This window comes from Periplaneta americana, chromosome 14 (genome assembly GCF_040183065.1).
Source record: "Periplaneta americana isolate PAMFEO1 chromosome 14, P.americana_PAMFEO1_priV1, whole genome shotgun sequence".
NCBI lineage: Eukaryota > Metazoa > Arthropoda > Insecta > Blattodea > Blattidae > Periplaneta > Periplaneta americana.
In genome coordinates, this window is record NC_091130.1 from 139101496 (window position 1) to 139173584 (window position 72089).

Sequence of the window (72089 nt, forward strand, 5' to 3'; positions counted from 1 at the left end):
TTTAGTTTGCCTCCAATGGTGCATCGAGGACAACGCTAGAGTTGCGGCAGAATAAACTATAGGTTCGACGTGTCACTCCTAGATAAGGACGCATTGATGAATGACGCAGAGTTACGTGCTGAATATTGAAGAGAAAAAACAGCCTAGGACAGACCTATCTCTGATTATGTACAGCAGACTATCTGAATTTGTTTCACCTTATACGAGAATATTCGGTGGGACCCCAATAACGTGTGTTAGTACAACGTCGACCATTCACTGTATACACACTGACGAAAAAACTGCGGGATTCAAACCCAGAACCATTTCTTCCAACAATTGTAAAAATCTCACCTTAGCCATTACATACAATATGGCCGGCACTGTTTTGCTTACAATAAAATTATAAAAGAAAATATTCCTTAGCCTGTGTTCTGAACAGTTAAAAATGATTTACGACAAAATGTCTCTGACATATCCGGTACTTCGAAATATCACGGCATGAGCGGTGATCGATACATATTCGTTCCAAAGGCTCTAACGTTCACTTCAATTGTCAGATAAAACCTATCATAACATTGTTCTCATCTCAAAAGCTAAATGTACAAAAAAAAACAAATATGAAGGGTCTTTTGATGGGAACAACATATCGACCAATATAATCGAGTGTAACCTGGCTCAAACGAAAGTCATTAGTCGTCTGCATATTCCCGGTAGTGAACAAACGAAAAACTGAGTTTCAAGCTAGTTAAATGAGCGTGGGTTCTATATTCTTTCTTGGTATAAGAAATTACTGTAACATATTCTAACGTATGAACAGTAAAATTAAAAACCATACTGAAAGATGCCATTGCATGGTATGTCAATAAATTTAAAATTCCTCAATTGTAGTATATCGTCGTTGTTCCTACAATAACTCCTTTGTGACATTTATCGATTTTCAGATTTTTGCTCTATTATTTAAATAGTGATACAGCAAATAATAAAATCTATATGTAATTATATTTCTTTCTTTCGAAAATTTAAGAATTCACAATCTCCTATGTACCACTGCCATAGAATGAATAAACGTGTTTTTCTTCCTACTCACCAATTTTATATTTTGCACATAGGAGTTATTGCAGGAACAACGACGATATGTAGATATGCTCAAATTGATTTCATAAAAAATTGAAGCATAAGTTTGCAATATTATCTACCTATTTATTTATTTATTTATTTATTTATTTATTTATTTACTTATTTACTTACTTACTTAGTTATTTATTTATTTATTTATTTACTTATTTACCTATTTACCTACTTACCTACTTATTTATTTATTTATTTATTTATTTATTCATTTATTCATTTATTTATTCATTTATTCATTTATTGATTTATTCATTCATTCATTTATTTATTTATTTATTTACTTATTTATTTATTTACTTATTTATTTATTTACTTATTTACTTATTTACTTATTTAATTACTTACTTATTTATTTATTTATTTATTTATTTATTTATTTATTTATTTATTTATTTATTTATTTATTTATTTATTTATTCTGGTGTAGTTAAGGCCATCAGGCCTTCTCTTCCACAACACCAGGAATACAAATACAATAATGGAAATAAACAGAAGAAAATACACTATATAAGAAATAAAGCTACACAAGAAGTACAGAGAGAGAGAGAAAAAAAGCACTATAAACAAAGTAAAGCCGAACAAAAATATACACAGGTTGCAGTCACACAAACTTTAAATGAGTGATTAATGGCACTACTCAAAAATTTTGTGAGATTTAGGGATGGACGGGAATGAAAACAGATGATAAAGTTGTATAAAAAGAGATTCGGTCCGTAAGCTGACGTGTGTGAAAATAATTTGGTTACATTTGATTTTATACCAGTTGAACTTTTTAACTAATTCAGCTCAGAGAGCACCGTTGGTAGAATTGCTTTCCTTCCTTATATGATACTAATCTTCATATTTCTTTCAGTCTAAATGCAAACAATAGTAGGCAATTTTGAGGCAGATTTTCTCTACTTTTCCTCGTTTCTTACTATCATTGCAAATTAACGCTAATTTGAAAGAAAAAAGCCATCGGCGTAGTTCAGTCGGCTAAGGCGCTTGTCTGTCGATCCGGAGTTGCGTTCGGGCGTGGGTTCGATTCCCGCTTGGGTTTTCCTCAACCGTAAGGAAAATGTCAGGTAATTTATGGCGAATCCTCGCTCTCATCTCGCTATCATCAATCCCATCGACGCTAAATAGCCTAGTAGTTAATACAGCGTCGTTAAACAATCAGGTAAAAAAAATTTGAAAGAAAAATAAGTTCTCATTCCTACATTTATCGTAGCTTCTTAGAAAACTTATTCAATTGTTTCAATAATCGCATTATAAACAAAGTCCTGTCGTATTACATTGAAATTACATTGTAGGCCTACAGCAAACCAAATTGAAAGTGAAACTAGCGCTGAGCTGCTTCTGTTGATTTCGGGAGTGAAAATCCGCCATTACACTACTTTATTACTGGCATCAGAGAACAAAAAATCACCAGCCTTTGCCCAGCGTATATGATTATTCAAGGCATAACAAAGGCTAAACGAACCTAACGTAACCTGTCACAGATTCGTATATCCAAGGCATAGCGTGAATGTACACTAGCGTGAAACTTTCCTAATGTCACCAAAGTTATGTTGGTATGACTGAAGCGGGAGTTCTAAACAGTTAGTGTACAAGCGAAGTACGAGGCAGAAACCAAGAGGAGTCTACTCCTCTTGGCAGAAACTCACTGCTAGCTTTAGCCAATCTCTGTCTTCTACGGACTATTGTCTAAATCAAATTTACAAGAAATAAAAAAAAACACAATTTAACGTTACAGTATGTACAGAGTATGCTCTTCATCGGGGAAAAAAAACTATGTCTGATTGATTGGGTTCTTCCGAGGTTTTCCCCAGCCGTAGGACTGATGCCGGATGGTCTATGGCGAGTCCTCGGCCTCACTTCACTTCGCCCCCGTTTGGTCTGATTACCTGGTTGGGTTCTTTCCGAGGTTTTCCCCAACAATAAGGCAAAGGCCAGGTAATCTTTCGACGAATCCTCGGTCTCACTACATCTCGCCAAAAAAATTGTAGAAAATTGTAAAAAAAAAAAATTGTACAATTGTAAAAAAATTGTAAAATTTTAATTGTAATCTTATAAAACGTTGACTTGTTCCACATCTTAAAGCTTCATTGCTAATGTAAGATCTATGGAATATAATAAATGAAATGGAAAATTAAAAAAAAAAAGACAAACTACTAATTTTTAAAGTTCATATATTGGTATAGGCTAATGATTTAATTTGTAGAAATGCTTAATATCAAGTTCTTAATCATAACGTCAATTCATCGGCCTAAGTGAAGTGCAGACTTGTTCATTTATCATCCCTCTTATTATTCATCTCGTACGTTTTTTACAGTAATTTACTAGTTACAAAGTTATTTGCAATTGCCTTAACCGTACTGTGAAAGTTGTGATTATGTAAAAAAAATATATTGATTTTCTGGCATATGACTTAACAAAGACGTTAAAATTCGGATTCTGAATAGTACGTATATAAATATCCGTGTGCATGCATCATGTTACATATAAGATGGTGCAAGGTTAAATGAATGTCATGTGCAGTCGCATAAATGATTTACATGCCCTCCACCAGTAATCTACTATACAAGCCTATGCAAATTATATTATAACTTTCCCACTTACCCTTCATAAGTAGCTAGTCGAAAAATTAAAAGAAAGTTTAATACGTGTAAATTATTGCTTTCAGATGACATGTTACACCAAATTAATTCCCAATGCCTTGTTTCTTTCATAAACGTATCTGATCATGAACGGAAACACCTTCCATTCCAGGTTTGATTGGCCAAGACGAACCGAATACATAAAGCAGAAAGAAATGAAGTTACGTTCTAGCAATTTTCCATTTTAGATTTCTTGCATATGCCTATAATTACGTACATAATAATATAAAGGCGTAAACAGACATTTCGACGTGTAAAATCATCTCTAAAACACGCACAAAATTACAAATTCCCACAACAAATCTCAACCACGAACTTAATTCACTAGAGCACTTAATAGTAAATTAATACACGATTACGTCCATAATAGATTCGTATTAGCCGGAAACAGAAAATTTCCCCTACATGGGGAAATGTTCAAAACAATATTATCACATGAGGGAAGTTTGTGTTGGCTAACTTGCATCACCTGTAAAATGGCGGGCTCCCTGAGGTGTGTAATGTTCAAATGTAAACAAAAACAATATTGAATTTAGCTGTTAAAATCAGACAAAGTTGTCATTGTTAAGTGGATTGTTTCTATAAGTGCTTCAATTATGGAAGAGTTTGGCGATGCAATTTCAAGTGATGAAGAAACCGTAACAGCACAGAAAGTTCTTAAAACTTTGAAAGATATTTGGTTAAATGAGAGGAATTGTCCTGAATTACTGCAACATCAGACGGACGTGGTTGATTGTATGCTTGACCAAATTCATCAGATGGAAGATAACCTTTGTAAGCTAAAGAAAAATGATTTCCGTGTTGTGATTCATCGTCAAGAATTGGATCGAATACGGTACATAATTGCTGATTACTTAAGGGTCCGGATAAATAAAATAGAACAATATGCAATTCATATTCTAGAACAAGAAGGTAAGAGAAGCCCAGAAGATGCTGTTCTCTCGCCGGCGGAACTTAAATTTGCCAGGGAATTCGTGGCGAACATGGAATCTCATTTCACGATAGTTGCCCTGAGACACATGCCATCGAATTTCCAACATTTTGACAAGGACAAACTAACCATTGCTCCAAACATTTCAAGCCATGTTTTTCTTCGTGCCAAGCGAAATATTACTGGAGTAGTAATAGAAGGTGACAGTGAAAACAGGGATGAAGAAGTCGATTTGGACGAAAATTCACAGCATATCATGCAATATAAACCTATAGCAGAATATGTAAAATCAGGTGCAGTACAATTAATCTAACAGTGTTTTAATGTGTGTATGTAATTTTTATGTAGGCCCTGTTGCGTTGCTTCTCGCTATAAAATAGCAATGAAGTCGATTTGGACGTGAATTCACAGCAAATCATGCAATATAAACCTATAGTGGAATAGCCTATGTTAAGTCAAGTGGTGTACAATTAATCTAACAATGTTGTTAGTGTATGTTATTTTTATGTACAGCGTTCCTCCTGTGTGTGTGTGTCTATATTGTGCTGTCTGATTATATTCCAGTTTATGAACATGAATCTGTAATTGGTGCGTAGGACATTATAAAAGTGTCACGTGAAAGAAATAGCTTATAATGACATACAATAACACGGTAAGATTTACAAAAACAATGCCGTAAGTTGTCATTAAGTGTTTTCGTGAAGTTTTATTTGAAAACTGAAGCTGAACGTAGAATGTCGTATATAAATAGGCCTACTATAAAAATCTACACAGTAGGTCACATATGCAGCAATTTATTCCAAGCAATTGATAGGCCTACAGAACAATCGTGGGCTTGTACAATGACATTGGAGTTTTAGATCGACTCGTTAATCAGTGCTGTTTAATTCATATTGTTTAACGAGAGTTTGCAGCAACTTTGTTAGGGCTTGCACATAATAATATCGGAGGATGCCTAGGCCATGTAAGCATAGTTCCTCTATTGGTAGCATATAAATTAGGTCTAAATGCAATTGTTTCATGGAGCTCAATAGATATACAGAACAATTTTTCAAAGAAGAATTAATTTAGGCCTAAAATTAAAAAGTTGAATAAATGTTCTGTAGGCCTACTTCTCCATCTCGTCGATTTCTTTCTCATTATAACTTACCAGACATCAAAATATTGTATATCAATGAGGTTATTATTTGAAATGTTTATTATCGTATGAATAAATTACATTGTAATTCTCCAGAGAAGCTACACCAAATAAGACAAGTTTCTTTTGCTTCACTGGCGTCTGTGAGATGTGGATAGTGATAAACACGTGTGTTTAGTTTGCTGCCACAAATACTTTCGGCATTAAAATCGTTTGATACTTACCTGTAGCTATAGTATTCTTATGCACTATTGTAGCCGCCCCACCCCCCATTTGCTATGAATTAGCAAAATAACGTGCGAAAGATCCAGGACGAATTAGTGTAGAAATGGTCAGTTTCCCCAGTATTGTGTTCTGGACATCTCGTGTTATATTTGTAACAAGTGGGCGGAAGGGAGGGTTACAATAGTGCATTAGAATATAAGGTAAGTATCAAACGATTTTTATGTTGAAAGTTTGGTATTAGTGGCTGCGAACTAAAACCAGTTACATCTCATAGAAGCCAGTGAAGCAAAAGAAACTTGTATCTTCTTTGGTGTAGCTTTTCTGGAGAATTTACCAATTAATTTGTTCCTCGAGTTTACTTTAAGACTTCAACATCTGTTCTTTATGAATTCTACACCTGCTTTGTGGCATGCTGGAAACATAACAAGATTCATAGCTTCAGATGAAAATAGGTAGTGTGTGATAAAAATATTTTTTTAAATACAACATAATTCAAAACGAACGATTACAAAATAAATATTATTTATTTATACATATAAGTTACAGCTGTTGTCAAGCAACATTGTACACGAGTGAAATCACTTAAATGTTTTGCCTCATAAATGCTCTGTAAAAATCCTAATTCCTCTAATGTACAATGTAGCATCGATGTATCAATTCTGGCAGCAGCCTCTGAAATTATAAGTCAAAGCAGTGTGCACATCCTCAAAAGAAGTAATGAAGATGCGGTAGGTTCATGTCTGGTGAACATGACAGCCTAAAAAGAGTTGGAGCATCTTGTCCTATCCAATTTTCAGGTAGCTCGTCATCGAGAAAGTTTCTTAAAAGAGAACATATGAAAGCAGTGTCAGTCAGTGTAGTACAACATATTTGGTTGAAGAGCTAGATGACACTTTCAAAATTATTTTGTGGGCTGGAATGATATAATAATATTAAGTTATAGGCCCCTAATACAGGGCATATCAAAAGTCCGGTAACACTTTCAATATTTTATTACACAAAAACTACAAATGATAGCACTTTCAAACACACGTCATTTTAAAGTCAAACTCTCAAAGTTCTGTTTACATCTTACATAGATTCAATGTGTGAACCACGAGTGACTCAGAAAATTAACAAGCACAACTGTCGTGTTTGGGGTACACAGAAACCTCACAGAATCATTGAACATGAGCGTGATTCACCAGAGGTGAATGTTTTCTGCACGTTGTCACAACGAAAACTGTACGGACCTTTCTTCTTCATTGAGGCTACTGTGACTGGACATGTTGGAGCAATGGTTGGTGCCTCAACTTAGACAAGATCTCGATGACGATTTCATCTTTCAGCAAGATGGGGGCTCCGCCACATTTCCACAATGCAGTTCGTGCTTACCTGAATACGGAGATGTCTGATCGTTGGATAGGACGTGCTGGAGTAAGGGACAGATGTGTCATGACATGGCCACCAAGGTCACCCGATATGACTGCATGTGACTTTTTTCTATGGGGGTAACTAAAGGACGGTGTGCTTGTACCGCCTTTGCCACGTGATTTAGAGGAACTAAAAACCAGAATTCGAGAAGCTGCCGCCACGGTCATAGAGGATATGTTGAAAAGGGTATGGGAAGAGTTTGATTATCGTTTGGACATCTGCCGAGTCACTTGTGGTTCACACATTGAATCTCTGTAAGGTGTAAACAGAACTTTGAGAGTTTGACTTTAAACTGACGTGTGTTTGAAAGTGCTATCATTTGTAGTTTCTGTGTAATAAAATATTGAAAGTGTTATCGGACTTTTGATATGCCCTGTAATTATTACAAAATAGAAATATGATACATGAAACTATTTTTACTTATGTTTTATGAACTCAAAGCATACAAAAGTAACAATCAGCTACAATTAGGGTTGCCAACCCTCCCGTATTTCCCGGGATCTCCATTATTTAGCCTTAACTTTTAACAGTCTCCCGACTCCCGTATTTTTCTTCTCTTCGGCATTTTTCTCTCTTATTTTTACATAATGCAAAAATCAATTTCAAACATTTAATTTTTTCATGATCGAAGGTGATTTATTATGGATTCTGTTGTTCTAGAGATGCACTGAAATGTGCAATCTCTGTAAAAAGTAATACTTGCCAGAAATAGTTTAAAATCAAACAATGTTAGAGTTAGAAATTCAGAAAAAAAAAAAAAATTATGAGTTGTGTTGTAAGCATTACAGGGAGCAAAGCTCATGCAGAGAGATTTTCTCTTATGAACAGTAAGTGAAATATGTTCGAAACAAGAGCATGAAACATCTAATGAAATCAGAACTGCAAATCACAGTCGACATCAACTACTCATGCAGAGAATGTTTACAATTTGTTTGAAACTATTATGCGAGGCAAAATATCTCAAAATACTTGTAATTTAAGCCTAACTGAATTGAATTTGTCAGTTTTCTATGTGAAATATTACAGATCGCTGAGTCTCCCGTATTTTTTTCAAAAACAGTTGGCAACCCTAGCTACATTTAATGAGAAAAATGAGTTGTGTGTTGCTTTGCTATAGATTCAATACCCATTTTGATTTGTGTAATAGTAGGCTGTAGTGACAATAATTTCAGTATATTTTGTGATAATTTGTTTCTGTGCTTAATTTTTAACAATTTAATGATCAATCAATCTTCTTAATGTATCCAGCTGTTTGCTGACAATATAAAGTCCACTGTAGTCTATTCAGTTGTTGTTTTTCACGAGAAATGAGGGGTATTTTGATCGGTGTTCATTATAGATGCCTGTTGCTAGTAGCCAGAGTTGGAGTGTAGTCAATATATACTGCAGGGCTGTGTCTTCTGCAACTGGTACTGATGATTTTAATTTAGGCTACTTCTTTTGTGGTTTATGGATGGACAGTATAGAATAATGTGTTCCAGATCTTCATCATGATTATTACACCACAAACAAGTAGGATTATCAGAAATGTGAAATCGGTGTAGGTACAATTGAGTGACAATGTGACCTGTTCTGGCTCTTGTTAAAAATGTTTGAACATGTCTGGGCAAGTTAGAACCATATAATGAGACAAAGAGGCAAATATAATACCAAAAGGATTGAAGTATGGTGTCAGTCCAATGCAGAAGCAAAATTCGTTCTCTGTAATATAAAAAATGAGGCTAAAAAGAATAAATTCTATGTCTCATTGGGTAGTACATTTAAAGACTTAGAATTAAACAATTTAATGATAGAAAATGCAATTCACATACGTATGTGGTACCAAACAAAGATTGTAATTATTTTCAGAGCAAAATTTCGCAAGGTTGGATACTGTTCCTTGTTAGTTAGTCTCCAAATCTCAATGGGCTGAAAATTTGTCATTGATGTAAGAAAATTGTTACTTTGTGTGTCACATTGGTCCTAGCTCCACTGCAGATCTGGATCCTAATCAGTAAGATGTGCTTTCATAGGATTTTTTTTTTTTTAACAATGGCGGGTACTTGACTGTTCATCAGTCACCCATATGAAGCCAGTTATGTAGACCAATTTACCGACAGTGTCATTGCCCAGGGTGCGTCATTGAAGGTTGGTCTATGCTACACCTGCAATAAGATGAGATGATTTGTTGGAATGTCAGAGAGGAACAGGAGCTCCCGTGTTACCTAGACCATGGCTTGCCCAACAGAAGTTATAAAGGGGTGGTATACCTGGGATCGAATCTGGGTCCACAGGATTATATTCAGCAATGGAAAATAATGTGTGAATAAATATTAACCACAAAGCATTTTACTTACGTAGTGTTTAAAAATTTGCATATGTTGAATGGCAGAATCCTCTTATATTGTACCAGTCAGTTTTTGAACGTGTTTAATATTGTAAATAATTACTGTAAATATCCTCTTCAACTAAATGAAATGGCTTGCTGCACAATGTTGCTATGTAAATAAAGGTAAATACTACCTAATATGATAATTTTAAGGGACCATGGTTACAACTTAATAGAGGATACAAACTGGCATTAATAAACTGTACAAGAATGTATGTATTTTATACAATGTATATATTTTTACAATAAACTTTGTTATAAATTGAATCAATTCATAGTATGTCCTAATTCTCTAATGTCAAGATGTGTTTACTGTCTTACCTATAACCAAGGCTTACAAATACCACAAAAACTTCTGTTAATCACTAGACTGCAGAATTTAATACGATTGAAGGGTTTTTGGAAGAACAAAAAACATAAATTTTCAGGAGAAACAAAAACCTATCTTGCATGGGTGTTGTTGACACTTCAAGTATCAAATTCATCATGTCATATCTTAAGGTATTGTACAAACTTGGATAAACTGAAGTACATTTAAATATAGAATATAATCTAAATTTAACAGAAGAAATACTGAAATCAGAAGTAAACACTGAAATGCTGAAACAATTGTCTTTAGAGACAATTAATATTAGGTACCCTCCACAAAACTGGCTTCATTTATACACCGACGGATCCTTGATCTCCAGAGAACAAGGTGCCGGTGCAGGTGTTACGTGCTGTCTCTTCTCACTTTATAGATCTCTTGGATATGGAACAACAAGTTTTGATGGTGAAATCATTGCAATAAATGAATGTCTCAGGAATCTTCTATGCCACATCAGTAAATTTAGGAATGCAGTTATATTATCAGACTCCAAAGCAGCTATTCTATCAATCGTCTCTAAACACACACCTTCATCTCAAACAGCAGAAATAACTAAAATGCTCTCTCAATTAATATCACTCAATAAAAGAATTGTATTCCAATGGATACCATCCCATTGTGGAATCCTGGGAAACGAGAATGTGGATGCGTTAGCAAAGAAGGGCAGCACTGCTACTTACAGACCTGTTACTAAATCTACGTATTACTCTGTGAAGAGATTTATTAAATCTACATACTTAGACTTCAACAAACAAAATTTGACAACTCAATCCCAAGGAAAAAAATGGAACTCTCTGCATCAAAATCCACAGTTAATTCCCGATTTACCACGAAAATCGTCTGTAGCTGCATTTAGATTGGCAACAGGCCATGATTGTTTGGCCAAACACCTGCATAGAATTGGAATATATCAGTCCCTTAACTGTCCATTGTGCAACTCAAACCAAGAAATGGATTCGGAACACCTCAAAATCTGTGCTTCAGTGGCTAGTCATGAGAATATCTTTGAAAAATATTGGAGTGCAAGAGGTCAAATGACTTTATTGTCAAACGCCTGGCATTAGAAAACAACAACATTTATAACTTAAATTGTCTTATAGAAATACATGTGTAAATGCAGGTAACCGTGGACAATGGTTGTTTTAAGAAAAAATACTCTGTTGTGGCTGAAGTGTGCTTCTCCTTTAATATCCCTTTTCTTTATTATATACTGTTTCTTCTCCTTTCGTTGTGTATGTTTCTTCCATGGGGTTACTTCTGCACCTAAAGATGACTCCATAACTAATACAATTCACATGCTAATGTATTTTTCTCTAAGGTGGCTTTTGCTGCATACATAAGAAGCAGTACTGCCAATCTAATACAGTTAAAATTGTATGGATACTTACTTACTTACTTATTGGCATTTAAGGAATCCGGAGGTTCATTGCGCCCTCACATAAGCCCGCCATTGATCCCTATCCTGAGCAAGATTAATCCAGTCTCTACCATCATATCCCACCTCCCTCAAATCCATTTTAATATTATCTTCCGATCTATGTCTCGGCCTCCCCAAAGATCTTTTTCCCGCCGGCCTCCCAACTAACACTCTATATGCATTTCTGGATTCGTCCATATGTGCTACATGCCCTGCCCATCTCAAACATCTGGATTTAATGTTCCTAATTATGTCAGGTGAAGAATACAATGCGTGCATTGTATGGATAAATGTTTCAATATGATATGAATGGGATATTTTTAAATACTACCATCGTCCTGGACAATGACTTCACAAAAAAAAAAGTCTTTGGACTATGGTTGTTTTATGAAAACCACTGAAAATTTTCGCTCCTGTAATACAGGACTATGGTGTTTTTTCACTATCAACTAATTCACCACATGCTTAGTAGGCCTATCTCAAATTTGCATTTTTTGCACTATGGGTTTTTTTTTTTTTTTTTTAACCCTTCAATTACATATATTAGTTATTTGACATACTTAAATGCATGCAGGATATTAGCACCTTTTCCTTTGAGATATTTCAAACAAAAAAAGTTTAATGCAATTTTGCTCCTTTTTGAGATAAAAATTGTTTTATATCAAACATTTCATAATGTGTTTTGGGAATGCCATTGATTTAATTTCCAATATGCTCAGACAATTTAAGAGAGTAGTGTATTATGATAATAAATTATTGAAAGAATCTTAGTTTTGTCATTTAAATATGCAGAAATTTGATCTGAACAAATTTAACATTTTAAAAATTCCTTTGCAGAAAGGAAAGTTTCATTTGTTCGGATCAAATTTATTGTATCGGACTTACTGATATTGCCTTGAGAATCTTCATTCTTGACATGGATCAGTCATATTTGTTTCTATGTTAGAATTTGTTGAATTGTCTGTTGTACTACTGTTGCTGAGGTTATTAAATTGTATTAGTACAATTTCATATGTCACAATAGTACCAACCAACTGAAAATAAAATACATTGAAAAGTACAGTGAATCATATACAATACTAGACCACAATCATAACATTGAAATTGTAAGTTATCAAGATACCAATGAATCAAAAAGACTATAATGGAGTAGTACAATCAAATGCATAGCACAAGAAAAAGGATGTAGCCCGAACTTGATAGACATCATAAAAGAAAAAGGTGAAATAATCACTAGATAACAAATACTGGTACATCACACTAACACAAAGATAAAAACATACATAAGATTTCATCTTCTTTCAGGAAATTAACATAAAGCATTGCATGTAGGGCACAGAACACCTACAAAAACATCTGAACATAAACAAATACAACCTGACAGATGTTCACAAATTAACATGTAACAGTTGTAACAATTTCTACATTAGACAAACTGAGAGATCTTTTCAAATGCGATGCAACAAACACATTACAGCTTTAATCAAAACATATGAAACATCCATCTACGTAGAATAAATCACCAACTACAACAATACAGAAGTATAAATTGTACATATTGAACAAAAAAGCCAAACATTAAGCATACCGGTACTAGAACAATATGAAATATATAAACGCACAAAAAAACAAACACAACACAACTTTAACACTCAACTCAATTTGAAAATGCACATACTTTTCGACTCAATATACCAATAGCCAACACACCCCCACCACTACCTATACATCTTTCCTTTCTTCCCACACATTGACACCCAGCAAGAAGAAAAGAACATGCAAAACTTCACTGGAATGTTTGATAATACCGGAAAACCAAGCCGAAACTGATCACAAAGGTAAAGTATTAAGTTTCTATTAGTTAACAAAAGTTGTTAATTTATCCTCCTGACTCCTGAGACATTTTTTTCTTTTATTTTTAAAAATTCTGCAGGTTACAGTTAGAGCACAAATGCAGGTATATTATACTATAGTCCCGTCGCTCCAATTTCCGGCAGCCAATCGTGATGCAGGTCGGCTACATTTAAACGTGTGCGTCTTGTGATTCGCTGAGGAAGACGTTATTCATTTCTTAAGGTCGATAAATACTTAATATAATCGCCTGTCATTTTGGCTCTTTCGTTGGCGTTTGCAGAAACCACATGAAGACGTTATTTGCCGCTCAATTATTTGCTGAATTACAGTGCGTTTGATTTATTATCATAGGAGCTACGAAGTGATAATGTTTAACAGTGTGGCAAATAGATTCCTCGTATGGTAGCTCGGCAACGAAAGAACAAAAATGGTGAATGATACTACCTACCTAGACTTTATAGAGCCTTCACTTCCTAAGACGTAAGCAAAGAGGAGGAGTCACGCCGGGAATAACAGTGTCGCGACTATATATTTTGGTTCTCTGCACATATATCTTATAATCATGTATGAAGTATAGTATAGTATACTATAATCTCAGGACTGAGGAGGTTAACAAGTCTTAACATTAATATTAACCAAGAGAACAGGTTCCATTCTTAAAAAAGTCTATAAAATTGTAATGAAAAATTTGGATATCATTATGTCAACATTGTGAGGTAGCTTTTTAGTCTGAGTTATTAAATAAAGATTAATTAAAAATTCTGTTTTGTAGTGGAAGTGAAAACTTAATTTACTAAATTCAAGAAGAATACTAAAGTTAGAATTAGTACAGAACCGAGCAACTGGATTCATAAACAATGCAATGAAAATCACACCCGTAACAGCAATGCAGATACTAGGGCTGGATAAAAAGTAATGGCAACAGTTCGATATTTCTGACATGAATTTTATTCACAGGGTTACAACATTTACGTACCTTCTATATAGTCGTCCCCCCTTATTTATTACCTTTTGCCAAATGTTTGGAAGGTGTCATACACCATCAGCACGTCCATCTTTGTTGATGTTCCATATTGACCGCCCTATAGCACAGATAAGTTCATATCTGGTCTGTACCGGGTCCCTTGCAGTGGTTCTTTGGTGAAAAGATCGTAATCGCATATCGGGTGAGTACGGTAGATGTTCCAGAATCTCCCATTCCTATCAGCATCCAACAGGGAAGCAAGGAATTGAACTGTGTTGTTCTCCACGCAGGGTCGTCCTGTATGGAGGTTGTCCTGAACAGCATCCCTGCCTTCCCGGAATACTTTAACCCATTGTGCCACTGTGCGATATGGCAACGCTGCATTGGCACATGCCTCACACAGTCCCTGAAAACATTCTTGTGCACTACGACCTCGTGTCACTTCAATTTTGATCCAGGAACGTTGCTCTAGTTTTGTAAACGTGGTCTTAGGGCACTCGCACTATCCCTATGAAAGTCAACATTCTACACACTGCAGTAGATTGACAGAGTACTGTCGCCGCTGGCTGCACTAACTCATCTAACAGTCCTTGTTCATGTCCACACAGCTGGTAGCTCTCGAATGCACCATCGTCATGTGACAGCAGTGTTGCCATAACTTTTTATCCAACCTATGTACTAAAAATAGGCCCATAGAGTGATATTAAAAATTGGTCTTGTTGCAGTATGAAAAATTGGTAATAGTGTCTCATGAAGATGATCAAGGTAACAAATATCACAAAGCAACATCAAGACTTGGGAAGGCTTTATCCAAATAATTTACAGTTAATATTACTACTTGAATATACATGTACCTATGGACTTCAAAGAGGTCCTGTTAAGAAAAATGATGCCACACCAGATGAACTGAAAACCTTGAAACTATTCACACTGTATATTCAGAGATTGACTGCCTACATATTTGCATAGATGGTTCACTATATGATAGGGAAAACATCAAAGCATTAATATATCAATACTGTACTGTTATCTAAAAAGTTAACTGTTGAATATGCCCCAACGAGTATAACTCACATGTAGGGGCTATAAAAAAAAAAAAAAAAAAACACACACGCACACACACACACACACACAGATATATATACATGCAGTAGCGTGCAAATTAATCTGAACATGACATATTTTTACATTTTCTGTCATTGAATAATTTCGAGGGAAAAATTGTTCCGAGGCCGGGTATCGAACCCGGGACCTTTGGTTTAACGTACCAAAGTTAAACCAAAGGTCCCGGGTTCGATACCCGGCCTCGGAACAATTTTTTCCTCGAAATTATTCAATCAACTTTACAGGGAGTTATCCCTGAAAGATTGATTTACATTTTCTGTCATTGTTTGTCTCACAGCTGCTCATACCGCTTTAATTGACATCTGTAGTACGTGTAATTCCATTGTTGAAGGTCTGTCATTATTTTTTTTTAATAATTTGTGACATTTTGCCTGTCGTTTTGTACTTATAAGCATTTCAGTTGTGTTGAAGACTTAATACTGCAATCCTGTGTACATTCTGTCGTCTTCACAAATGGATACAACTCCATGAAAACGGTCTAAAATTATAACATTAGCAGAGCATTCTTCTATGACACAGAGGCAAATTGCTGCAGAATGTCACATTGGTTTGGCTACTGTTAATTCGATCATAAAACGATACAGGGAGACTGGATCCATCACACACCAGAAAAAAGGAAACTGTGGCCGGAAAAGGAAGACTTCACCTGCAGATGATCGTTTAATTGTCAGGAAAAGTAAATTAAATCCTAGACTAACTACTGTCGACTTAACCCGCGAGTTAATGGCTACCACTGGGGCAAATATTCACGTCACAACAGTGCGGCGTAGGCTTTTGGAAGCTGGACGAAGGGCTTGTAAGAATATTAAGAAGCAACTGCTAACCCCTGTTATGTGCAAAAAACGCTTAATGTGGACAAAATTACATCAACACTGGACAGTGAGTGACTGGAAGAATGTACTTTTTTCCGATGAGTCTCATTTCGAGGTCCACGGCCACCATGTTTCTCACGTACGGAAAGGATTCGAAAAAGTAACAGCAGCTCATCTCCAACAAGCACCCAAATACCCCACTAAAGTAATGTTTTGGGGTTGTTTTACACATGGAGGGCCTGGAGCTTTAATACCTATCAAGAGAATGATGAATTCTGACAAATATATTCACTTATTGAAAACCAGAACCATCATTTCCAGATGGCAGAGGTGTGTTCCAACAAGATCTGGCACCATGCCATACGTCTCGAAAAACTACAGAATTCTTCAACAAGAAGAATATTCAGGTACTCCCTTGGCCAGGCAACTCACCCGACATCAACCCCATTGAGAACTTGTGGTCAATTTGCAAAAGAAGAATGCAAAAAATGGATTGTTCTACAAAGGAGAAGATGATTTCTGCCCTCATTGGTGTATGGTTTCGCGATGAAGAAATGAAGAATATTTGTGGGAAATTAGTGGAATCCATGCCAAATCGTCTTAGAGCTGTTATTAAGAACAAGTGAGGCCACAAAGATTATTGAGGCATGCTTTTTTATCCCGTTTGAGTGTTTTTGCATAAGTTTCGGATTAATTTGCACGCTACTGTATATATATATATATATATATATATATATATATATGTTATACAATATAATTTAAAAAGTCATGAAACTACAGTCTGTGGAAAACATACAATAACTCAAGAATTAAAGAAAAAAGCAAATAAGAACAAACAGTAAACTACCGGTAACAAAGTTTTGGGCGGAAAGAAAAAAAAGTTTGAAACCATGAAATAAATAAATCAGAGAATTAAAATAAATAATCTTCCATGTTAAATCTTTCGTACACTACTTTTAACACTTGAATATAAATAATTGATTAAATGGCGATCTTACTCGTGTTAATTATGTAAGCATGTGTGGCTTACAGCTGTTTCGGTGCTACTTAACACCATCCTCAGAGCCTACTAGATCTCAGCACTATCTCAACTTCGCTGCCTGTTGTGTGAGTGCGTTTGTGTGATGAAGAGTTGTGTCAAATAGTGTGTGTGTTCTGAAATTGATCTGTTTGTTGAGAATTTGATTGAGGTGTGTTTTAGTGTGTCTGTATATTTCATATTGTTCTAGTGTGTTGAGTTTTTGGTTTTCGGGTTGTATGTGTAGGATTTCCATTGTGTGTTCTGAAATTGATCTATGTGTTGAGAATTTGATTAGGAAGTTCTGAATACATATGCTGAACACATAACTAATGCCAACCACATATACAATAACATAAATACAGACATAGAAATCCTACACATACAACCCAAAAACCAAAAACTCAACACACTAGAACAATATGAAATATACAAACACATTAAAACACACCCTAATCAAATTCTCAACACACAGATCAATTTCAGAACACACACACTATTTGACACAACTCTTCATCATACAAACGCACCCACACAACAGGCAGCAAAGTTGAGATAGCGCCAAAATCTAGTATGCTCTGAAGTAGCACCGAAACATCTGTCAGGCACACATGCTTACATAATTAACACGAGTAAGATCGCCATTTAATCAATTATTTAAATAATCTTCCTTCAAACGTCTTTTTAAACAATTCTTAAAACAGCGGGAATTTGGTAAAACTCTTTATTCTAAAGGAAGTTGGTTAAAAATCGTTACTGGTATTAAAAAATGTTTAATCCCTTTCATTCCATAAGTTACTGAGCCATGCTAAGAAAAAAATATATTTTCTTCTGTATAATATATAATTGTAACTACTTAACATTATATTTTAGTCGCTATGTATTAAATAAATAATACCGATAGTAATATAAAATATAACGTATTTACTTCATACAATTGTTCATTGAATTGATCAATTAGACTGTGTGAATGTCTTAAAAAATGACAGCTATCTTAGGATTTTCTCTCTAATGATTTTTGTTCAATAAATCGTATTATACCATGTTTATATCCTTTACATCCTACATATGACTATCAGTCTATTTATGCTATGTTTCAGTAACACCTGTAACGGTTTTTAAATAGAGCAAACTAATTAATTATTACAAGTTACAAATTCGTTACTAAATTTTCACTCTTTAATTTTTTACTTCAACATAATCTATGAGTTGTAATTAAATCTCAATAAAAAAAAATGCAGTACAAATACTCACTGTTAGCAACATGGTTCTTGTTACAGAGAAGAAATTCATTCCAGTGATAACTATATTGTCTGTTGTAACCTGTTGCAGTAATCTTGACACCTATATCATATACAGAAAAAAAAGGCATTTCAAATCACCTGTTACCGTAAAATTTTTGTTTGTGGATTTCATAAAATTCGAAAGAACTCTCACCTCTTTACTATAACTTTCTGAAGGCACTGCAAATAGAGCTTCTCTTGGATGCTGACTTTCTTCAAAAATTCTAGATGCAGTTAGTGATACCATTAATGTTCGAAACAGCACAAATCCAAATGACCAGTAAAAATATGTTCTTTCATAAATATTACCTAATGGCCTGTAATTTAAACAATAAAATTACTTTGTAGCGTATAAATATATATAGGTCTATACATTTTTTTCATAATTATCATCCAATGTATTTACATATTTTGTAGAAAAGTACATAGCTTAGCACCCATACAACAATCAGTAACAGTATAAAACCATACCAGTCTAAAAACGTTTTACTTTTGCTTACTAAGCAATTTAGACCTGTATCATATTTATCAACTATTTACCATTTATGAAATATTACATATCAGTTCTTAAGGTTGAAAAAATAAAAGTCCGTCCACAGCTTAATTTAGGAGTCAGATACACAGATTAAATGTACTTTAGAGAGCGAAGGGAGAGACAGAAATACCATATATACGCGAATATTCCGCGCCATCGAATAATTCGCGCACCCTAATTTTAAGAGAGAGAGAAAAAAAGAAAGAAAATTGGCTGTAATTTGTGTTTTATTTACAAGAAATTAGTTCTACATAATGATGTACTCCAAAACATAATTATGTACATTCAAGTTCAGAGTCATAATTTTGTAGACCATCCAATGTCTCACCTCTCATGCCATCTATGTGAGAGATGTAGAACATTTTTATTCTACCTGTGGTTTGTAAAGAGAAGTGTTCTGTGAGCCATTTGTTGACGATTCAAAAGAATGGTAGGAATTGCAGACTAGGAAGAATCGTGAATGAATTGTTAGAATCGATTCATAATGCATGATTGAATCATTGGAATCGACTTCTGAAAAAGAATCATGTTGCCTAACTCTATGCCACACAGACCGAGGCGCAAGCCCGGACAATGCTATAGTATAATGGGATCCAGTGTTTGAGGCAAAGGAGTACCAACCTTATTTCAAATAATGCGCGCATCCCAGTTTTCTTCGCTAAATTCCGGAAAAAATATGCGCGGAGTATTCGCATATATACAGTAATAGTGTAGACAAATTATTTCAAATTCTATTAAAAGCAATTACTGGTACAGGGACTAAATTTTCCTGTAAATAAAAAAAGTTGTAGTACCGGTATTACATTATAATTTAGTGAACTTCTTATACACTTATGACATTGGAAATAAAAGTCTTTTTGTCATCCTACGAAATTACTTGACTGTCCATACTTCACGACTGATTTATCTCGCATTAGTACAAGCTATATTACAATACGGCATTATAGGATGGGGTAGTGCTTATAGTACCTTCCTCATGCTAATAACTCTGCTACAGAAAAGAATAATAAAAATATGTCTTAATAAGCCTTTTGATTATCCTTCAGAGCTGCTGTATTCAGAATTTAAAGTATTTGACTTTCATCAAATTTATAACAATGTATTACTGAATTTCGTACATAAAAACCGAAACATATTTAATTAATATTCACATAAATATAAAATCAAAAGATCAGACAACTTATGCTTGACAGTTCCTAAATGTACTACAACTGTAGCATATAATCACAGTAGCAAATTCAGTCCAAGGCTTTATAACATGATAATAGATAAATTCCCAAACATACAATTTGCTAATGCTACTTATTTAAAAAAATCTATTAAAAAAATTGCCATTAACAGAGAAAATTTTAAGTTTAATTATTGTGATATGTTTTTTCTTCTTCTTTTTTTTATTACTTTTTACTCTGTTATTCAATAAACTGTCTTAACATTAACTTATGTGGAATGCCCCCTGAGCACGAGTATGTAACTTACTCTTTCTGGGGGTGCTAGAGAGTTCTTATATATAAAAAGATCAATATGTATCTTTGTTCTGGCAATATTTAGATCTTACTCACGTTATGCTACTAAGTAGCTGACGACATATGAAGTACAAATTGCTGGTGAAGGAAACTAGCACAATTTTAGAGACACAGAAATCAACCTTTTTGGTCAAGGTTGACAGACTATTGTACTCTTCTCTTCTTCGATGCCAGTAACTTTCAGGTAATACCTGATAAAAAGAAATACTTATTAAACTAGTAAGCAATACAGAGTGGAAGTAGTATAACTGTGCACATTTTAACAGTTCAGTACCATATTAGTCCCACATGAAAACTTTCCCCTAAATGTTAATACTGTTTTACTTGATAAGTACTATCCATACGATTCTGATTTTTACTCTGTAATTAGAGAAACTGATAAGAAATTATTTATCCCTTTGCAGTTTTCAATAAAATGGATGGTTTTCTTGCAAATTAAATAAAACATTAATACGGTCAACTCTGGATATAGTGAACACGGTTATAGTGAACATTCGGCTATAATGAACCTAAATCGTTGGTCCCAACCTACATACATAAAAAAATACATTAATATTTCCGTTTATAGTGAACCCTCGCTTCAGTTATAATGAACTTTGTATCCTGAGAAATTGTTATTTGAAGTCAGACCTTCTTGCATAATATTGAAAGAATCTGTTGAGAACAACATTCTAAGTTTCTTACTCTTTTAGTCAAAGGACAAAGGTAGGATAAGTGACTCCTAGACAATGAGCTGTACTGTAAATCCAGGTGATGCATGACGACCTTGCCTCGCTCCACCGTCGAAGGGTTGACATTCTGTTCTCAGGCACACTACTCTACTGTTATTTCTAATCCTCCATCGTCAAAGGATTGCCTTTTGTTCTCAGAAACATTTCCATTATGACTGATAGCATCGAAACAACGGAAAATGAAATTGCCTTCTTTTATTGAAAGGGGACGGACATTATGTCCAGAGCATAAATGAAGGTAAGATTTCGATGGCTTTCAAACTTCATCAACCCCCTCCCAGTTTCCATTAAGTGACCCGGGAAATTCCAAGGCTGAGTACGAAGTCACACCATAACAGCGTTTGTCATTTCCGTCTGATCAGTCTGTTTCTAGTGTTCCAACAGTGAATGTACTGTATAAAAATGTCGAAACGGAAAATGTTTTCTTTGGAAGATAAGGCGAATATTATAAGTGAATTGAACATGGTCTTTCGCAAGCAGACGTGGGTCGACAGCATAGTTTAAGTAAATCAACTGTGAGTAACAGTATACGGTGTAATCCATTCCACAAAAATGAAATATTTTATTTTCTTGTTAAATATGCAAGTCCGCAGAGGTTCACTATATCCATTAGGAAGTCTAGCAATCCTGCTGCAATGACTAAAGAACGGAATACAGTTATTTAGATCTAGTTCGTGTGTGTATCCGTAGAAAGCCGGAGATACACTGTTGCCAAACTATGCAGATTTTCAACTTGATTTTCTAATTAACCATGTACTTAATACAAAACACATAATAGGTTTTTATTTATTTTAATGTATTCTGCTGTCCCCTTTAATGTGTAAAGTTATATCACTTTCATCTTGTTTAAGCATCAAATTTACAATATTGCCATTCTCTTTTGTTGAATTAAAAACAGATTTGTAACTGTGAAATTTAGTACCAGTTTTTATTGTACTTTCATTTTCGAAAGAGAAAATTCATTAATAAACTTTTCTTGTATATGTTACCGTTAAAACCCGAAATCCGTCAAAACCAGTTTCAACTAGTAAAAACTAGTTTTAAAAATGTAGATAAATAGAAAGCGAGTTTTCGTAAGATCTAGAATCAATGACAGATTAGGTTTGGTTTGTTTAGGTTTTTACCAAACAAAAACTCGCTTTCTATCTACCTACATTTTTTGCTTGTACTAATTTTTACTAGTTGTGACTGGTTTTGACGAATTTCGGGTTTTAACTGTAACATATAGTAGGTCCTATATGTAATTATTATAACCTATTATTTCCTATTATTAGGAATTACAAATATATATGAGTTTCGCTATCACTACTATTGTAAGTGTAGTTTTGTTTAAAATTTATAAGAATTAGTAATTTCATCATAGAGACAAGACAAGTAGGCCTAATGCTGAAATATTTTCAATACCGTAATTATATTTATTCGATATAAACTAGATACAGAATTTTACCTTTCCTCTCGTTGAATCAAGATGTTGATTTAGTAGACGAAATCTTTCAGCAAGAGCCACACTGATTAACATAATGAACAAATCTGTAAAATTCCATGTGAACGTGGCAATAATATTAAGAATGCTATTAACAGCTGCCAGTGGGATGTTGTAATGCACAACTGCAAACATCTGTTTGTGAACATTTGTAAAATAACGCCGAAATAAGCCACGAATGCTACTGGAACATAGTGCTGCCCATCTTAAAATATTGTGGTGACTGAGACAATGTTCCACTGTAAAATTAATAAAAAATTGTATTAAAATAACATCTTAAAAAATATTGTATTGACTGAGATAATGTTCCACTGTAAAATTAATAAAATAAATTGTACTGAAATAACATACAGTATTAAATACATCGTGTCCCACTTAGAGGGACCGAGAAATAAATGCTCGCCACTTAAAACCAGGTAAAGATATCGTTGAGATTTACATCTGGCAAGAAAGAAAAACTGTCTAAGTTTACGCAACAAAATCTGAAAACAGCTGCATGCGTAACTTTAGTTTGTTTGTTGCTAAAACAAGCTTGGCGCCATTTTGTAGGAGAACACGCCATGGTCAACATGTGGACACCACAACAGAAAGTTCAGTGTGTGCTATGGCTAGTGGAAAAGAAATCTGTTACGCGAGTACAACACCATGTTTGTCGTACATGGATAGGTGGATCGGAAGATGTGGACCCATTGCCTGGCCAATCAGGTCACCCAATCTGATCTCCTTGGACTTTTTTTCTGAGACTTTGTGAAGGATGTTGTGTACCAAAGAGGCAGAGCTAACACTTTGGAGGAACTGAGACAACGCATCACAAATGTAGCTGCGCTAGTGACTCCACAAATGCCATAGAACAATTGGCGGGAGTTGAATACTGTTTAGATCCCTGCAGGGCAACTCAAGGCTCACACATCGAGTTGCATTCAGCATTCTCCGAAACTCGGAGAGTTTTTACATCAAGTTATGTTAATAAACCATTATTTACACTTGAAATTATCACTTATTTCTCGATCCCTCTAAGCGGGACACTGTGTATAATTTGTAAACTATTTCAGATCAAATTAAATAAACTCATTTTATAATCTCATATATAATATTGTGAACGATATAAAACAAGAGTTAGAACTATACATCTTGATTACGCAACTTTTAACACTGTATCACTTCGGAATATGTATGATAAGTCTTTCTTGTGTTAAATTTTAACATACCTTGTTAACATGTTTCGACCTATTTTGGGTCATCTTCGGAAATGGTCGTTGTTGGTGTTGGCGCCTCTTGTTACAACCCCAACACAATAGACAACATAATACGTAAGACAAAACAAAACCACAAAAAACAGAAGAATATAACACAAACACAAGAATACAAAAAATAACGTATCACACTAACATACGAAAACAAAAACACACATAAAATTGCAACCTCATTCAAGAAACTAAAATACAACATCGCATACAGAACAAATAACACTCTACGAAAACATCTCAACACACAAACAAACAAATACAACCACACAGGCGTATACAAACTCAAATGTAACACCTGCAACAACTTCTATATAGGACAGACAGGCAGATCATTTCAAACACGTTACAAAGAACACATCACAGCCATAACAAAATTACAAAACATTTCCACATATGCAGAACACATCACAAATGCCAACCACACCTACAGAGACATCAACACAGACATGGAAATACTGCACATCCAACCAAAAAGCCAGAAACTCAACACACTAGAAAAATGTGAAATATACAGACACACGAAAACACACCCCAACAATATTCTCAACACACAACTCAATTTCAAAACACATACACTCTTTGACTCTACACTACGAACGCACCCACACAGGAAACAAGAGGCGCCAAGACCAACAACGACCAGTTCTGAAGATGACCCATAAATAGGTCGAAACATGTAAACAAGGTATGTTAAAATTTAACACAAGAAAGTCTTACCATATTTATTCCGAAGTGATACAGTATTAAAAGTTGTGTAATCAAGATGTATATCTAATTTTATACTTTTTACTGTAGAATGACAATTACAAGTATGAGGCTGATATTTTTACACTTGTTTGGAAAGACTTATCATACATATTCCGAAGAGTTAGAAATTCCACAGTTGGCAGGAAACCTCATTTAGTAGAGAACCCAGTTAACAAACAATCAATGGAACATATTATGTACAGAAGTGCTATATATTTGTGCAAATGAATGCTGTGAAGCAGCACGGGTTCTCTAGTATTGTACTGAATGATTGTTCGTTTGCCTTAATAAATGATACGAATACTTATATTACAAATAACATACCTAAAGCTCCTATAAGAACAAGTGTGGTTGCAATTTGAATCTTGTGCTTCAACTTGCAAGGATATCCATAGTGTTTCTGAGACTGTTCTAAAGCCTCCCATTGCGTAGCTAGTTCCGGCCATTGTCTAGCAAGCTGTAGAAACTGATAGTACATCATAGCTGAAGTTCCATAGAAGACCACTTTATCTGACGAACAGGAAACATAATTTATATTTGAACAGAAACATATTCAAATACGGTATGAATAATTTGTAATGTATTCCAAAACCTTCATCAATTATAATATAATATGCTTTTGCTGAAAAATGTTGTAATTACATTCAACAAAAAGGGTATCTACAGGGGGAGAGCCATTATTCCTTCCCATTGAAGGCTTTAAGGAACCAACCTGGACAAATACCCAATGTCCCATCCCTACCTTCCCGTGGTGCAGCTGTTAGTAAGCATAATTTTACGAGCTGGACTAAAGGGAGGGGCTACTCATCAATTAGCACTGGTCAGCTTGATGAGTTAATGACTGAATTTGGTATAATTTTCCTCTATTAAATACCTAATTCCCTCTTTACCCTTTCCTATCCAGTCCTCTGACTGAACTCTTACTTTCTTCGACCCTGAGGCCTAGGGGTTCATTTCACTTTCCTTCCTACCCTTCCTACTTTTCTGTTCCTAGTGCTGACCTACTATGGCACTAAAATCGTCCTCCAGTGGCTTAAAGAGGGAAAGCTGGTGATCAACAAGATCTCCCAGCTAGATTCAATGGACCCATCGACCAACAGCAGGTGTGGTCCTCAAGACATTCTGGGGGTTGTGTGTGAATGAAATAGCCACCAAAACGTTAAAATATGGTGTTCACTTTAATCGGCTACAACTTGCCATTTTCCGAAAATCGTCTGTAGCTGCATTCAGATTGGCAACAGGCCATGATTGTTTGGCCAAACACCTGCATAGAATTGGAATATATTAGTCTCCTAACTGCCCATTGTGCAACTCAATCCAATAAATGGATTCGGAACACCTCAAAATCTGTGCTTCAGTGGCTGACCATGATAATATATTTGAAAAATATTGGAGTGCAAGAGGTCAAATGACTTTATTGTCAAATGCCTGGCATTAAAAAAACAACAACAACAATAACATTCAACAGAAAGCCTAGCACAAGTCAGCAGTATTAGGAATATTTTAAATTCCATTTAATTCTTTTAGACTTAACATAATATGAAGATCAAATCCAAGACATGCAGGAAATCTTCGTAAACTGTCATTTATTGCAGTAATGTAACAACAAAGCTTCTATTTAATTTCTTGATTATTCGAGTATAATGTGAGTACGAACACCTGATATAATTAGGAACATTAAATCCAGATGTTTCAGATGAACAGGGCAAGTAGCACGTATGGGCGAATCCAGAAATGCATATAGAGTGTTAGTTGGGAGGCCGGAGGGAAAAGGACCTTTGGGAAGGATAATATTAAAATGGTACCAGAGTCTATAAAGAGGCAGATGGAAGAAATTCAGAACTAATGAAGAGAAAGATAAGAAATAAATAAAGAACACAGGAGAAAAATTTTACAAGTCCAAAATTATCGATTTTCTGTTTTAGATGTCATGTAATAGCTCAGATAGTGTAGATTTGTGTAGTTTAACTGTGGAGAATAACAACCTTATTTTTGGTTGTTGTTTAGTCAACTGACCAAAGACAGGTCTGAACCTTACAAGTGTTACCAAGAAGGCACCACTTATGAGGTACCGTAACTAGGCCAAGTGATAATGTGGTAGGGTGGCCAGTTACTTTCCCTTTTCATTGCACACATCGCCGACTAGCTACATATTACACCAGTCAGACTTCAGATGCATACAAACAATTGTTCTTCCTCTGACACATATCATCAAGTGACAATAGACGTACTTATCAGCTAGAGCTTCAATCAGAGGATACAATCTCATTAGCCCAAAGAAATTTTAAGAATGATAATCCAAAGACAATAGACTATAATGGATCTTGTAACTTTTAACTTGCTCTCCTGTAAAAACAGTGAAACGTGATTTATCAGGTTTTTCCTCTGGACACTTCAAATACATAGAAAGAAGAGTAGAAGTGTACAGTTTTAGAAAAGATACTGTACTTTATAAGTCCCAGAAAGGAAGTAGTGTGCATGATCAGAGGATGAGCGACCTGGTTCATAAGAGAAGAACTATAGTCCCGTCACTCTAATTTCCAGCAGTCAATCACGTTGCAGGTCGACTACATTTAAACGTATGCGTCTTGTGATTCGCTGATGAAGATGTTATTCATTTCTTAAGGCTGGATAAATACTTAAGGGGAGAGGATGGTATTTTTTGGTGAAAAATGAGTAAATGTAAAAAAAAAAATCTTTAAAATACCCTGTGATATGTGTGGAATGCATAGCATATGATTTTGTGGGTATTTGTGCCCTTATCGGATGTTGAGTCGCCATTTTTAAACTTCCTGCGTTATGGATTTTTAAATCACTCGCCCACTTTTATTGTTGTTTCCGGTAAATTAAATTTTCAAAAAAAAAAATTGTTTCTTTAAAATACCCTTTGATATGTGTGGAATGCATTGCATAACATTTTGTGGGTATTTGTGACCTTATCGGATGTTGAGACGTCATTTTTAAACTTCCTACGCTATGGATTTTTAAATCACACGCCCGCTTTTATCGGTTTCCAGTAACTTCATTTTTTTGCTACATTGCCAGACAAAAATGGATATAATTTCTGAACTATTAAAGATACACGCATCAAATATAGAACACACATTCTTTAGACTATTAGGAAACTTTTCTCTGTAACAGAATTTTGTTAATGGATTTCATTTTAAAAATACGTCCGTTTGTTTGCAAGAAAGGAAATAAGAAAATTGTTATTAATTTTAATTGTTTATTTTACAAACGTAGGGACTAATATCAAAATTGTGTTACAGACAGTTTGTAGAACATGCTTTTGCAAATACATTGCAAAAAACTGTTTGAATCTATCTTTAAAAATGGTTTGGAGATATCGGTTTTAGTACAATCCTGCATTGGGTATATTTTTTTCAAATTTGGGCCCCCAAATAATTTTATTTTTCAAAATATTTTTATTTGGTTGAGTTTCCACAGCTATGAGCTCTCTACATACAAAAAATTAATATTTTACACCAAATAGGAAAAAAAGTTTTAAAAAATACCATCCTCTCCCCTTAATAAAATCGCCCGCCATTTTGGCTCTTTCGTTGGCGTTCGCAGAAAGCACATGAGGACATTATTTGCCGCTCAATTATTTGCTGAATTACAGTGCGTTTGATTTATTATCATAGGAGCTACGAAATGATAATGTTTAACGGTGTGGCAAATAGATTCCTCGTCTGGTAGCTCGCAACGAAAGAACAAAAATGGCGAACGATATTACCTACCTAGACATTATAGAGCCTTGCCTTCCTAAGACATAAGCAAAGAGGAGAAGTCACGCCGGGAATAACAGCGTCGCGACTATAGTTGAGGCAATAAAATTCGTTTTGATTCATTGTATGTCTGATCCTGCGCACTGTCTCCTTTCTGAGATTTATAAAGTATCTGTGAGACAAAACGTTTTTCTAAGACTGTACGTGTAGGTAGAGGGAGAAAGTGGAAGAGAGAGAGAGAGAGAGAGAGACAGACAGAGAGGGAAAGAAAAACTAACATTCATGCAAAATAATGATACGTACTTCATTCTTTATTAATTTAATTAAGAGACTGTAAATTTCAAAAATGTTATTAAAGCATGAATATTATTTAATCCAGAAATACAAATAGAGTGTTAGTTGGGAGACCAGAGGGAAAAAGATCTTTAGGGAGACCGAGACATAGATGAGAGGATAATATTAAAATGAAGTTGAGGGAGGTGAGATATGATGATAGAGACTGGATTAATCTTGCACAGGATAGGGACATATGGCGGGCTTATGTGAGGACGGCAACGAACTTGTGGGTTCCTTAAAAGCCATTTGTAAGTAAGTAAGTAAATTATTTAATATTCATAGTAATGCAGACAAGAGCTACAAATTAGTATTAATAACGGTATTACTGAAAATATCATGCTGCAATCAATGATGGATTAAGAATCGTGCTTTAGCAAATATTTTCACAGTTTAGAAATTATGTCTTACCAGTTCGTTCAAACGTAAGATCCATTGTCTCAAGCAGGATGACTGAAAAAATTATATTCACACTCGATCCTATTAATCCAAATAAGCTGTAGCCTACGCGAAGACTTTTCCATTTGAATCTACGAAGAAACGAAGCATGTTTCATACAAATCAATTTTGAAATGACCTCTTCTTATTCAGTTAACTTACTGTAAAACATGTAGACTTGCATACGAGTATAATGAAAACATAATTTCAATATATCATTTGAGCATGACTAAAACAGGAAAAAGTTAGAAAAGATAAATTTAATATTGTTTATTAACTCTGCATTACTAAGATGTAGAAATATAAGTGTCTACTTTGGATATGTTCGTTCAATATTATCATACGGCATTATTACTTGGGGATCTTTACCAAAATTGACACAGGTACTCAAATTGTAGAAAAGAATACCGTACTTAAAATTATTAAGCAAGTTCCTATTCGGACTGAAAGTATAAAAATGTTCAGAGAACCAATCATTTCACTGTGCACAGCATATACATTTTACAAATAGTACAGTATGCTTTATTCATCAAAACATAGATTCCTTTAAAACAAACTCAACCTATCATGAGTATAGTACAGTACCAGAACATCCAAAAGCATACACTTGAATTACCAGAAGTCTTAACAGCATATCACATAAAGACAGAAATTTATACAATGAACTTGTACAAAATATCGAAGAACTTAACGTGGGAAAATTAAAAAATGAGATAAAGAATATTTTATTAACACATAAGTTATGCCACTTTGCACAAATGAATATCTAAATTTAATACCAAGTACATGAACACAACAAATACATCACACTGACATTATGAAAACAAAAGACACACCGGTACCAGATTTCATCATCTTTCAAGAAATTAAAATACCAGTACATCACAAATAGAACACAAAAACACACTGCAAAAACATTTTAACACACAAACAAAATACAACCAACAGATGTAGCCTATACAAACTAACTAACATAGTTGTAATGACTTCTACATGGGACAAACATGAAGATTTTTTTGAACATGGTACAAGGAACATATCACATCCGTAACTAAATCACATACAATTCAACTTATGTAGAACACATCACAAACTCCAATCACAACTACAGCAAAACAGACACTGACATGCAAATCCTACACAATCAACTCAAAGCCAGAAACTCGACATTTCAGAACAATATGAAATTCAAAGACACACAAAAACACACCCACAACACATCCTCAACACTCAACTGAATTTCAGAACACACACCCTTTTCGATATAATACTAGCAATCAGAAAAACACTCCACCAAGACAATAAGAGGAAGCCAGAAGATAGCGTGGAATTCAGAAGATAATGCACACCACATCGAAATCAGCCAATTGAAGTAAAATATATTGTTTAATATTAACACAGTAAAGCAGTTATTTATTTAATAACTTAACAAATCTTTACTGATTCATTTTCTCTCTGGTTCTGACAGGTGCAGCTTGGTAATACAGAGTTAATTATTAAACTTAATAATTTCTCTCACCTTAGCGATTTGGCACTTGGACCTGTAACTCCTTGTACTGGAAGAAGACCAAAACACTGCGCAGTCACAATAACAGGACTCATAGCTCTGTGGAAAGAATTGCTGTCGTCAGAGCACTCACAATAAGATATAAATTCTTCCTCATCATTTGAGCCTATGCTGTCACACTTCATGATCGCAGAAAGTTTTGTCATCTTTGATGATGCTCTTGAAGAATGTGATGTACATACTCTACTGGCTTCCTCCAACGAAGAAGAATTTTTATCTTCCTGAAATTCTGTCATACTTCCTGGAATATAAATATGGAGTGCTGTATAGGCCTAGTCATTTTGAAACAAAATAAGTTATGGCTTATAAAACTTACATCTAAATTAAACTAAGTTTACCGTAACAGATATATTTATGCTCATCAAATCCTACTGTAGTATTTATGTTATCCTCAAATAGCACAATCAGCAATTGATTAGGTTGACTACGCTAAACATAACCTCAATCCAATTGCAGTCAATATTAGAAAAATTTTGTTACACTCTAAGAAACATACAGCGTATTCTGTCTGAATCTCAGTGTTGAGCAATCAGATGGCTTTATGGTGTTCCGAATTTCAGCAATGAAGTCACTGATGCTCCAGCAGAGCTCCCATGAGCGTGCAGAGGTGGTGACAGTGTCCATCAGTCTCTATCAATGGACCTGATTGCTTCTTGTAAAGGGCGGGAATTGGCAGACAAATGACATCTTGCATTGTTGTGTTATGGTAGTGTGTTCTGCTCTGTTGTTTGTAATGAGCATAACATAAAAAAATATATGTTAATGGCTTATGAGCGAACATGTCAACGTACCAGTTATTACTACTGGTTCAAGAAATAAATTGTGCTCTCTTTTCTTTCAGCAGCGAGATGACAGTATGAAAATTTTGTAAAATCTTGCTAGCATAGCACATACAACAACTCATACGGTCGCCATGATAGCCATTGAACCTTCCAGCAGTTTTGTTCCTATTTTGCTGCAGCGTGACGTCACTGATGTCCACCAGTCCAGTGAGATTAGGAATACACTGATTTGTACCGGTACCTATGTTTAGATTTGGTATATGGTCACGTGCAAAATGAGAGCAGATCATCCTGCCAAGATAGCTGCAAATTTAGAAACTGAATATGCTTACACTAAAGACTCCTTTCGTCCTGAAATAAAAAGCATACCGGCACTTAAAAATATATTATTCATTTATTAATTAATATATCATCGTTATTGTTGAATTGCCTATATGAAGAGACAACATTCCAAATAGCTGTGTGGTTTCTTTCAGGAAATACAGTAGGCTACCGGTAATGCGTATAACCTCTTAAAATGAGGATGGATCTGCTAAATAACTTAGTAGTAGTAGGCCTCGTATAATAATAATAATAATAATAATAATAATAATAATAATAATAATAATAATAATAATAATAATAATAATAATAATCATGGGATGCATATTCAATTTTATCAGCATTGTGGCAGAAACATAACCTGGGCCATGAATGAACAAATGAAGCTCTTTAACTAATGAATCCATTGTGGGTGGCTCAAAGCAACTCCTATTGGGGTAATGTTGTAATCTTTGTTACTTGTAAAGTCCTATACCAGAATAAGCATCAATAGAGAAAAATTATCAGATGCCGGTATTTCATTACTCCCTGAACTTATACTTACCCGCTGGGGTACATGGATAGATGCTGTTCTCTTTTATTCTATTCATTTCACCACTGTTAACGAAGCTGTTGAAAGTCTAAGTCAAAATGATGCTGTGTCAATTTGACAGAGTTTTTAGAAGTAATGCATTGCAGAGGGACTCTACTGAAGATATTTCGTATAAAGCAATGAAGAAACTAGAAAAGAGTGGTTTACACTCATGTCAATTCTTGAAGTGCAGTGTAATCACAGTCTAGTATATACAGCCACGAAGCTTCAGTTTATGATGGTACTGGGAACAATAGACTGTGCAAGTACTATTTCGCATTGTCTGTGATGAGGCGATAGTAGCGATCCTAGTGGTTAGCAACTATCTATGGATGCATATTTACTACGTATGGATCTTCGTAAATGTAATCTGTTCAAAACGTGATCAAACATTTTTTTTAACTGTGCAGAACTACTGTGATCAAATATTTGATATTACGGTACCAGTATACAGTATGGATCTTACAGAACAAATTTCCTGGACCTATTTCTTTCTTTCTGCCCGATCTCTTCTGTAGATGCATACAATCTCATACTGCCACAAACTTTCACCTGAGAATTTGGAGAAAATCATTGTTGTAATAATTATACAGTGAATTAAATTACAGCCATCAGAACGACATATATGGAAGAATGTGAATAGATTTGAATAATCATATTACATATTTTTCGATTCTTTAGCATATTATATTTTAGATTTTACAAGCATAAAATAAATGCATCACAGGCCTACATATGTTATAATTTTTAGTGGATATAAATCTGATGTCTAAGAATGACGACTAAAATATTATACGAAGAGGAAATATGTTTTTATTGTGAGTAAACATTAAAATTAGATAAGTTAAGACAACTTAAAATATAAGTAACTTTCTTTTCAGTAACATTGTATAGCTGAAGTATAAAATATAAAAGATCATTCTTTGTTCTTAAATGAAGTACCGTACACATAAAATTCAATTTTTATGAAAATATGTTAGTTTGTTTTCGACATAATGACAGAAGCCTACAATACTAAAACACTAAGATTTTGTGAGTATCCTTTAGAATGCTTATGCACTTATTATGATGTTTAGTCCATATGAACACGCAATAATTCTTGTACTACTGGTACCTAACGAATGACAACAAAGGCTTTGACTAAATGTGAACGTCACGTGACAATCTTTCATAAGATCTTCCCATGCAATTTTTCTTTATGAAATGATATATCTACAAAACAAAAAAAAAAAAAAAAAAAAAAAGCATTGTTAATAATCTAGATCGGCCATGTTTTGACTACAGACACGAAAAAAAAATTATTGGGTAATTGTGTGGCAGGAATCCAAATTGTTATCAAGATAAATAGGCCTATTATTTGCTTCCAGGTTTTGCACGCACATCCTATAGGCCTAATGCTCTCAAAATACTATGGAAGAGATTCATATACTGTATAATGTAAATTGTAACTTAAGAAAGAATGGGATCTATTGGAAAATAGAATACCTAAGTTGAATTTAGACAAGATAGACTAAAAACCAACTTACTATGTAAACAAAAATCATAATTCAATATGAAAGAAGAAAAATTAATAACTCTTATGCAGAATTATCCTCTTTTGTATGACAAAACACAAAAGTACTGTTTGGTTTGATTCCACTAGGTGTGAGCGGCAGCAGACTTTTCATTTTGATTCGATTCTGCTAAATGGGAACGGGCCTTTAGTTGGCATGGCAATAATGGCTACTGGTGCAATAATGTGGCATATTATGCACGATTTTCACCTACTGTTTATAATACTGGTGTACAAAGAAAATTACAACAAGAATTTTATTTTAATTGAAGGTTATAACAAATGAAATTCAATATAAATTAAAAGTATCATAATGGTCCAGCTTTTGAAATTAATTTTAAACCCACTATAATCATCCCTTATGAGCAGTGTTAAAGAATGAAATGAAATGAAAATGTAGTTTTAAACTTAATAAAATAATACTCCATACCGGTACTGTAGCGAACCCACTAAATAATAGTTTCAATAAAAATTATTACAAAATAGGCTAGCTAACGTTTATTACCCTCATTTTTGTTTTTCAATTCTTACTATTGTGAAACTTTCCAAACTACTGTAAAAATATCAGCCTCATACTTGTAATTGTCATTCTACAGTAAAAAGTATAAAATTAAATATACATCTTGATTACACAACTTTTAACACTGTATCACTTCGGAATATGTATGATAAGACTTTCTTGTGTTAAATTTTAACGTACCTTGTTTACATGTTTCGACCTATTTATGGGTCATCTTCAGAACTGGTCATTGTTGGTCTTGGCGACTCTTGTTGTTTCCTGTGTGGGTGCGTTCGTAGTGTAGAGTCAAAGAGTGTATGTTTTTTTGAAATCGAGTTATGTGTTGAGAATATCGTTGGGGTGTGTTTTCGTGTGTCTGTATATTTCATATTGTTGTAGTGTGTTGAGTTTCTGGTTTTTTGGTTGGATGTGCAGTATTTCCATGTCTGTGTTGATGTCTCTGTAGGTGTGGTTGGCATTTGTAATGTGTTCTGCATATGTGCAGGTGTTTTGTAATTTTGTTATGGCTGTGATGTGTTCTTTGTAACGTGTTTGAAATAATCTGCCTGTCTGTCCTATGTAGAAGTTGTTGCAGGTGTTACATTCGAGTTTGTATACGCCTGTGTGATTGTATTTGTTTGTTTGTGTTGTTTGTGCATATACAAACTCAAATGTAACACCTGCAACAACTTCTACATAGGACAGACAGGCAGATCATTTCAAACACGTTACAAAGAACACATCACAGCCATAACAAAATTACAAAACACTTCCACATATGCAGAACACATCACAAATGCCAACCACACCTACAGAGACATCAACACAGACATGGAAATACTGCACATCCAACCAAAAAACCAGAAACTCAACACACTACAACAATATGAAATATACAGACACACGAAAACACACCCCAACGATATTCTCAACACACAACTCAATTTCAAAACACATACATTCTTTGACTCTACACTACGAACGCACCCGCACAGGAAACAAGAGGCGCCAAGACCAACAATGACCAGTTCTGAAGATGACCCAAAATAGGTCGAAACATGTAAACAAGGTACGTTAAAATTTAACACAAGAAAGTCTTATCATACATATTCCGAAGTAAAATTAAATGATGTTAAATATTCATAAAACAGGAAGAATAATTTCCACTTTATCATCAAAACTCACGTGCGTTTAATGACGTCCAAACAGTAAGTTAAGAAGACATTTTGTACGTTGACAAACTGATGGGAAAATCTATGAAATTCCGGTTCATCTCTTCTGGTTTACTCGTCAATATGTTTTGGTCACATAAAGCACCGTAATTGAGATAGAAGGTTTGTGTTAGACGGTATTCTATTATGTTGGCTCTCTTGTACTGTTGACTGGGCACATTAAATATTCTGTTGTAGCTACATGTGTCGAAAACACTAACACGAGATAAAAAAATCCATATGCATGTTGTATATTATGAAGAATATGACACTACATATCGCATGCAGTCAGATGAAAGGGGTATTTACCTGCCCGAAAAATAAGTCAACAATTATAATTATGTTTCACCTCTACCAGTGTCACTGCCTGTCGATAGTTTTAATTGCTGAATAACACGCCAAAGAATATTCAAGATATATCGGAGTGGACATTGTATTTCGTGTTTATTGATTGTTGGTGACGAGGAAAACATGCCATAAATACATACTACTGGTATACTGTATATCGATCAGATCTTTTATTCTTTTCTCTTTCCAGAATTATTCTTTGGAGTACAAGAAAACTCAATATCGTAAAATAATGTTTTATGCACACTAAAATAGCGCTGGCCTTCTATGCCCAAGGTTGCGGGTTCGATCCCGGGCCAGGTCGATGGCATTTAAGTGTGCTTAAATGCGACAGGCTCATGTCAGTAGATTTACTGGCATGTAAAAGAACTCCTGCGGGACAAAATTCCAGCACATCCGGCGACGCTGATATAACCTCTGCAGTTGCGAGCGTCGTTAAATAAAACATAACATTTTTAACAACATGCACACTAAATAAATAAATAAACAAACAGACAAATGAATACACAAATAAATAGATAAGTAGGCTAAATAGATAAGTGACTACTTAAGTGAATAGATAAGTGAACAGATAAATGATTACACAACTGAATGCACAAATGAATACTGTAGATAAATGACTGGATAAATGAATGAATGAATGAATGAATGAATGAATGAATGAATGAATGAATGAATGAATAAATAAATAAATAATTAATTAATTAAATAATGAGTATATAAGTAACGGTAAATAATAAAATAAAATGAATGAATGAATGAATGAATGAATGAATGAATGAATGAATGAATGAATGAATGAATGAATGAATGAATGAATGAATGAATGAATGAATGAATGAATGAATGAATGAATACATCACTCTTTTCTCTTTTCCCCTTTCAATCAAAATTGGTCTATTGATCATTGACTTTCTCTACTGGAACCTTAACTCTTTAATTATTTTTCATAACGCCCATCTTCCCTTCTTAAAATTAATTTTCCCTCGTAACACACTCAACAGCGAATTCAATATAGGATGTTTGCTGTAGTCCTTATGGAATTCATTTATTGTTCGTCTAGTAACACATTTATCGAAACTGTCCACTTCACTTTACACTTTTACATTCGCGTGGAGATGAAAAACACATGTTTATTTTTCCCTCTTTAATATGCTATGCAGAGTTGTTCACGATACACCTGTAGTCCACAGCTGTGGAGTAACGGTCAGCGCGTCTGGCCGCGAAACCAGGTGGCCCGGGTTCGAATCCCGGTCGGGGCAAGTTACCTGGTTGAGGTTTTTTCCGGGGTTTTCCCTCAACCCAATCCAAGCTAGGTAACTTTCGGTGCTGGACCCCGGACTCATTTCACTGGCATTATCACCTTCATTTCATTCAGACACTAAATAACCTACATGTTGATACAGCGTCGTAAAATAACCCAATAAAATTTAAAAAAATTTCTTGATGTTGTAATGGGGGCTTTATTTAGTTGAACATTGTGATATGAAGCGTTGTCTATTACCAGAACTGATTTTGGGGTAGATTAGGTACATCACTCTTTTCTCGTGGATGTCTCCCTTTCAAATCAAAATTGATCTATTGTCCATTGACTTTCTCTACTGGAACCTTTTTTTTTTCCATAACGTCCATCTTCCCCTCTTAAAATTAATTTTCCCTCGTAAAACTCTCAACAGCGAATTCAATATAGGATGTTTGCTGTAGTTCTTATGAAATTCATTTATTGTTCTTCTAGTAACACATTTATCGAAACTGTCCATTTCACGTTACACTTTTACATTCACGTGGAGATGAAAAACACGTGTTTATTTTTCCCTCTTTAATATCCTATGCAGAGTTGTTCACGATACACCTTTAGCTTCATACACTCTACCATGAATGTTTTTTGGTAAGCACTGTCCAGTTTCCTTTTCATGTTTCATAAATAAAATACACTTTATATACACTTTTTTCCTTCCCTGGCTAAGCACAACTTTATTTCCGATCTTGTACTTCGTGACATAGCTCTTTCTTACACTCGAAACACTGATATCTGTACCGCACTACAGCCATAAGATTCTTACTATGAGCTACAGCACATGTATAACTGATTTCATGAGATACCGAATGACTTATAATACTGTTAAATGCGTCTGTATGCTATAAGTAAACTGTATAATCCTTATCTTCAGGGACACACACTCATTCATGTAGACCTATTGTTCATCTTTATGCGTTTTATGATACTTTTCACGGCTTAGCTTTGACATTTGCTTGTCGTGTTACTTGTTGCATTTGCAGCCGAATTCCCTAAGACGTTGATGTTATTAAACTGCACAAGTACTATCTCGTATGTTACAATTGTGCCGGCCAACTGTGAACAAAACAAGTAACAAAATATGTTAATATAATTAACGTTAATGCTTCAAATAAAATACCTATATAAGTAGAGATACAGTACCTAGTTTTTGTAAACCGCCGATTCAAGAAATGTGGTTTTTCAGCTGATAAAAGTAAACATTTTATGTTTCAAGTCCTTCCATCAACAGTCCAAAATATCGTAACTTTAAACTCGACAAATTTTGTGTACCGTATATGCTAAATGTTTGGTTTTGGTATCAATTTATTTGAAATTTGTGCTTTCCAATATACATTTTTATTTTATTTTACGAAATTTTAATTTTAGGTGCCTAAAAATATATTTGTTGAAAGTTTATAACTGGAAAGAGAAGACATTAGATATTATATTCACGTTCAGAAGGTACAGGAATGTAGTTTTAGAGGATACACCGTAATCTTTTCAAAAAGAAAATTCAACCTTTATTATAGCTAAATTTACTGACTCTAATACGTATTGACCTTAGCAATACCACGATATTTTAAATAGCATGCAGTACCATCGGAGGAGTGTTTTGTGAGCACTACAAAAATGTTTAATTTTGAACAATTTTTTAACATTTTTAATCAACAAATAGTGTGTACTATAATAAATTAGAAAAATTAAAATTTCATTGTATATTTTCAGACCATTACTTCAATACAACAGACTGGAAAATGTTACGCATCACTTTTTTCACACACGTCCTCACATATTGAACATATCCCAGTTTTAGTGCAAAAATGTTTCATTTTGAAAAAAAAAAAAATAACAGTTGTAATCAGCAAGTAATATGTACTATAACAAAAGAGAAAAATTGAATGTCACTGTATATTTTGGAACAATTACTTCAATATAACAGTCTAAATAATGTTACATATCACTTTCTTCACACTTGTCCTCACATATTGAACATACCCCATACTGGGCTACCCGGGAACTCTACCAGACACTGATCCAATTTTTCCCTCTATATCCACAGACCTCAAAGTGGGCTGACAACCGTCAAGCAACCAACATTGAGTGCACACTAAAGGATCATTCACAATGAAAATTAAACATAACGTAAACATTAACATAAGCACATAAACATATGCCACAAACTTAAGTAGCCAAGGCCCATTCACAATGAAAATTAAACATAACGTAAACATAACACGTGTGTGGAAACAAACATGCCAAATCAACAAAACTACAGAATCTATTACATAAAAATGGAGAATTGCACAATGACTGACGATGTAGCTATTCAATTTATGTTTCTAATAACTACAATAGCATCAGTATATGGCTTTCAATACTTGAAATCAAAGAAACGGAGGTCTAAAATAATCAACTTTTCGTCATATGATTCCATGTTGCGCGCCTAGCTATCATCACGGCCAATAGACCAAAATATTGCCTGTAGGCAAAGCCCATGAGATGTTAAACAAAAAGTGAAAACACGCTTTCCGCTTGTGTACTGTTTCCAAATCGCATAAACATAAGCATGAAAGTTTGGAGTTTGCAAACTTTCATGTTAACGTCTTATGATTAAGATTAAGTTTATGCTTATGTAATTCATTGTGAATGCTTTCATTAAATAACATGGACACAAGGTTTTATGCTTACGTTATGTTTATGTTTAATTTTCATTGTGAATGGGCCTTAACTCTGTGTGACTTAAATTGTGGTTTTCTGTTAACGTACAGTGATATGTATTATGCAAATCAAGCTTTCAGGTATAACACCCTGTAAAGTTGATTTGAATAATTTCGAGGGAAAAATTGTTCCAACTGGGAGAGCATTGGTACGTTTAACCAAAGGTCCCGGGTTCGATGCCCGGCCCCAGAACAATTTTTCCCTCGAAATTATTCAAATCAACTTTACTGGGAGTTATACCTGAAAGCTTGATTTGCAACGAATTTTTTGTTCACCTCGACATATTTTCCTATTTAGTAAAATTATCAGTGAAAACGATTAAATAATAATGCAATAAGATAGAAGGGTTCATAACTGACAATAAATATTATTTTCATATTTTTAATATATCAGTTACGTATTTAAAATATTAATTTTGAAGCCCTCTCCCCTCCTCCCATTGGTATTGCTAGGGTTAATCTAAATATAACAACTATCCTTATATACAGAGTTTCTTAGTTATTCGATATTCATGGCCTCTGGAAGTAGCCTATTTCTACAGAACTTAACAATTCAGACAATTGATAGAAGCCCACTCTGAGAGGAATAAGTTCTGACATACAAAAAAAGTGAATGTGATAAATTTCATTCATTAATGATACAGAGTTAGAGCAAATTATACTCACTGTCAGCAAGAGGGTTCTCGTGACATAAAAGAAGTTCATTCCTGTTAATGCCACAGTGTCTGTTACAATCTGGATTAGTAATCTTGAAACCTGCGAATAATTTTATTTATAAATGCCACAGTAAATTGTCGTTAATTTTTTTCTGTCAAGTACATAACAATTCTATAACACCATTTTAACACTGTGTCCTACCTCAAACTGATAGTTCTCAGCAGGTACAGAATATAGAACCTCTTTTGGCTGGCGACTTTCGTCATATATACTAGCTGCAGTAAGAGACATCGCCAGCATTCTGAATAGCAAGAAGCCAAATGACCAGCAGAAGTATGTAGTGTCAATTACTCCATCCAACGGGCTGTAAATTTTATGTGAATCTTGTAAAAAATATTCACTAGGTATTCAAATGTGACATTTTAAGGCACTACATACAAAGAAACTGGGTCAGGAACCAGTACTCCTTTTATACAGAAATATAAGAACAACTGGAAGAGCCATTGGCGACATACGAAATCACATAGAACCCCAAAAGCTATGCTTCACTAACAATCCCATGGGAAGAGATCTCTGGGACGTCCCTAAAAGCATTGGAGAAAAAATTCCTATTCATTATGACATCATAACAGGCCACATGTCCTAAAACTTGTATGGATGATGATGATGATGATGATGATGATGATGATGATTACATACTAATAAACGAACAAACAACATCAAGAAAAACAAAACAAACAAGCAACCGAAGCACCCAGATCAGGGTTTGGCTAGAAAATAAATAATTGTCGCAAAAATGCACAAATGAAAATTGTATTTATGCAAATTGCGAAATGCTTATGCAATATTATAAATAATTGTGCAGAAAGATCAAATTAATAATGTATGCAGAAACAAAAAAGTTATGTAATTTGTTTCTTGAAGTCTTAATACTTTCAATCCATCTTATCACATTCTAGATATACTTATCTAAGTAAATCATTAGATATAGGTATCAATCAATCAATCAATCAATCAATCAATCAATCAATCAATCAACAGCAGAGCAGTAACATTTTCTCCAAAAATTTTAATGGAAAAATGTATTAAATTTACCAACACTAGTAACATATTCTTCAGAAATGCCCATGGGAAAATATACTAAATTTACCAGTAGTAGTAAAATATTCTTTAAAAATGTTCATGGAAAAAATGTACTAAATTTACTAACAGTAGTAAAATATTATTAAAAAATGCCCATGGAAAAATATATTAAATTTATCAACAGTAGTAACATATTCTTCAGAAATGTCCATGGAAAAATGTACTAAATTTACCAACAGCAGTAAAATATTCTTAAAAAATGTTAATAGAAAATGTACTAAACTGACCAACAATAGTAAAATATTCTTCAAAAATGTTCATGGAAAAATATAATAAACTTACCAACAGTACCACTTTCCCCAAATACCGTATGTGTATGAAAAAAGGGTTATGTCTTATACCTTCATGCCTCTTGTAGACCAGAAAATACAGTTCTTTCAACCTTGTAATTTAACTTATAAAAGTCTGTAAGTTATATCACGGCCTTGATGTAGGAAGGATATATTTCCTATGAAAATATCTTAATTGTTTTAAAAATTAACCATTTGCTTACCTAAGACTATTCAGAAGTTGGCGGCAAATGAAGTAAAGATTACTTCCAAAAGATACAAACACAAGCTTGGACACACACGAATCAACTGTTCTGGTGAGGTAGGATAAACTGTTGTATTCTTCTCTAATTTGTGTCCAGAAACTTTCAGGAAGAATCTAGTAATAAACACACACATGTATATTTTATCTTTCTCTTCTATACATACATTATAGAAGGATACAATAAAATACTGTAAATAAATTATGTTCAGAGAATGAAAGAGGATAGGAAACCATAAGAAGTTAATGACCTGGTATCCACCACAAAGGACACAAGGTAGGCCTAAATTTAGTAGAAGTCAAGAGATTAGCAGACTTATGAGAAAAAAAGGATGATAGAGGGAGACTTGGAGAACGGAAATACAGTAACATTAATAACAAAATGGACGCAGCAAGATGTGACAGCCCTGTATAATCTGCTAAGTAATTTATTACTATTTTGGTTGATATAATACAATCACTGGAGGTTTTTGATATTTTATATTGCTTTTATAGCTGCCATGGTGGTCCAGTGGCTACAGTGTTGCATTTATAATTAAGGAGCGGATTCCTATGTAATTAAATATTATTTTTGGGTGTGATAAAACACAATTAACAAAGTAAAAAATTCCGAACATGAAGTTTCAAGTTTAAAACTCGAATTTTATTTCACATAAAAACATATTTTCACAAAAAAATTATGTAAATACTTATTTTCGGGAAATCTATTATAAACACATATATCTTGGAGTTTTTTACTTAAATAATTTTTTACAAGAACTTTTAAACATTTTAAAACTAAATCAATTATATCACTCAGAAATACGTTATCTTTTTAAGAATTCTTGGTTGCTACGTATTTCCAACCGATGTGTGGTGTATCCGTGATCCATTTTTGTAATAATATCGCCTCAAGTTCTGAGAACTGCTAGGCAGCATATCAGTGTTATTATTAGAGAATAAATTAACTTGGACAAGGAGGAGAGATCTTGCAACACGTAATTAGAAATGTTTATTGTTGCTGAAGATGATTTCATTCCACGCTTTGTTTGTGAAACACAACAGATAAGAGCTGGGTATGAACATTATTTAATTTAAACAAATCTCTCGCCTCTCGCTAATGTCCATCAAGTGATTCTCTGTTATCGGGCTTCGTCAATCGATATACTTCAAGATATACTGAAAGATGGTTGTTTAAAAAACGATTTGGCTTTCGTATTAGGAAATTAAACTAGACTGGCTACCAGGTTCAGAAGCACAAGTACTAAGGAACAAATTCCAGAATGTGTTTGAGAAAAACAGTGGATATAAAAAAATGTGTAAAGTTGCTCAAGTATTGGAGGGTGTGCCTGTAGGTGAAATTGACGGTGTATGTGTTTGTGACATTCTCTTTAAATATGCACGTCTGACGTCCTGTGATGTGGAAAGATCATTTTCACAGTATAAGTCGTTGTTCAGAGATAATCGGCATGCATTTGTGATGGAGAATTTCAGATGATCTTTGTTGTTCACTGCAATTCTCGGCCAACTACTAGCACTCAAGTGTGGTGGGTGAATACCTAGTAACATTTTTTTTTTTTTTTTTTCCAAGCTAAATAAGGTATTTTTGTCATATTTAAAATAAATATATATTTTTTTTATTTTTAGCAAATATTTTCGTACTTTTTAGCACATAAAAATAAATATATTTAAATTTTTTAGCACATAAAAATCCGCTCCCTATTTATAATTCTGTGGACCCGAGATCGATCCCCTGGTATACCCCAATTTATAACTTGTGTTGGACAAGCTTGTGGTCCAGATAACACATATGCATATAGAGTGCTAGTTGAGAGAACGGAGGGAAAAAGACCTTTGGAGAGGCCAAGACGTAGATTTATTTATTTATTTTTTTATTTTAGTAGGTTATTTTACGACGCTTTATCAACATCTAAGGTTATTTAGCGTCTGAATGAGATGAAGGTGATAATGCCGGTGAAATGAGTCCGGGGTCCAGCACCGAAAGTTACCCAGCATTTGCTCATATTGGGTTGAGGGAAAAACCCCGGAAAAAACCTCAACCAGGTAACTTGCCCCGACCGGGAATCGAACCCGGGCCACCTGGTTTCGCGGCCAGACGCGCTGACCATTACTCCACAGGTGTGGACCCCAAGACGTAGATGGGAAGATAATATTAAAATGGATTTGAGGGAAGTGGGATATGATAAAGACTGGATTAATCTTGCAAAGAATAGGGACCAATGGCGGGCTTATATGAGGGCGGCAATGAACCTTCGGGTTCCTTATAAGCCAGTTCTAAGTAAGTAAGTACCGGTATGCACTTTTCTCATATCTCTAAGAGTAGTAATTAATTTTTTATATTGCACTTTTCTCATATCTCTAAGAGTAGTAATTAATTTTTTATATTGCACTTTTCTCATATCTCTAAGAGTAGTAATTAATTTTTTATATTGCACTTTTCTCATATCTCTAGGAGTAATAATTAATTTTTTATATTGCACTTTTCTCATATCTCTAAGAGTAGTAATTAATTTTTTTATATTTCACTTTTCTCATATCTCTAAGAGTAGTAATTAATTTTTTTATATTGCACTTTTCTCATATCTCTAAGAGTAATAATTTTTTTTTATATTGCACTTTTCTCATATCTCTAAGAGTAGTAATTAATTTTTTATATTGCACTTTTCTCATATCTCTAAGAGTAGTAATTAATTTTTTATATTGCACTTTTCTCATACCTCTAAGAGTAGTAATTACTTTTTTTTATATTGCACTTTTCTCATATCTCTAAGAGTAGTAATTAATTTTTTATATTGCACTTTTCTCTTTTCTCATATCTCTAAGAGTAGTAATTAATTTTTTATATTGCACTTTTCTCATATCTCTAAGAGTAATAGTTAATTTTTTATATAGCCTATTGATATTCATGCCAACACCTACGCTTTCAAAATTTCAGTACTTTGTCTGTTTTTCTTATGGTTAAGTAATTCTTTTTATTTTTATATAAAAAACATGAATTTCAAATACTATTTAGGGAATACTAAAGAGATAAGAAACTGATTATGAAAAAGTAATATTGGATGTCAAGAATGATTGATTACCTTTCCACGTATAGAACAAAGGTGTTGATTGTAGAGACGAAATCTCTCTGCTAATGAGAGACTGACCAACATGATGAATAAATCTGTGAAGTTCCACGTGAAGGTAGCTATGAAGTTCACAATTAATGTCAAAATGGCTGTCACTACACTGTAGTCCACAACGGCATATATTTGGTTATAAGTTCCAGTCTTCGTGAAGTAATAGCGAAACATATCAGGAAGGTTGTCAGTACAATCCACTGCTACAGCAATTCGGCTTGCTTTGCTCAGTATATGTTCCACTGAAAAACACAATATTAAATTAGTTCTTTCAGGTTGCCTATACTGGATGTTCATTTCAAAGTGTGTCATGACGTCACTGTTGTGAGTCAGCGATTTGAAGCGAGTTTCAGCTTTTATGTCAGAGAAGTTGCCTATTAATCAAGGTATTCAATCTGAACTTGAGAACGTGTACGGTATAACTTGAACGTCATAGCAACAGATGGCAGTCTGTACTGTCTGTGTGCTACCATAACCTCTTTCGATCTGTGTTTTGCGCGGGCAAGTCGTACATAGGGTATTTGTTATCATCAGTTGCATACGGCAACATTCCACAACACAAATCAAATGCTCCGTGTCCATGTTGACCGTCGAAGTTAATGTCAACAAATACGTAAGAAATCGTCTTAACCCTCTCCCCATATCCCGACAGTAAGGAAAAAACCCACCTCAGTACACGTTTCCAAACAGTTCACATTCCTGCCACTACCGGCATTACCATACATATCAGTAAGTACTCTTCAGAATGAATGCCGTACTTGCTATGCAACTTCTCTGACACATAGGTAATACACCTCTGAGGAAGTGTAGGAAGATTGAATTCTCTAGGCTCATCGACTAGCCATATGACGGCATACAGCGAGCCATGACACACTTTGAACTGAACATCCAGTAGTGAAAGTCGCCCACGTTTATTCTTCATCACAATCTTCCATTTATCCTGCATATGATTAGGTTTGGACTTAATGTTTAACATGAAATTTTAATACTTCACGTGACTGAGATTTGTACTGTTTGGATATTTAAGTCCTAGGGTAAGGAAACTGTTCCTCTTGCTGGCATAATGAAACAAACTGGCAAGTAAAAATGGCTGCAAAAATATCTATACTGGTATATAATATGTTTAAGATTTATTAAATCTACATACTTAGACTTCAACAAACAAAATTTGATAACACAATCACAAGGGCAAAAATGGAACTCTCTGCATCATAATCCACAGTTAATTCCCAATTTACCACACAAATCGTCTGTAGCTGCATTTAGATTGGCAACAGGCCATAATTGTTTGGCCAAACACCTGCATAGAATTGGAATATATCAGTCCCCTAACTGTCATTGTGCAACTCAAACCAAGAAATGGATTCGAAACACCTCAAAATCTGTGCTTCAGTGGCTGGCCATGATAACATCTTTGAAAAATATTGGAGTGCAAGAGGTCAAACGACTTTGATGACAATAAAGGCCTGGCATTAGAAAACAACAACAACATATAATATGTTTAGAAATATAGTTAATATAACCACTTTCATGTGTTCTGATAATGGCTGACATAATGCTGAAACTACCGGTAGTGAACTAGGTAATTAGAAGTTAGTTTATTTTAACACATGAAAATGGTTATATTAACTCGGTACCTATTCCTATGTGATATAAAGTGTTAGAAATGTGTAATCAAGACGTACACCATGTCTGGCCTATAGGTTTAACATTAAGAGACGGTTTAAAATTAGCCATTCTTAATGAAAAAACTGATATTGTTTGATACAGAAAATGATGTTGGCATGAGCCAACCACACCTACAGCAACATAGACACAGACATGGAAATTCTACATATCCAACCGAAAAACTAGAAACTAAACACACTAGAACAATACGAAATATAGGCCGACAGATACACAAAACCCACAACAAATCCTCAACATATAACTGAATGTCAGAACACACACACTATTTTACTCCATATTACATAACACAAACGCACCTCCACCGAGGGCGAAGACACTGGAAAATGCAAGGAACATCCAGTTCTAAAGATGGTTCCCAAGCCGAAACTAGTCAACTAAGGTATAGTATTTTTAAACTTAGTTCAAGTTAACATGTGAAAGTCATATAGTGATATAGTGTTAAAAGTTGTGCAATCAAGATGTATATTACACTATTTATTAGCATTTCAAACAAAAAAAAACTTAAATTTGCTTTTCATTCACTTACCTAAAGCTGCAACGAGCATAATTGTTGTAATAATTTTTATTTTCAATCTTAAATGTTTGGGATATCCATAATGCTTTTGAGAAAGCTCTAAGTTCTCCCATTCCACCATTAAATTAGGCCATTGTGTGGCAAGTTGGAGAAAAAGCATATACATTGCTGTTACACATCCAAAGAAAACCAAACTATCTGTTGACAAAGAATCAAATATAGAAATAAACAATGTAAAGTGAAGAAAACTAAACTAGGTATATTATAAATATCACTAACTCTAGGCATTTGAAAATTAAGAAACAAGATTTCACCCATATGCATGTGATCTTAAAGCATAGTATCTGTCTTCATTATTGCAAAAAGTTTTAATGAATTTTTCTTACTAATGAAGAGTAAATATACGTACTGGTAATAATATTGACAAAAATTTTGTAACTCACCGTCAAAAATGTTGTAACTCACCAGACTGTTCGAAATTTATGCCTGATTTCATAAGTAAGATGGCAAAAATCATGTTGAGGCATGATCCAAGTAGTATACAGATGCTGTATATAGTCCGAACGCTGCACCAACGAAATCTAAACATACAGAAAGATGTTCATAAAGAAATAACTGTTAATAACAGATAAACAGATATCAATGATTAGTTAATTTGAAAGTATTTAAGAAGTTGATTGGTACCGGTACCCAACGTTTTTAGATATGAACATGCAAATGCAAAAACGCAGGTCCCTAAAGATGCATCTACACGGTTCAATTTTCCATGTGGGTATGCGTCCAATCTGGGAAGAAACTGAAAGAATCAAATTTAAAACGCGCGTTAAATTGAGATGCATGGAGATTTTGTGTCTACATGGTGTGCCATTTTGAACGTCATCTTCACTATGTATATATACAGGGTGTTTCAAAAATACGGGGCATAATTTCAGGTATGTATTTCCCACATTTAGACAATCAAAATAGTCCATTACAACATGTGTCCGGAAATGCTTTATTTCCGAGTTATGGCCTTCACAACATTGAAATTCACCGGAACATTTTTCTTTCCGCAGGTCGTTGCCGTCAAAGGAGAGAGACATTAAGAGGACACTCTGACAGTTCATTCCGAGGCGAAGGTTACATTCAGTGTTGTGTAGGCGTTAGACTGAGCGACATGTATTCAAATCAAGAGCTGGCAGAGATACACTTCATGTACAGTAAGGCGAACGGCAATGCTGCACTGGCTCGTCGTTTGTATCAGAAGAGGTACCCACAGCGACAATGTCCAGATCGGAAGACATTTGTATGCCTCCATTACCGTCTGTGCGAGTATGGAAAATTTAACTCTCCTGGTTTGGGAAGGGGACGACCAAGATCTACAACTCCAGAAGTACAGGAGGAGATTCTGGAGGCTGTGAACATGACTCCTTCTATCAGCACACGAAGGGTAGCGTTGCAAGTCAGCGTTCCTCATACGACTGTCTGGAGACTGTTGAAAGAGTATCAGTTGTATCCTTATCATTTGCAATGTGTACAGGCCCTGTCACCAGCAGATTACCCTGCATGAGTTAGGTTCTGTCAGTGGTTCTTGCAACAGTGTGGTGTAAATCCGAACTTTCCTGTCTTAGTATTATTTACAGATGAAGCACAGTTCACACGAGATGGCATAACAAATTTCCACAATCAGCATGTATGGGCGTACAGTATGAAAACCCACGTGTAACTGTTCCATCTCATCACCAGGTGCGGTTCTCCCTCAACATGTGGGCCGGTATCATTGGTGATCGATTAGTTGGACCCCATGTACTTGTAAACAGACTTACGGGGCAGGCGTACACAAACTTCCTGGAAAACACTATACCTCATGTTTTAGAAGACACTCCGCTGATCAATCGTCAACACATTCACTTCTTGCATGATGGCGCTCCTGCACACTTCAGTTGTACGGCTCGCCGGTACTTGGATCGAAGGTTTCCTGATCGATGGATAGGTAGAGGTGGCCCAATTGCTTGGCCTCCACGCTCACCTGATCTGAACCCTCTCGATTTCTACTTGTGGGGCCATTTAAAATCATTGGTTTATTCGTCTCCGGTGCCTGATTTGGAATCCCTTCAGAATCGAATTGTGGCATGTTCTGAGGACATACGCAATACTCCTGGAGTTTGGGATCGTGTTCGCAGGTCAATGAGACATCGATGTGAGGTCTGTATTCAAGCAGGAGGTGGACATTTTGAACATCTTCTGTAATGACAACGACCTGCGGAAAGAAAAACGTTCCGATGAATTTCAATGTTATGAAGGCCATAACTCGGAAATGAAGCATTTCCGGACACATGTTGTAATGAACTATTTTGATTGTCTACATGTGGGAAATACATACCTGAAATTATGCCCCGTATTTTTGAAACACCCTGTATATAAATTAATAGTATAGTATAGTAGTATAGTATTTATTAGCTGTCGTTATAGCAAAAGCTAATGACATTAAATACTAAATATGAATCTTGGTCCACCGCTGTGGATTAACGGTTAGCGCGTCTGGCCGTGAAACATGAGGCTCCGGGTTCAAATCCTGGTTGGGACAAGTTAGAGGAAGCGCAAAGAAAGCTTGGCCATTTGACTGATGTGCAGAGAACGATATTCGGTCCTCGTGCCGCCATGCTCGTTACAGGGCTGCTATGAATCACGTAATGCTGATTACAGGGCGCATTCGAAAGCGCGGTCTTGAGCTGTTCGTATCGTGGAGTGTTGCTGTGCAGAGCGGGTAGAATCCAGCGTGTGCGTTACATATTCTGCGTTTTATCCCTCATATCAGAGTTTTATGTAGTTCAAAGTGTGTTTGTTAAATAACAGAGTTCTGTATAACATTCTACAGAGTGATTTAAATAGAACTGACACATTTCTTTCATTAATTGTTTCAAAACGAATTGTGCTAGCGACAACTTATTATACCTCAAATGTAGAGGAATTTTGGGAGATTATTTACCTCTATAGCAAATGTTGTCCGGCGTTGTCAAATCCGGAGATCTCGGTGGCTACAGGTTCCTGGAAATTATTTGGTCGTCACATAACCGGATAAATGGAACCATGCTTCATCTGTGAACCATGTGATGGACAATATGGCAGGATTTTGCACAATGAACGTCTGAAACCAACAGCAGAATGTTCTGGAGTTTCGATTCCTTGTCATTAGATGCGCAGATGTTTATGTTTTATTCCTATTGTTGGCAGCTGTTTTCGACATTTTGTGTCAACATGAAAATGCAGTACACATTAAATTAACGACTCTTCCTTGTGAAGCAATACTGGATTACGAATTCAATTACAGCTACTCAAAGGCATACCAGAGAGAATTTGGTGTTCGCAATCCTCCCAAAAGAAACACAATACTGGGACTGGTAAACAAATTGGAAACAACTGGATCTCTGGTGAGTGAAAAGGGCAAGCATCGTTCATCTAGGCTTCCCACGGTTGTTGTTAACGTAAGAGCACGACTGGAGTAGTCACCCAAAAAATCATTAAGACGTTTGTCGCAGGAGACAGGGTACACCTACTCAATGTGTTAGAGAGCCTAAAGCCATATAGGGTTACGGTTGTTCACCAGCTACAGGAACCAGATAAGGATAAAAGATTGAATTATTGCCGTTGGTTTCAGACGTTCCTTGTGCAAAATCCTGCCATATTGTCCATCACATGGTTCACAGATGAAACATGGTTCCATTTATCCGGTTATGTGACGACCGAATAATTTCCAGGAACCTGTGGCCACCGAGATCTCCGGATTTGACAACGCCGGACAACATTTGCTATAGAGGTAAATAATCTCCCAAAATTCCTCTACATTCTAGGTATAATAAGTTGTCACTAGCACAATTCTTTTTGAAACAATTAATGAAAGAAATGTGTCAGTTCTATATAAATCACTCTGTATATACTTAACAATGCCACTGTTTTGCTCTAAATTAGGAAGTGCTAATAAAACGTTACACAGTCAAACTAGGGAATTATTTATAACGTTCATAAATTTATGAAAAACGAAACAGGCTCCACTCGTAACGTAAGGAGTATATACAGATTAAAATAAACCGACCATAGTACCCTAGTTATCGGAACACTTCAATAAAATCAAATAGTATTAGTGTTTTATTACAACGTCAAATATCAATTATTACACGATTCCATATTTCTTATAACATCTTTGCCATTTCATTCAGTGATTTTATGTGTAAAAAATTCGTGCTTCTGTATTTTCAACAATGTCATGTTACTAGTTATAGTAGCCTCGTTTAATTATTAGGCAGCGGCATTCCTTAAGAATTGTAGGTCTTTATTGCATGCACCGATAATAAAATGAAAATGCGACGTTGTCACGTCTTGTTTGTTGCTGCTACATATTAATATAACATGGAACAAGACACACTGCTAAAATTTGCAACTCTGGTTTATATATACACTTCGCGTGAAGAATTGGAGCGGCCTTCAAAAGACTTGACGACAATGGACGGCGCGACATAATTAAAATTATTGAGACTACAAAGCTTCCGTCCATACACTCCGCGTGAAGAATTGGAGCGGCCTTCAAAAGACTTGACGACAATGGACGGCGCGACATAATTAAAATTATTGAGACTACAAAGCTTCCGTCCATACACTCCGCGTGAAGAATTGGAGCGGCCTTCAAAAGACTTGACGACAATGGACGGCGCGACATAATTAAAATTATTGAGACTACAAAGCTTCCGTCCATACACTCCGCGTGGAGTATTGGAGCGGCCTTCAAAAGACTTGACAATGGACGGCGCGACATAATTAAAATTATTGAAACTACAAAGCTTCCGTCCATACACTCCGCGTGGAGTATTGGAGCGGCCTTCAAAAGACTTGACGACAATGGACGGCGCGACATAATTAAAATTATTGAGACTACAAAGCTTCCGTCCATACACTCCGCGTGAAGAATTGGAGCGGCCTTCAAAAGACTTGACGACAATGGACGGCGCGACATAATTAAAATTATTGAGACTACAAAGCTTCCGTCCATACACTCCGCGTGAAGAATTGGAGCGGCCTTCAAAAGACTTGACGACAATGGACGGCGCGACATAATTAAAATTATTGAAACTACAAATCTTCCGTCCATACACTCTGCGTGGAGTATTGGAGCGGCCTTCAAAAGACTTGACGACAATGGACGGCGCGACATAATTAAAATTATTGAAACTACAAAGCTTCCGTCCATACACTCCGCGTGGAGTATTGGAGCGGCCTTCAAAAGACTTGACGACAATGGACAGCGCGACATAATTAAAATTATTGAAACTACAAAGCTTCCGTCCTCTTTGACACCGCTAGCCTACTAATTGAACGTGGCTACTTTACTCTGCAACTAGGTTTAGGTTCCGTTACACGCGCTGTGATAAATCTCACTCGAAACATCAAGCCTGCAGACGACTGAGAACTGCCAATCGAATCGAAGCGAGGTCGAGTGCGCCCGAACGTTTCCGAAATTTCTCGCAGCTTTTAGTGGTAAGCTCTTCTTGCGTCTACTCTACCTGGTTGGGGTTTTCCCTCAACCAATTGAAGCAGAATTGCTGGGTAACTTCCGGTGTTGGACCTCGGATTCATTTCGCCATCATTAATTCATATATAATCTTCATCCATACAATAGCCCAGGTTAAGTTCACGGTGCGACGTGCTGTACTTGTACAAGAGCGCGGCCGTTCGGCTACCCAGTCATACACAGAATATGAGTGGTAAACACAATAAGCCTCTGGGTGCAGTGTAAATCTTCGAGTTTCTCCTCCGTGCAAGGGGAAAAGTATCTGTATATCCAAGTATATACAAGATGAATCTTCTCATATTAGTAACTAGGCAAACCTGCATTTTACAGACGATGCGAAATGCAGATCACACATCGTATTCCCTAGCCTGTACTATAAGGTTACGATATTGACCTGTGTTAATGTGCTGTGATAGCGCAACGGTTAAGACGCTGGATTGTCCGGGTTCAAATTACGGCTCTGGATACATACTTTTTGTCATAATCTACCTGTGTTTCGAGAACGCTCTAGAAAAGCATGTTTTCTCTCCGAATGCGTAGAACATTCTAGACGTTAAATTTGCCTATAAATAGGTGGTTCCAGCTGTTAGTGCTCAGTGCGGTACGTAGCAGTCAAATCGGTCGAAAGTTACACGACGCAGGGAACTGTGTTTACGGTATAGTCTGTAAAACGCCGGTACTGCATAACTTCTCAATCCGCAGGATGAGAAGATTCACATCGTATATATCAATTTTGCATGCAGTGCTTGAATGCATAAAGTTGAAAGAAAAGTGTAGATGCATCTTAAGTATGAGTAAAAATTATATTTGGGGAGAGTTAAATTCTTACGTGAGCAAGAAATATTGTTATAAATCCGTGACACAGCTCTTTTAGCTTCAGTTTCAAGAAATCTATTCCACTGAAAATCTATTGATCTTGATCGGTTTTCAAGCTCGGATCCGTAACCAAAGAAATCTTTAAATAATAATAATAATAATAATAATAATAATAATAATAATAATACAGTCTGATCCGTTTGGGTATGGATAAAATTTTAATTTATTATTATAAAGCTATAATGATAGTCCTTTACTTTTTAACTTTGTTCTAGAGTTTGCCATTAGGAAAGTCCAGGATAACAGAGAGGGTTTGGAATTGAACGGGTTACATCAGCTTCTTGTCTATGCGGATGACGTGAATATGTTAGGAGAAAATCCACAAACGATTAGGGAAAACACGGAAATTCTACTGGAAGCAAGTAAAGCAATAGGTTTGGAAGTAAATCCCGAAAAGACAAAGTATATGATTATGTCTCGTGACGAGAATATTGTACGAAATGGAAATATAAAAATTGGAAATTTATCCTTTGAAGAGGTGGAGAAGTTCAAATATCTTGGAGCAACAGTAACAAATATAAATGATACTCGGGAGGAAACTAAACACAGAATACATATGGGAAATGCGTGTTATTATTCGACTGAGAAGCTTTTATCATCCAGTCTGCTATCAAAAAATCTGAAAGTTAGAATTTATAAAACAGTTATATTACCGGTTGTTCTTTATGGTTGCGCAACTTGGATTCTCACTTTGAGAGAGGAACATAGGTTAAGGGTGTTTGAGAATAAGGTGCTTAGGAAAATATTTGGGGCTGAGAGGGATTAAGTTACAGGAGAATGGAGAAAGTTACACAACATAGAACTGCAGTTGCACGCATTGTATTCTTCACCTGACATAATTAGGGACATTAAATCCAGACGTTTCAGATGGGCAGGGCATGTAGCACGTATGGCCGAATCCAGAAATGCATATAGAGTGTTAGTTGGGAGGCCGGAGGGAAAAAGACCTTTAGGGAGGCCGAGACGTAGATGGGAAGATACTATTAAAATGGATTTGAGGAAGGTGAGATATGATAGAGGATGGATTAATCTTCTCAGGATAGGGACCAATGGCGGGCTTATCTGAGGGCGGCAATGAACCTCCGGGTTCCTTAAAAGCCAGGAAGTAAGTAAGTAAAGCTATTATTAGAGTAGAAAAAATTTCTCGCTGGTTATATTATCAATAACAGATGGGAATTTCCATATATGACAATCAACATTGCATAATCTGAAAGAACAAATGAAAATCGTACAGTACATGATTAAAATGGTTACTACAAATCAACAGCGGACACAATGTGTTCTTTGGTATGCTAAATTTGAGCGTGTTGAAAGAATTCAAAGGGAATTTCGACGTGAGTATGGTGTGCGTAATGTATCTAAATACGATTCCATAATGTTGTAGAAATAGGTTCTGTGTTAAAACATGCAGGAGGTCGCGGACGAAACCCAGTACGAAAATCAGCTATCTCTTGGCTTGGCCCCCATACTCCCCAGATCTAATCCCTCCTGACTTCTTCGTGTAGGGTTTTGTTAAAGACATTGTCTATTCACAGAAACCAAGAACATTGATGATCTGAGAGTAAAAATTACTCAAGCTTTTCAACAAATGACCCCGCTTATGTTACAACGGACATGTGCTGAATTGCATCACCGTTATGAGTTGTGCAGGGTGCGCAATGGGGGTCATGTTGAGCTCTGAGGAATCTCCCATCTTTCAGTGCTGTACGCACAAAGTTTCAACAAATAAAGTTCAGTAGTAAATGTTTTACGTGTTTTTATTTTACCCATACCCAAACGGATCACTCTGTAATATTCTTATTAAAGCATATAAAACGCGACTATTAAGATTTTAGGGGATAGAATAAGTCAGAATATTTTTATGACTGGAATATGAATATATTTTATAAGCACTTTGAAAATAAGGTTAAACGAGCGTTGAACGACATCCGCCGATTTTGGAATAGACACCGACGCACTTAGGTTAGGTTAGTTTAGGCTTTTATTATCCCGTCAAGATGAAAGTGAAAGCGATTGAGTGTGATTTTTTGTTTTCTATGTTGGCAGTTCAAGTGCGTCGGTGTCTATTCCAAAATCGGTGGAAGTCGCTCAACGCTCGTTTCGCCGAAAATAATAGCCTATGTAGTGAGTACCTGAGGTTTGCAGCATTTTGACCAGAAATCCCCAAAACTGGCAGCAGACCAAATAACTGAGCGGTCACAACCACAGAGCTGATGGCGCGGTAAAAGGAGTTGTTAATATTGTTGTCAACAAATGCAGCGGTATTAACCATATTTTCGTTTAACTCACTCCTGATAGTTTTTGGTTTATAAGTTTCTCCTTTTTATAATTATTACATTTCATGTGACTTCTTATGCTTTTGAGAAAGAGGCTGACTGTCTGTAAAAAAATGTATTTACAGCAGAATTTAATTTTCAATGAAATTACTGTATAAAACTGCCATACTTAAAAATAGTTACAACAATTATCAGCAGGAAGGCAATTAGCCCGTTATAAAATCATTCTAAAATCTGCTTGGACATACGGAATTCAATCTTGGAGGACTGCACGCAACTCTAAAGCTGCATCTCTACGGTTCAATTTTTCATGCATATGTCGCATGCAATCTAGGAAGAATATTGAAAGAATCAAGTTTAAAACGCGCTGTGTTATTGTGATGGGTCATTCCATACAAAATTTTAAGAATATGCCAGCGATGTCATAAATTTTTTTGTGCTTTTAATATAATAATGTTATTATGAAAATAAATTAATCTGCCAACTATGACCGCCATATCATTAATTTTTTAGTCATACGGATGACTGAAAAATGTGTGGCAGTTACATGTTATCCATCATTTAAAATATTCTAGACACCCTATATGAAGTGTCGTCGAAACTAAACGGACGCCATTATAAACCTGAATAACCATATTTTAATGCCCTAAAGACTAATCCGAATAATATTAAGGCATGCTCATAAAAACACCTCATTGAAAAAAAGAAATAGTTTTATATTCGAATGCAACAAATTAAATTCATGCGAATTTCATTCGTATTAAGAAAATCTTATCCCTACTCCATCTCCCAAGTTTTATGACTTTATCTAAAAAAACATGTGAATAATTAAATTAATCAAATTAATCGTTCTTGTTCCGACGGTTGAAAATCTCTTGCTATGTGTGGCGATCGCAGCGTTCGAGAGACCATAACGATGAGTAATCTCAAACGTCCGTCTCCCTGACCTTGATCGCGCAACATTCTGTACGACGGGAGAGCCTACCTGCTGAGCTCCTTTGTTCCAGTGAGTTATTTTTATTAAAAACTGACATGATATTTAAGTCAACATTCTGAAATTTTCACAGTGGAATCAATATATTAAACACATGTTTTTTCGTCTGTAAAAATGAATTGCATGTTGTGTTCTATATTTTTTTTAATTATTTTACGGTGGGTAACTATTTAAAAATTATATATATATATATATATATATATATATATATATATATATATATATAATTTTAAGGGCATTTATAAACTAGGCTCTCCTTTTTCGAATTGCAATGAAATCATTTTTCCATCTCCCTTTACATAGTAAGAAAATTTCAATGAATAAAATCGTGTCCTTTGTTAAACCAATATTTTAAATTCTGATTGCTGCTAAACTATGAAAGATATAAATATAGTATTGCTTGAAATTCATATTTAGAACATAAAAAATAACCTACTGCAATATTTTTAACTTTTGAGACATCATGGTTCAAAAACATACTCTTTTTTTTTTTTTTTTTTTTTTGCATGGAATGACCCACACGTCACTTGAAAACTCTCTCAGTCCGTAGACAGGTGGATACATAAATGGCCCACTCCTTTCATTAAAAATGGACGCGTATTGGGACCACGCTCTTCAATTATTATACTTTGTAGCTCTATCTCAAATATTATGTTATTTGGTTGGAGAAGAATCGTAGCTTTAAATTTGGGCAAGTTTTAGTACTGAATTCAATGCAAGAGTTAGTTCTCTAGAGAAAATTTCTTGTTCTATTTTCGGAACGAATGGAACTAGCTTAGGCCTATTTTAATTTTACGAAGCAATTCTGATAATTATTCAAACATGGACATTTCGAGGAAGCACCAACTATAGAATTTACTTCGGAATATGTATGATAAGACTTGCTTGTGTTAAATTCTAACGTACCTTGTTTACATGTTTCGACCTTTCATGGGTCATCCTCAGAACTGGTCGTTGTTGGTCTTGGCGCCTCTTGTTTTGTTTCCTGTGAGGGTGTGTTCGTATGGTGTAATGTAGAGTCAAAGAGTGTGTGCGTTCTGAAATTGAGTTGTGTGTTGAGAATTTCGTTGGGGTGTGTTTTCGTGTGTCTGTATAGCTAAAGATTTATTGGTTAAACATGAAAGTCACAGAACAAGAGTTTAACCTTTTTGATATGGGCATTAAAATAATTAGGATTTTTTTTTGCACTGTTACTATTACCAGTGGCGGCTCATAAACACACTAGAACAATATGAAATACAGACACACGAAAACACACCCCAACGAAATTCTCAACACACAACTCAATTTCAGAACACACACACTCTTTGACTCTACATTACACCACACGAACACACCCTCACAGGAAACAAAACAAGAGGCGCCAAGACCAACAACGGCCAGTTCTGAGGATGACCCATAAAAGGTCGAAACATGTAAACATGGTACGTTAGAATTTAACACAAGAAAGTCTTATCATACATATTCCGAAGTGATACAGTGTTAAAAGTTATGTAATCAAGATATATAGAATTTAATTCAAGCCTGTATAGGTTCAAAGCTTAGACAATAACTGTGAGACCATTTTAGTTAAAAGAAAAGTAACCTATACATAAACTGCAAACACTGATCCTTTTTGAACGAGTATTAAATGTAGCCTACGTCTTTCAAAGAGTAGTAGGCCCTAAATACTCGTATTTCCACTGTCATCATTATATCACACTATTCATGGCTAAAGTGATCTTTCTCATTAGCCACGCACTATTCCCCTCAACGTCACCACATGATCTCACGATTTGTAGAATAAATGGTGCGCTTGACAATGACCTATTACACTAACCTATTAACACATGTAATAATTATTAACAATAAAAATAGACACATTAGAATATACAATTACGACTTTAAAGTAATGTAATTACATTTACCTGGAATTTTTATACAAATCAGATTACATTTACTACAATTACTCCATTCAACCAGTTGTTTTTCTCTTGTTCTTCGAGAAATAAAACATATACACTTCAACGGACACGGGATATACAGAAATGAGAATCATTTGCTGTCCTGTGTAGTTCTTGACTGCGATCCCTAGATGGCAGAATGTCGACTGATTGTTCTGTGCGTAGTGAATTGTTCTCGAGCTGCACAAATGCATAGAATGACGACGAAAACGCTTGCGCTAGGCATCACAACGGAGTACGAGTAAAACTGGAGAACTTCGAAATAAGACACGCGTTCTTGATATATAGCTACGTAGATAAATGATCTACCTTGATATATAGCACATCCCTTGACCCCTCCACGAAAAGCAGGGAATATTTTCCTATTACCATGACATTGTAGTACACCACAGGGGCTGACGTGTTTGTCACTATGCAATATTGTTATTAGTGTTATTTTTGTGTCATGTTCATACATAATTGCCACTAAAATTCAATGTCAAGGAAAAACAATGTAAACGAACTCTTCGGTACAAGGGCTTTGACAGGAACAACAACAAATGAAAATGATTTACGAAACTAATTGAGTGAAAAATAAACTTCAGAACTGTATGTTTTTACCTTGCAGTCAAACAGACCTCTACTAATGTCCTCTAGAAATAAAATTGCTCTAAACTAAATCAAACCTGTACGGGCTATTCCATCTCAAATCGACCGAAATATAGAGAAAATTGACCTTGCAATTTTTAAATATAATGAAACTTTTTCTGTCCGTAGACAACTGTGATATAATGCTTTGTGCAAAGTTTGAGGCATCAGAACTAAATAGTGTTTAAATTAATGATATTTCAATTTATCGTATTTTCATAAAATTAGCAACTTTAAACTGTTGTGGCTCCGAAACCCTTTCACCCAGTGATCAAAATCATGGTTTATTTTGATGCTGAAAAGTTAAAGTTTATATTGACATATAAACAGATTTTCTTACTTTTTATGGAAATGGAGAAATTTAGATTTTTCTTCATTAAGACGTCTTTGGCCATGAAAAACTATTTTTAAAATATATGGTTAGATTCCGCATTGAAAGTACAAATAAACACATATTTTTACTGGTGGTTCGTTGATAAGAAAGTATTGAAAATATCAAATAAAGAAAATAGATAGTACGCGCGTGAACTAACCAGCTGACTGTGAGGCGGGAGATAGCTGAGGGAAGCAAGATCAGTAGACATAAACACGTGATGTGTTGTCTAGCAGTCATGGCTATGCTAGCTTTAGCACAGGTTTTCATAAACACAGGAGTAAAATGACGCCCAACACTCGCTTATCTTCAGCTCCCGGCCAGTGCATGCGGTACTGCGCCGTTCAAGTCCAGGCGTGTGAAAATAATCTATTTAATACCCTCGAAAATTATTGCCGTGCCACTAAGCAAACAATGCCGAATTCCTCTTAATAATGCAAAATTTTTTCTCAATTTTTTTTTTACATTTTTACAAATGGCCAAAAAGCCTGAAAGAAAGTAAAATCAGATTATCTGTCTCTCTCTGTGTACAATAAAAATAAGGATTACTTCTTAACATAACCTACCAAATGTCAGCTTCAAAATGAGCTCTCGTTCAATGTTCTGCAGTAAATGGTTCCAGAGTTCTGAGCGCTGAAAGAGGCTTGTTTTTCTAAAATACGCTAAATTTGTCGCTCAATAATACGAAAACCGTTTGACTTTCGATAGTATATTTTTGAAAATGCACTCCCCTCAGCACCTTGTATAAGTAGGGAAAAAACTAGAGAATAAAAAAATGCGAGGTTTTTTACTGATCGATTTCATATGGAATAGCCCATATACGGTATTGAAATATTTTCAAAGTTTATTCAAATGTTTAGTCCACATGTTACGATATAAACTAAGTTATCTGAATGAGCAAACGCTCGTGTTCTGATGTAGTCCAATAGATGAACAGAGTAAAGTTTGGACTTATTAAATAGTATACAGACAAACAATAATAATGATAATAACATCAGATATTAGGTCTAGTAGAGCTAAGATTTATAAATGCACTGTAATAAAAATGGCTAAATATATAGCATACATACCATACATTTGGGATAAAAATTTTCAAAATGTAGAGTAAAACATGGGCTAAAATTATATGAAAACGTTGCAAAATAATGTAAAGAATATCCGTACCGTATTGCATCGAATTTTCATATTTATAAAACAGTACGGTACAACTAAAGATTTATCGCTTAAACATGGAAGTTACAGAACGAGAGTTTAACCTTTTTGATATGGGCATTAAATAATTAGGTTTTTTCTGCACTGTTACTATTACTTATCCCAGTCAAGAACCATGCTATTGTATCACTACGCACGTGGCAAACAGAAAAGATCAAGTACATATTAAAGTATCGCAGTGGCGGCTTGTGAGATTTTAACTTGGTAGGGCTACACTAAAATTTTTAACATACAGCATTATTGTCTTATGAACCACAACAGCAAAAATTAATTATATTAATAAATTTTACCTGTATTGAAGCTGAAGCCATAATCAACTACTGATCCAGTCCTATTTGGTTCTGCTGTTGCTGTTGTTCATATATTTTTATTTATAATTAAAGTTTTGAAACAATATACACCCTATTAACTCCCACCCCACCGCTCGCAAACTGCAGGCAGCCCACAAGCGAGTTAAAGTGGGCACAGCCCGAGTCGCTATGCATAGCTCGACAATAGTATCTGCAGTGTGCTACGTATAGTTTGCCAAAAGTATCTACCGGCGTTTTGCTGAAGATGAAGACAATATAAATAAATAATATATTCAATACATAGGCATATCTTTCAGGAATGACTTACTATTAGGTAGGGCTGCAGCCCAGCAGCCCTTATGGGCGCACTGCTACTGGTTACAATTATGTTAATTTGAAAGCCTATTTTTTTCAAATCAAAATTGTTCCTAATTGTCATTATTTTTGTATTTAATAGGATATTTTGTTTGTATAAGTAATCCCAGATTGGGAAACTTGTGGAGAATAAAGTTTATATATATATATATATATATATATATATATATATATATATATATATATATATATATATATATAGTAAATAAATTGAAATATGAATTAGAGGAGTGTAATAGGAAGTTAGATAAGACGATAAAGATAATGAAAATAGGTGAGGAGTGTGACGGGGGAGGCTAGCTAGGATAGTGAAGTATAATATGTAGAAAAGTAGTGAGATCTGAAAATGAAATGTACACAAGAAACAGACATAATAACGAACATATTGGACAAGTAACAAGTATTATTAGAAACAGTGTGTGTTCGAGATAAGTGTACTGAAAATCAAGAACATAGTCGTAAAAGTGTCAATTTTGAATGATCTAAATGGTCGAAAGTTGAATTATAAGAGCGTCTATAAAAGGTATATCTGTAATGAATGTAATTGTGGCACCGGACACAAATTGTGAGGTCCACATTACATGAATGTAAATGTTGACATCAAATATAAATCATATATATATATAAATCATATCATATATATAAGCAAATAAATATGTTAATGAATGAATGGTTAAATAAATAAATAAATAAATAAATAAATAAATAAAACTTTCAACTCAGTTTCAAAAGACAAAAAGGCAAAAATAGACACTTAGGCCTACTCCTAAAATAGACAGCAAGAGCTTACATAGGCAAAACAGGCAAAAAGAAATACATCTTTTAACTCCTAAATACCTCGAAATTTAATTCAATCTATATAACTTTGATGTATGTCAATTCAGTAGTAAAAATAATTTTACTAAATATTCCCGCTCTTTTTACGTTGACTTTTAAATGGTAATTCAATAAAATAGGCCTAAACTATAAACAGTCATACCATTCGCAACACGAAAAACGAATTTAATTGTCGCCGAAGCACGTAAAAGATAGAATGAAAAAATAAGTCTCATACTTTTTAAAACGTAAAATAAACTATTATTCGAGCGATCACTAGGACTAAACGGGCAGATTTTCTCGTAACACTAACGCAACCCCGTCTTTGGATGCTAATTACTTAATAACCTATGACATATTTTATAAGAATAGATTATTATGTAAATGAAAGAATGAAGACTGATTTATTCAAAGATGATATTTATTTTATTCCCAAACTAAATTGTAGTCTACATCGTTTAAACAATAGCCCTGAAATAGTCTATGTAATTTTTCACAGACTTTCAACCGTTTGCTATGGCTAAACGATAAAAGATGAATTCGGATATTTTGCGAGTAAAATGCGTTAATAAATGTGACCTTTTCAAAAATATAATCCGTTTTGATTCATCTCTTACGGTTTAGCGATTAGGATCGTTTTTGTTTGGCTTACACAATTGCTATGTTGAGTGAATGACGCAAAAGCTTAGCAACTGCAAGGGTGTATCGTCACGTTCAGATAAACATGTCTACTGTTCTCCAACCAGGAGATCAACCGTGAAAGGAATGTGCTTACTATAGCGTCATCTATTGGAGCGAAGTAGACAGATAATATTACCGTTATAACGTCAGTTTAAAAAACATGCGTTCCTGCATATGTTATTTCCTGTATGGAGGGATTAAAAGACTAGGAGATTAACAGTGATCTAATTTTGTAACTAGGGTAGTATAAATATGTGTGTATCAGTGTTATCATTTGTGGTTTGAGAGTTAGCCAATGGAGATGCGTGTACCCACGTGTGTGACCTTATGACATCAACATTCATTCACAGCATTACCCCGCTGCGTCTCATTCCCCTGAGACTTTCTCGTGGTTGTAGTACAATACAGAAAGCAGTCACCCAGAATACATGAGACTTTGTAGGAAAAGAAACCGTGAAGAGAAATATAATTCCCAATTTAGTAATAATTCACCTAAACTAAGAAAAACTAAAACTATGAAGGTAAAGTTATTCTAATAGAAAACCTAACAAATAACGCCATTCGACGTGAATTCTGGATCCAAAGTTCCTTAATCAGTTATATTCATTATTAAATTTTCCAAACATTGGATAGTTTGATATCTTTTTTTTTTACTTGGTTATTTAACGACGCTGTATCAACTACTAGGTTATTTAGCGTCGATGTGATTGATGATAGCGAGATGATATTTGACGAGATGAGGCCGAGGATTCGCCATAGATTACCTGATATTCGCCTTACGGTTGGGGAAAACCAAAAAGAAAAAAAGTAATCAGCCAAAGCAGGGATCGAACATGCGCCCAAGCACAACTCCGGATCGGCAGCCAAGTGCCTTAACCGATTGAGCTATTCCGTGGCAGTTTGATATCTTCGGAGAGGCAGAACTGAAATATAATAAGGAACAACAAGATTTTATAACCAATTTGGGATCGCAAGCTAGTAAAGAATCTTTTTCTATCCATCACTACGAGTAAAACAAATTTCATTATCACCACCCTTTTCTGATGACTGTAATTTATGTCAGACACGACTTTGCATGAAAGAATAATGTGACATGGTTCTAAATAATGTATATCTGGTACGTTAAATTAAGCGAAATAAAATATTGGAGAACGAGATATGATGAAGGTAAAAAAATCAATCGATAAGTCACTAACACTCAACAATAAATCAAACGCTTAACAACAATATTGATTTCCTGTAGCAAGTACGTGTTATCATGATACTCTCTTCCATTTATTCATATGTTTATGACAGACAATAGTTATTAATAAAACCGACTGATTGGCAGAAATATAAAAGAATAGTTCATGATAATATTATTTACGTACCGGTGCCTTTCAAACAACGTAAGATATTCTGATAGAGTGAGGTGATTATTAGTTTGTCGAAAATGGGCGAGAGAGAGAGAGAGAGCGAGAGAATAAACATAATCACGTAAAATATACAGGACTTTTATTTCAAACCTTCCCAGTCTAAATATTTATTTCAATTAAACTTAATTTTAAACAAAAAGACGTCAATTTAGATATTGAGAGGGAAGTTTAAAACCAGTGTCAATTGAATTTTAGGTTTCATTCCCTTATCCCCCACCCCCTTTGAAATTTCAAATAATACCCATATATTATGATACTTAAATTTGAAACTGAATTAAATTATTTGTAATCTTACCCATTTGTTTCACATCTTTTGTTTTCTATCGTCGCCTGGCAACCGGGGTTGTAGGATGAAAACGTAGTTAATTTTTTATAATTTCCTAAATTTAATTAACTATTTTTTTCTAAATTAAATGTTCAAAATGTCTTTCACTGATGATTAGACAGTAATACAGCGTATTTCGCAACTCCTCTACATAGCATTCTCACAGTATCAAAACCATACATGGATAAGTCCAAACTTCGGCTTTTGTTATTCTCTATCCTGTTTTAATTTTTAAAGAATAAGTTCTTAAGACACAACCATAATATTGCTTAATATTAGTTTGCGTTACCACCAGTGGCGGCTCGTGGGTATTGTATTGCATACAAAAATAAACCAAGCAACTTACTTTATATTTAAAGATTAGTTCCATGCGCCTTATCTTTAAGTTGTGTGTTTTAATGAGACAGGCTCATGTCAATAGATTTACTGGCATTTAAAAGAATCCTGCGGACAAAATTCCGGCACACCGGCGACACTGATATAACCCCTGCAGTTGCGAGTGTCGTTAAATAAACCATAATTTAATTTTTTATTTGCAGATTTGAACCTTAGAAATATCTAACTGGCGATGTTGTAGTTGGTTGTATAATATATATACATGATACATCAATAAATGAAAAAAATAACTGAGTCAGAGATTGAATTCAGGATATTCAAGAGTACGCACCAGGGCGCTTGTCTCATTTACTGTGATGTGAGATGTTTCAGATTCCATTATGGTTTGAAAACATTCTAGCAATGGCTCCTTCTTCTCATGAACAACATTTACTGTTCTTATTTTAAATCCATCTTGTTGCCCCAGCTGATGGAATTGTCTTTGAAACACATTAATCTAATACGGACTGTGTGGAGATCGAGAGAGAAAAGCAGGGATATGCGAGCCTTTGTATTTTGTTTAGCGGCTGTTTCCATTATGAGATTCAACTGATGGGCACTTAATTTCATATTTCTCCTGAATTGTTAAGGTACTGAACTGAATAGACTGTAAATATTGTACAGAATTAAACATTGTCGCACTTGTTATACTCACGACATTAAAGAAAATGTATTTAAAACTGCGCGCTACTGACAAACTGCTGCAAATTTTGCAGCGCCTGGAAACTCTGTATTCATGGCAAGGGATAGCAGGGAGGAGGGGTAAATCTAACGCGCAAAGCATCCGAGACGAGACTGGCAGCTCCAGAGGAGGAAGTGGCTTTACCCTATAGTCCTTGTCTCTGGTTTCGCTTTGGCAGCACCACGGGAGAAAGTGACTTCACTAACGATTGCTTGCATGTCATTGAGAGCGAAATTTTAAAAAAAATTCGAGTCGCTAAATAGAGACTGTATAATAAATGTTTTTCGTAACATAAATTTGTTAAAGGTAAAAGAGAAGATGGAAACGATACGATAAAAGAACTTAAATGGGAAACTTTGGAAAACAGACGTAGGAAAACTAGAATAACATCATTGTATAGAGCACATCTAGGTCAGAAAGCATGGGTAGACATAACGGCTCGGTTAGAAAAGCCAACGTATTATGGTAGGAACGATCATGATTTTAAAATCAAATGTAGGAAACAGAAAACGGATGTACGTAAATTCTCATTTTTAAATAGAACTATAAATGATTGGAATGACCTACCTGCAGCGGTCTTTGAGGGCTGTCCTTCCTTAAGGAGATTCAAGAATAATTTAAAAAGTTGTATATAAAGTGAAAATTAAAATTAAGGTGACATTCAACATTTAATTTTTTTAAGGTGACATGTATTTATCTAGGCTGACGAGTTTACTTCCTCGGTTTGAATTATAAATTATTTAAAACTAGCGTGTAAGAGGGCCTTAGACTAGAAATGTTTAGTTTAAATGTAGTTCTGTTTATAAGTATGCATAAGGGTGTAATTATTTGACTTATTTGAACTGTTGTATCAGTGAAGCGAGGTGAGTCAGTGAAGTTATGGTTTTACAGTGCAGTGAACAGTTCCAATCAGTGATAATTTATATCGTCAATGAAATGTGTTCTATAGTGTCAGTGAAATGCGTTACAGAGTGTCAGTGAAATGTGTGCTAAAGTGTCAGTGAAATGCGTCATAGTGTCACTACAGGGAATGAGATGAGAATAAAGTGAAAGACTATTGAAACTTATGTAGGACCTATAGATAATTATGTATGTTGTATTGTAAAATTAGGTATTTTATTTTATGTTTTATTATTATTGTGTTAAATTGTATTGTGTATTATTATTGTATTGTGTGTAAAATTGTATATGTGTTGTAAAACTGTATTGTGTATTGTAAATTTTATTGTGTATTGTTAATATTGTATATACCACTGCCACCGGGTGCTTGCCCACTTGCAGTGTAAATAAATACATACATACAAAAAAACGAGACAAGAGCCACAAATGTCTGGGGGTGCTGCAGCTCCGCAGCCCCTCTTCGAAAGCCGCCCCTGGTTACCACAGGTATCTGAAATAACCTGTACTCTTTGTAGTGTTATTCTCTTCAGCTCTAATGAACAATAACAACAGTCCAGGTTGCCAGACGGCGACAGAAAACAAAAAGTGTGAAACAAATGAATGAGATGTATAAACAACTGAATACTCTTTCAAATTTAAGTATCATAATATAGGGTTCCATTTGAAATTCCTAAGGACCAGGAGGATGAGCGGGTGAAACCTGAAATTCAATTAACACTGGTTTTAATCTTAACCCCTGAATATCTAAATTGTTGTTTAAATTAAATTTAACTGAAATAAATAATTATTTAGACTGGAAGGTTTTGAAATAAAATCTCGGCATACTAAAGCTACTTTATCCATAGAAAATCTACAGGAACTAAAAATCACACACATTCTCGACAAAACTAATTAAGGGTAGTAGGTAGTGATGCCTGTGCAATTAAAAAATTTCAGTACAAAAGTTTAGTTCAATATTTCTAGGCTTTTAGTGCTCAGAATGGAATAAAAATTTCCGTGCTTATACAATCAATCATTTTGAATTCAGTGGTATAAAAGACGACTAATTAGTTTTGTATCCAAGTGCAAAATAAGACCTTAACTGAAAACCTGTTTTCTCAGTGTACCTCATTCTTCAAGTGCACATTACATGCTACAATCTTCACTCATATACTTCGAGTTTTTTTAAGTTATCTAGTAATGCATAATGTAAATTCTAAAGCAAAATTTAGTTAAATATTTCACACCTAGTGAAACAGAAAAAATATTGAACGTTGTTTAATATTTTTGCAATTTTTTTCAGTGCATATATATTTTTTTCTCGTGTTATGTATATGATATTCTTAAAACCGTAGGTCTCCTATGTAAAACATAGGCTGCAGAAACTAATGTAAAAATTTCATGTAAATTGATTCCGTAGTTTCAGAGAAAAATGCACCTAAGTTTGGAAAATGTCAACTTATGGAAAACTGCATTTAAGAAAAAGAAGAACGTATGAATTACATGCACCTCCAAATTTAAAGAGGCCGCTTAACGGGCTTATCTGCAGAAATACCCCCGCAATATTTTTATATTGTTTTAAAGAGCAAGCTTTGCACTTGTTTTTAAAACACAAAATAAAAAATCGGATTTTTGACCCTTAATCACTACCTGGTTCCCTTAAGAAGTTCGATACAAGATGTTACAAGAAAAAAATAATGCCTTGCTAGTCAAGAGGTAAAAGAATATTAAGAAGACTCCTGAAATTTTATAGACATTCATAATTATTTTCGCTGTGATGTACCAAAAAAATTGAAAGAATTAGACAAAATAAATAGCATCCTCTCCTTAAGTTTATAACTATTACTAGTGGCTTGTGCAGCAAATGCTGCTGCAAACTAAGTTCGTTAGACGTTCAAATAAAATGTTTTCAGATTTATTTTCAGTGAAGAATACTTGACATTTTGAAAGTTATTTGCTTCCGTAATAATGAAACATACTCCCTCTGAATGGGTTTTTTTATGCCACATACTTTTTCTTGAACCTATCCATCTTCAGTTTTTGAGTTTTAACGCGGAAACGTAAGTAACAATGTCAGGCGATAGCAATAGCTATTTTAGATCATTGTGGATTGTAGGCGAAAGTTAAAAAAATGTTAGGTTTGCTAAGCTTTGGAACAATAGCATATTGGTATAGTTGCTGCATGTAGAGCTTGAAATGTAGAAGGTAAAATCATTTTATCCTGCTAAGAGATCATGCTGAAATAATCGGGAGATTACAAAATTTTCTAGGCCTCTTATTTTATCAGTAACATCTTTTGGTCTTTCCTTAGGAACTGTATTTTTTGCGCTCTCTCGAGCCAATACTGAAGACAATGACACATATCAATATCTACTCCACATCGCCATTAAGTATATGAAGAGTCCATTGCAAGATTGATGGATGTCATTTGGAATACATTTTTTAGGAGAAGCAATTGAAAGTTTGAAATGCTTAGCGCTCAAAGCTAACTGTGATTTTCCGATCATTACTGGACAATGACTATCAGTGTTAATGCCATATAACTCTCTATGTACATTCTATACGTCTTAAGCTATGCATTGACAGTCTTGGCTCATTTTCGACAAGAAAGTGACATCCATCATTCTTGCAGTGTACCCTTCATATGGAAAAGACCAACCCACTTCATTAATAAGTATAAAAATATTTGATTTTTAATAACAATATTATTATCTTACGTAAGTTTTTGTAGTTATATATAGCCGCCACTCAGTAAATTACAGAAATGAAGATCTAAATTAAGATATTCTCTACATCTACTTACTTAACCTCAAAACGTTTCATGCATTAATATTATGTATAATTAATGAAAAATAGACGCATCATGACATTAACTATAATAATATTTAATTTCTAATGGTAATAATGTCATCAAACCACCTCAAGTTTTGTAGATTTGAATATCCAATACACAGCTGTACTCATAAAATTAAACACCGCAGAATCAGACCTGTAAATTATTTTTAGTAAGTCTTGAAGTTTTTAATAACAAATTGAATTTGAGCTCTAAATTTGTCGGCAATCCTGCAGGTCATGGCCTTCGTGTAATAGCCTAGTGTTAATTGTAGTGTTTATTTTGTTCCATTCTGAAATTCGATAAAATTAGTTCTCAAAACTGACGAAAGTTGGATTTTGGAAAATAGAAAAATTATGTAGGAAAACTAACGCTTCACTGAAAATTACTATTTTTCTGAAAATCCTTGGATGCCAAGCTTCAAAATGACGGGTCATTCATTAAAATCCTTTCAGACGTTTTCCCGTAATTTCCATTAGACTACCAGTTCAAATTATATAGATATAGATTTCAATATGATAATTTATTTGACCTTCAGCAGTATTCCACTGTTGACATGGTTACGGATCTGTGGGTAATCTCTTATAAATGATCTCTTCTGCTCGTGTTTGATATGTGGGCGTGTCTCACAGCACACAATGTGTTCTTCGAAACTACTTGTGCTATTGATTCTCGAGTCTAGTACTTTTCGTTCCAAATTACAATAATATCCAAGCTTCACTATAGCAGGAGAGTCATTAAGAACAAAATTAAATAAAGCCAGCTGCCTGTCAAAAGTACAATACGATAAAATCTAAGTATAGTATTCCGGTCCGTGGCAAATGAACATTTCTGTCAGAATTAATAAATAATTATAGAGGATGGCTGACTAAAGTAAGCATTTTCAAAAAGAGAAAGATAAATATATTCGTGTGGTGATGTCGAAGTCTTTTTCTCTTGTAGATTTTGTATCATATGTAAGACATTTATCTTAAATTTAACACTTCGTAAATGTTTATGGGCTGCCATTTTTATCAGCAGCATAATTACAGAAAGAAATTAACACCTTCTACATATTAAGGCGGTAATTCTCAACCGGAGGGCCGTGGTCTCCTGGTGTTCCGAAGAGCAGTTAATGGAGGACTGCAAGCAAAATAATAATAACAATAATAATAATAATAATAATAATAATAATAATAATAATGGCTTATGACCTTAATCTTGTCAAATTAAATAAATAAATTAATAATGATAATAATAATAATAATAAATAATAATAATAATAATAATAATAATAATAATAATAATAATAATAATAATAATGCCTTATGACCTTAATCCTGTCAAATTAAATAAATAATTAATGATAATGATAATAATAATAATAATAATAATAATAATAATAATAATAATAATAATAATAATGCGGAAATTTTACTTGAAGCAAGTAAAGCGATAGGTTTGGAAGTAAATTCCGAAAAGACAAAGTATATGATTATATCTCGTGACCAGAATATTGTACGAAATGGAAACATAAAAATTGGAGATTTATCCTTCGAAGAGGTGGAAAAATTCAAATATCTTGGAGTAACAGTAACAAATATAAATGACACTCGGGAGGAAATTAAACGCAGAATAAATATGGGAAATGCCTGTTATTATTC

At 34.6% G+C, this 72089-nt stretch overlaps 2 protein-coding genes across 2 annotated transcripts; one reads left to right on the forward strand and one right to left on the reverse strand.

The window, feature by feature from the left end:
* The first annotated feature begins 4235 nt into the window (after positions 1-4235).
* Positions 4236-10098, forward strand: Sld5 (DNA replication complex GINS protein Sld5). The gene has a single exon (XM_069846147.1). The coding sequence runs from the start codon at positions 4349-4351 to the stop codon at positions 4994-4996; it is 648 nt and encodes a 215-aa protein (XP_069702248.1). The 5' UTR covers positions 4236-4348; the 3' UTR covers positions 4997-10098.
* Positions 10099-12313: 2215 nt separating this feature from the next.
* On the reverse strand, positions 12314-59780 carry LOC138713025 (uncharacterized). Its single transcript, XM_069844707.1, has 17 exons — positions 59528-59780; positions 56483-56729; positions 48398-48513; positions 47945-48130; positions 45691-45971; positions 42573-42727; positions 41138-41300; positions 40946-41035; positions 38525-38636; positions 30952-31240; positions 29406-29524; positions 25258-25443; positions 22904-23178; positions 20762-21003; positions 18822-18984; positions 18639-18728; positions 12314-12645 (listed from the first exon to the last, which is right to left on the reverse strand). The coding sequence occupies exons 2-17, from the start codon at positions 56620-56622 to the stop codon at positions 12517-12519; spliced, it is 2736 nt and encodes a 911-aa protein (XP_069700808.1). The 5' UTR covers positions 56623-56729; positions 59528-59780; the 3' UTR covers positions 12314-12516.
* Positions 59781-72089: the final 12309 nt, after the last annotated feature.

Bases quoted from the DNA above. Each gene is read 5' to 3' on its own strand.
- Sld5 (XM_069846147.1), top strand. From the start codon at position 4,349: ATGGAAGAGTTTGGCGATGCAATTTCAAGTGATGAAGAAACCGTAACA.
- LOC138713025 (XM_069844707.1), bottom strand. From the start codon at position 56,622: ATGGTTAATACCGCTGCATTTGTTGACAACAATATTAACAACTCCTTT. The intron at 41,301-42,572 runs GTAAGCAAATGG...TAAAATTTACAG, and splicing joins CAACTTCTGAATAGTCTTAG to CCCGTTGGATGGAGTAATTG. The intron at 41,036-41,137 runs GTAGGACACAGT...AATTATTCGCAG, and splicing joins CTGAGAACTATCAGTTTGAG to GTTTCAAGATTACTAATCCA.